The sequence below is a fragment of the Lissotriton helveticus genome, chromosome 9 (assembly GCF_964261635.1).
Source record: "Lissotriton helveticus chromosome 9, aLisHel1.1, whole genome shotgun sequence".
In the NCBI taxonomy this organism is placed as follows: Eukaryota; Metazoa; Chordata; class Amphibia; order Caudata; family Salamandridae; genus Lissotriton; species Lissotriton helveticus.
In genome coordinates, this window is record NC_136070.1 from 52,763,162 (window position 1) to 52,835,250 (window position 72,089).

General features: G+C 47.5%; 1 protein-coding gene across 1 annotated transcript; it reads right to left on the reverse strand.

Moving 5' to 3' along the window:
* Positions 1-37,339: 37,339 nt before the first annotated feature.
* LOC144782587 (uncharacterized) lies at positions 37,340-38,158 on the reverse strand (the record flags this gene model as incomplete). Its single annotated transcript, XM_078661958.1, has 1 exon — positions 37,340-38,158. A coding segment is annotated over one exon (819 nt), but the record flags the coding sequence as incomplete, so codon positions are not given.
* Between the last annotated feature and the right edge of the window lie 33,931 nt (positions 38,159-72,089).

Consider the following 72,089-nt stretch of genomic DNA (forward strand, 5'->3'; position numbering starts at 1 on the left):
AAAACACTGTTAGAAACAAATGGCGTAGCAGATTGTCCATATACATGGTCCAACTGAGGTCTTGATGTCTTCACACTCATTAGTTTGTATAATTGACAACAAAGGAGTTTCAAGACTTCAAGACCACTGTGGGGACATGTATATGGAGATCAAGGCACACCGTTAATCGCTAACACTGGCCTCTTTGAAAAGGTGCCAGCTTCTTTAAAGAAAGTGGAAATGTAGTTTTGTGTGTACTACCTTGTGAGACATCTATCATGCAGGCACATAAGTGTTATTTACACAATTCGTCATATTAACACATTCAAAACATGAACAACTTTTAACAAGTGTTGTGAGTGCCAATGAACAATCATTTATGTGACACAACTTGAAATATGTCAGTCCTCACATGGGCATCCATTCCCTGATGACACAGTTGTTTGCACATAAAACCTACTGGCTGTCATGTGGAGTGGCACACATGTCCCAACTCTGGACAATGCTTAAGCAATTGGGCCAGCAATTGTGATGAACAAAATCATTGCTGCATTGTGGACACACCGTTATCCCCAGGCAAAATGTCAACACAGAAGTGTGCACACTAAGACAAAACAGCGTTGCATCTGAACTACATACATGTGGCAAATATGTATGAGCCTGAATCATGTCTGTAACAAAATGACTTAGGCTGCCAAGCCTCAACTGAAATCACTGGCCACCATCACAGGGGCAGTGCATGGTGAATCATTGTTCAGCCAATTCTCACCCACAGGTAAGACCTTGCAAGGCTAAATCAGGCAGGCCCATGTAGACCTCTCCTGCACAACACCCCCATCCCTCAGTCAATGTGATTGATACAGCTCAAGAAGTGAGACTTCTGAATCGGGGTAACAAAAACTGTGCAGCAACAATTCCAAAAGTAATCCAAGCTCACCCCGTGGGACTGGCAATACATATTTGTGACAAACAACCATCAACAGATTGTTGTGAATAGGCACACAGGCACTGCCCAGTGTGAGTACGCACAAGCCAAAGGTTGTATCCCTGACCAGTGGACATATGTAGCAGACACAGGAAAAATACAAACTATGCCAGGGACCAATGCCACAGAGGCAGACCCATGCTGAACCCACATAGAATGGGCACAGTGTTGGATGACACACGTGATTAGGAGGTCAGGGTGTCTCAGGGGACTGTAGTGGGCACACTAATCCGTGGGTCTGGAATGAGCTGACTGTAACTTGAGTAACCGTCATGGCACTATGCATATCTCCCACTGATGTACATCATGTCTGAGAACAGAACATAGGCCATGCATGCTGCAAGAGTGTGCAGTTGAAGCCTCACACTCCTATGTTGAGACTCAATATCAGTGCAAACAAATATGAAGCAAGGTCCCAACACATGTCACAGACCACCATCCCACATGATGCGGTAATCAATGTGCAGTCTTATTTTCTTGCACCCTAGATCAACATGTGCAAATGTGATTACTCACAGACCAGGGGACACATGTTAAGGATGGGGAGGGATGAAAATGAGCACCAGGTGACTAAGGGGAACCGAAAAGACACTGCACATATAACCTGTCTGACCAGACACCCCAACTGTGGGAGTGTAGCCAGGTTTCAGAGCACTTCAAAAAGCAGGTGACACACAACACAACAAACAGCCATGTACCTACCCCCTCCTTGCTGCTGTCTCTCCAGCAACTGCCCATCGAGGTCTGGGAACACCACCGCCAGGACACTGAGCATGTGGGGGGTCAGGTGACGGCATCCACCATGCCGGCGTGGAGGTGACAGCTGCAGCTGGACCCGGGCGATACGCCGGGTCCCGCACCGGATGTCCTGCCACCTCTTCTGCACGTTGCGCAGCCGCCGGCGAGGGCCCCCCGCAGACCTGACGGCCCTGACGATGTCCCGTCAGATTTCCCCCTTCTCGTAGGCAGTTACCTGTCAGGAAGACACAGTGAAACCACATCACTACACCTGCTCCATGTCCCAGAGATACACACTTGCACACCTTTGATAATGTGAAGAGGGCAAAGGATGCTGACAGGACTTGCATCATTGTCCATGTGAATTTGGCCTGTGTGCAAGCCACAATGCACTACATGGCATTGAAAGCCAACAGATGGCGTAACGGGTGCAACATACTTACTGATCATGGCACTCACTGGGCAACTCATGCAACTGCAGGGTGTGGGACAGCACGTGCCAAGCAGTCACAGGTCCCACTCCACTGAAAAACCCTCAGCAGACCAGACAGACACACCCTGGCACAGATCACTCGCCTGTCACTGACAACAGCGGATACAACCCTCACTTTGCACATGTGCCACTTTCCTGTGGGGTGTCACAAGTATCATGCTAGCTTTGCAAGTCAGGCACACAGCACTGCTTACTTGTCACATCAGATGGGGAGAGCTGCTGGATACGCCATGCAGCAGTGGTGCAACACATCACATACACACTCACCCACATGACAAGGCACATTCACACACATCAATTTCCATGAAGTTGTACCCATCATTTGGACAATCTCACCACAGGTCCCTTCAAGTCATAAACATCTGTGAGTACAGTCACCTGTCACTCCGGGGGGACCACTGTTCCACCTCAGGACATTTGGAAATAAAGCCACCAAGGACTGGCACGGCTGAATGTGTCATTCACTATGCAGTGAATGTCACAGTAAGCACAATGCAAGTGAGGAGTGAACACACATGAACTATATCATGCTCTGCATGAGAGACACTACCATGTACACCCCCCTGGGACTCACTCCAAACCACATTGCATGTCTGTCCCACCAATACACAATGCCTGTAAGGCGGCTGGTCCTGATGGTCTTCCGGGTGACCTGCTCCGTGTTGACCTAGATGATTGGAGTACGCTGATTTCATCTGTATTGAACGCTGCCATGGCGGGTGCCCCTCTGCCTGCTTCTTGGATGGCCGCTGAAGTGGTCCCCCTGTACAAAAAAGGTTCAAGAGAAGACCCAGGGAATCACAGGCCAATTAGCCTGATAGACTGCTCACAAAAAGTAGCTGGCAAGGTCCTTTTAACTAGAATACAGCAATGGGCAGATGAGAACAGGGTACTTTCGGATCTTCAGGCAGGGTTCCGTGCTGGCACAGGAACAATTGAACAATCGTTAAGGCTATTTATGATTCACTGGAAGGTCGTCACGATCGGGAAGGGCTCATTATATCTTGCTTTTATCGACCTCCGAACGGCCTTTGATTTGGTCCCCAGAAATAACTTATGGAAGGTTCTTAATGACCTTGGCCTACCACCCTACCTGCTTCATCTGATCATGAAGTTTCATGAAAACAACTATGCCCAAATCCGCTGGGGTCCCAATGGTCAAAAGACCCGAAGAATAGATGTGAATAGAGGAGTGCGGCAAGGGTGTGTTCTTGCCCCAACACTCTTTTCGCTCTATGTTAATGGGGTGGTGGACTACCTGTTAAGGATACCAGCAGATGCCCCTCGCCTGGCTGGTCGTTCTATTCCCACCCTGCTTTTTGCGGACGATACTTTGCTTTTGTCAAAATCGCCAATGGGCCTGCAACAGCTTCTTTCGGGCTTTGACGATTTTTGTAAACAAAGAGGACTCTGCATAAACACAGACAAAACAAAGTATCTTATTTTGAACCCTCCGCAAAAACTTGGCCCTCCGCCAACATTGGGCTCCGTGGCACTGGACAGGACTAAGACCTTCGATTATCTGGGTGTCAGGCTAATGGATACTATGAAATGGGACCAGCATTTGACTAAAATGCTGTTAAACCTAAAAAGAGTAACCGGGACCCTGCTGAAAGAGCAGAGAGCAGCCTCAACTAAACCTATAGCTGCAGTTTTGGACATCTATTTTGCGAGAGGAGTAAGTGCCGCTTTGTACGGGGCGGAACTATGGGGAATGTCGAACTTGAAAGACCTCACTCGAGCTGAGAACTTCTTCTTGAGAAGCTTGATGTCCCTTGGCCCTTCTGTCCCCATTTTGCCACTGCAATTGGATATGGGCTGTCGGGCGATTGAAGATCTAGCAAAGTTACGCCCTTTGCTTCTGTGGGCCCGCATCTGGAGAGTCCCTGAACTCTCAAGTTATGCGGATGGACTGCGGGAGATATTAAGATCGACAGGTTGGGCGAAAATAAAGTGGCTAACGGACATCAAAGCACTACTCACCAACCTGGGGCTGGAAGAAGCATGGTTCCAACAGACAGCCCCGCCTAAATCAACATTAAAACAACTTTATTGGAACTGGGTGACAAATACAAGGAATTCTTCCACCTTGATTTGCAAGTCGACTAGAAATTTCATGGAGTCCAAAGATACTCCTTTCAAAGAACTGTATTTGGACATAATCTCAGCCCCTTGGGAAAGGTCCCTGTATTTTAAATTTAGAATTGGCCTCCTTCCCGTAATGGAATTTACTAGTCATTGGAAAATCCCATACCAGACTGCACCGTGGTGTCCTTTCTGCCCACAGCGCCAAGAATCCGTTCCTCACCTTTTATTCGAGTGTCCTGCATACAAAATCCCACGGTCAAAATGGCTAAAACCCATGTGTCGCACATTAGGTACTAGGCATTGTAACGTGGCCTTAAGGATTCTTCTTTCAGACACTCGTACCTTTTACGCATGTGCCACCTCGAAGTACCTTGGGTGGGCATGGCGAATTCGGTCAAAAAGACTCAGACAAATTGTTTAATTATGTTTTTTATCAGGGTCTATTTTAATCTGTGGTTTTTATCTCTAAATGCACTGAAGTGAATTTTATTGTATGTACGCTTTTTAAGATATTTTTATATGTCGAAATAAAGCCTTTTTGACTGACTGACTGTTGTGACACTCACTCAACAGGTGCACAGTCAAAGGTAGTGGAGTCAGCACTCACAAGCTCCTCTGGTCTCCCATACAGCTTGCTGTACTGTGGTAGGAGGGCCTGGTTCTCCTCCTCAGTGAAGGCAGGGGCCCTCTCCATAGTACGAGCCATGATATGCCAGAGAATGCAGAGACAGCAGCAGTGTGGTCCACTCCAATGTTGTGCAGGCAAGTGCCCTCTCAGGGGTTAATGCTGCCTTAAATCAGTGCTGCTGAGGGGCTTTCAGTTCGGGAAGTACAGAGTGAAAGGTCAGATTCGTTCGCATTGTATGTTTCCTCTAATCCCTTCAAACATACGGCTCTGACATGCATTCGCATCGTTTAAAATTTGAGCTTCAGCTAAACAATCATTTTGCAACATTGTATTTTTTTGGCCAACTGAGTTTTGCAGGACACCTGTTGGACACATAACTACTCTAAACTCAGTATCCATGACACCCAGGATGCATTCAGGGCCTACTACTCGTTCCCTATGTATCCCCTAAGTAATTTTGAGATCCACACACGTGTACGGTGCGTTTCACGCGCTCGCGTATGGCACCATTACAATAGTGATACGATGCGCACACACGCCCGGAAAGTAGGGGTACGGTGCGTTTCACACGCTGATGCGAATTCAGGAGTAGGGTGCGCTTCACATGGTGCGTTTCAGACGCAGGGGCACGGTGTGTTTCACATGGTTATGCAAATGCATGGGTACGGTGCGTTTCACATGATGATGCGAATGCAGGGGTACGGTGCGTTTCACATGGTGATGCGAATGGAGGGGTATGGTGCGTTTCACATGGTGATGCGAATGCAGGGGTATGGTGCCTTCCACATGGTGGTTTTCACACGCAGGGGTATGGTGCGTTTCACATGGTGCGTTTCAGTCACTGGGGTACAGTGCGTTTCACATGGTGATGCGAATGCAGGGGTACGGTGTGTGTCACATGGTGATGCGAATGCAGGGGTACGGTGCGTTTCACATGGTGATGCGAATGCAGGGGACGGTGCCTTCCACACTGTGCTTTTCACACGCAGGGGTACGGTGTGTTTCACATGGTGCATTTCAGAATTAGGGGTACGGTGCGTTTCACACGCTGATGTGAATGCAGGGGTATGGTGCCTTCCACGCGGTGCTTTTCACATGCAGGGGTACGGTGCATTTCACATGGTGCGTTTCAGACGCAGGGATACGGTACGTTTCACATGGTGATGCGAATGCAGGGGTGCGGTGCATTTCACATGGTGATGCGAATGCAGGGCTACGGTGCGTTTCACATGGTGATGCAAATGCAAGGGTACGGTGCGTTTCACATGGTGCGTTTCAGACGCAGGGGTACGGTGCGTTTCACACGCTGATGTGAATGCAGGGGTATTATGTGGTTCCCACACTCACGTATGGCATAATTACAATAGTGATAGGAGGCGCACACATGCCAGGGATGTAGGGGTACGGTTCGCACAAGGATGTCTATCAAGTACTTGTCATTGCATACTTTCATGTGCAGGCCCTAGGTGTGGCAGCCAGTGTTATATGCACAGGGCATCTTATCTTGTTGCACAATCGATGTGTGATGACCTGTGGACACATGTCATGTGTGATGGGGCACTATGTGGCACACATCACCTTGACACTTGTCCCATGTGTATCATTAAGCAGATTTTGTCATGCACAGCAACACTGGGATGGCACAGTCATCACTACCGGCACCTGTCTCCTGATGCCAGGGACTGGGGCTCTTTGTCTACTGACATGTCACGCTCAGCACAACCCTATGTGACTATGTCAGGTGTGTGTGATGTGTTACTATGAGCTTGCTGTTTGTGTTCTGTAAACTGCATCTGCTGTTGGTGCATCTAACATGGGTCTGTGTGTAGATGGGAATGGTTTCACATCTACGCACACCATGCCACATGTGCATTCCCACAGCTGTTGGGTCTGATGGCATCAGACATCATATTTCCCCAGGCATACTTGTCTGCGTCGTGACAATAGCTGTGTTGTTTTGTTGTCACGTAAACACCTTAATCGCAATGTGTTTGATATGTACATTTGACATTCCATGTGACCTGTGCATGTGCCTTGCAGTCATCTGTCTGGTTGGGATGACAACCTTCCACTACAGGTATGGTGACGTGTGTCACTCCAGTGATATCTCTGGCTGTTCACTCAGACTGGCCCAGCAGCTCATTTCAGGGCATGTCATGTTTATTTGTCAATCAACAGGTGTATCTGGCTTTTCGTAGACGTGCCAGCAAGCTGGCAAATGTGTCCTGGATGTATTGCACACGCCAGACTCCATAGTGACATGATGTCTAGTAGCAGTTTTGCATGTGCTATGTATATTGCCATTGATGTTGGCTGACTGTTAATATCCATTATTCCCAAATATGTCCTGCAGGGCACCGCCTCTACCAAGGCCATGCCCAGACTTGGCTACCATGAGGGAACGTGCCTGCATCCGATGTTGCAGATTCACTCAACAGTTGATTCAGGAGTTGACGAACAAGCTGGCACCACATCTCCAACCGCAACACAGGTATCCTACTGCGCTGACCCCCAAGATAAAGGTGATGGCAGCACTCCATTTTTTTGCTACAGGTACGTTTCAATTAACCATAGCTGATGTTGGTGGAATGTCACAGACAATGTTCAGCCGTGTCCTGCGTGATGTTTTGGCAGCCATGTTGGAGCACATTGATGAATTCATCAAATTTCCTACTCCTGAAGAGTTGAGAGATGTCAAGGGTGATGTATATGCCCTGGGAGGGATGCCACATGTCATTCGGTCCACTGATAGGACACATGTGGCTTTGGTGCCACCACAGGCACAGGAGCAGGCTTACCGCAACCGTAAACATTATCATTCAATAAATGTCCTTGTGGTGTGTCTTGCTAATATGCTGATTTCCCACGTTTGTGCACGTTTTCCAGGGTCGGCACATGAGGCATAACAGGTTGCCACAAATGATGCTGCAGCTGCACTATGAGCGGGCATGTCTTGTTGGTGGGTAAAATCTGTTTGTCCTGTGTCTTTCAGTATCTTTTTCTCTGACGGCATCTCCTGACCCACTTATTTACATGATGTATCTATGTAGGGGACTCGGGATATCCCAACATGTCTTGGCTAATGACACCTCTTCGCAACCCAAGAACAGCTGCAGATCAGCAGTAAAATAATGCACACGGGCAGACCAGGCAAGTGATTGAGAGGACGTTTGGCCTCCTGAAGAGCCGATTCCGGTGCCTCGATAAGACCGGCGGATCCCTCCCATATGCACAGAACAAGGTCTGTAAGATCTTCATTGTGTGCTGCATGCTGCACAACACGGCAGTTGAGAAGGGAGTGCCACTCATCCTGGATCCTGAGGAGCAGGAACATCCACCCGTTAAGGATCAAGGGCTTGGTCACGATGCAAGTGATGAGGAGGAGGAGGATGATATCCGGAGTCAGCTCATACGCAACTTCTTCTCATAATTGTGAGTCACTGGGAATGAGTGAGCAAGCTTGTAGCATTGAGTGGCATGTGTTGCAATGTGTGTGTCCAGCTGTATGCAAAGTGACTTTGATGTGTGTTCTGATGTGTCACGCAAGTGCTGATGTCATCCCACACAGTAATGCGCAATGACTTTCCTTGAAATTTGCACGTGTCCTACATAGTTCCTGTTTTGTAACTACCCATGTCGTTTGCAAAGATGTTTACAGTTGAACTCTTGTGTGTCTGTCATTCCCAGGTTGTTGTGCCTGTTGTCTGTTCATGTCATCTTTGTCCTCCTGCTATTCCTCATGATGATTGCAACGTGGGATGAATCAGCGTTCCATGGACGGACATGTGTAAATGTCAGTTCGGGTAAGAGATCCAAACAGGCTTTTTGTGTTGGTATGGTTTGGGAATGTGTGGGAACTGTTTCTGTGCATGTTGTAGTACCATGCATACATGTCTCATCACCATGGATCAAATTACATGTTGCACCACTCCCATGACATTACAGTCACCCTTCTTGACAGTCATCTGTAGTGGAGTGTGAACTCTGGTGAAGGCATCAATGTGTGTAAACCTTGCCCCTGACACATTGCGGATACCACGTGTTAACATTGTGGGGAACATCACAACAACAGGCCCTATGGGGAATTGCAGCCTCGCAGTGTGCAGTAGGATGTGTTTGGCTCATCCACATAATCTTGTGTGCCAGTCCATTTTAATTTCCAACAAACATGTTGTGAAGGTGTGGGCCAGCGTATGTACCACATTTTCTGTCAACTGTCCTGTGAGTCTGTTCATATGGATGCATTGCCCTTTGTGCCAGTATGTCATCTCACTGTCACGTGGCTTCCTCAGGGCCAGTGGAGAACACTGCTTTGCGAGCCTTCTCGGTAAGTTGATAAGAAATTTCTATTCCCATGAAGCCAAGAACGTTGTACTGATGACAACACAACGTTGCGCTGTAGCAAATGTAAACGCTTCCGTGGCACCAGTCGGGTGCCGTAAATTCCAAGATTCTCTTGTGGTGTGCTGCATATCCTGGTCACGGTAGGGGTGCTTTTGTGCCATCGCACCTCATTACTCTCTGTTGAGTTCCGACCCAGCAGCTTGTTCTGTTTGGCATTTCAAAGCCCCATTGGACGAGCCGATGACTGGCTCTTGCGGGGCTTCCTTGTGTTTATCTATTTTCCTCCCTCATTGGATGAGCTTCTTAAGGGTCTTGTGGGGGGTGTGTAATTTCCATTCTTGACCCTCACTGATTCCCTGGGGTAACTACGGATTGTTGGCTTTGTGTGAGTCGCGCTGCAGCACATTTGAATTTCTGTTTATTGGACCTTATTCATACACTGTGATTTTCAGGATTACCGCATGGCTTAACTTGCCTTGAACCAGCCTGCAGAGCGTTCTACCCCCTTCATATCGCTGCAATACTCTGCTACCTTTTATATGTCATCTGTGATCCCTGTGCTACTTGCAAAACTCCTTGGAACAGGATCATAATATTAGCCATTTCTTTTGCAACTCGTACAACATAATCTTTGGTGTGTTATGGTGTTTCATCACCTTTCCATGTGCTATGAATTCATGTGCATTGTTCATTTCTGTTTTCACAGCAGGGGCTTGTAGAGCTCGTCCAGAAGTAATCTCAAATGTCCCAGTTACGTGGCTGTTCAGACTTTTTTGGGTATGTTGATAACTGCTGGATAAATCCTTTTAAACATATGGAACATCCTTCTTTGTAAGTGGGTAGTAATGTCCTTGTTTGATCCTCAGATCTAGGAGCACTTTCATTACTGTGATCCCAACTAGGATACAGTGGCTGTTGTTTTCCTTTACAGGTGTAACTGTTACAGTATAGGTCCTGAGGTATTCTATGATTCAGTGACAAGAAGTGTTGAATCCTTATGCTTGTTTACCTTTGTTTCAGATCTCCCTCCCTGCTGTTCCCTTCCTTTCCTTCCCTCGCCTGATCACCCTTTTGAGTCTGTCATTTCTACTCAGACCAAGGGGCTATTGGGAGATGGACCACTTTGAGCATCGCACTTTTCTGAGGATTCAAGGCCCTGACAGTCACAGGCCCTGTGCACATTGTTTCACCAGCAGTACAGGTAAACTCACTACATGATTGTTAATTTATTCAGAGCAATGGCACTGGCCATGGATATTGGCTCATGCAGCATGGCCTCAACACATACTTGATCCGTTTGTATAGTAAATGTGTTCACCACAGCACAATGTGCCTCTTCACTGTCACTGCAGATCTCTTGCCACTTTGCATGCGTCATCTATGGAATAATTGACAAAGATTGTGCATATGGGAGTATGTGTATTTTGCCAACATGCATGCAGTTCTTCATGGCTAATGATCACTATTGTGCACAAAGTACTTGGTTGTGTATGTATTTGTGCAGGTTGCTACCCACAACGGGCAGGCAACACCTGCTGACGCTGTGTGCCGTGGGCACAGCTTGGCCTTTTGGTGCCTGATGCAGTGCCCGTCATTTTTGGTGATTTTTCATCTATTTTCTTTGAGTGACCCATGAGTAACCAGACATTCCTTCCTTTCCATACACCTGTTACACTGTGCCTTTCTAACCTCCTTGTCTTTGTGTGCTACTTTTTGCCTGGTGTCTCACCCCTTTTGCCGTCAGGTGTTCACTCATTCCTGCTGCTGCCTCCCCTGTGGCACCGCACCACTGAGTGCCGTGATTCTGCAACCCACACGCCTCCCAGATGCTCCTCCCTCCACCCATTCTTAATGCAGGCAGCAGCTTGTCTGTGCCACTGTTGCGCCACCTCCGTGCCAAAGGCAGGACCGTCAGCGCTCGTCAGCGCCTGCAACGTGCACAGTGCAAGACCCTCTGGTCCTTGCATGACCCACGTAACACAACAGACTCATGCTCCAGCCACCCAAACAATGAACAATAGACAATCAACCACTTGCTATCAGGCAACCCTTAAGCGCACACACAACAGCTTCACATGCTGTGTGTGATACTCCTACTGCCTACACCGCGCTGCCCTGCCTCACAGACCATGTCCGTACAACCAGGTCATGTGCCTCCTACTGCACACCCGCTCCATCCACCAGCACGCCATTGGACTCTGTTACCTCCTCAACACAACAGTCCCACACATCGCCTTCATTACAGTAACCTAGTTGAACGCATCCTCTGCACACAACTTCAACATTGCCATCACAGACTGATACAAGATCACCCGCAGGGGCCACACCAACAATCCAGGAGGATGAATTGCAATTCATTCAGAAGTACACCCTCAGAGTCACATACAACAACAGGGACACACTCAGCATTGTGAAGCACCTGCACTTCAGGTTTCACACCAACCCCTGACCACCCTCAGTCTAACACTCATCTACAGATCTCCAGGCCTACACCCACAATTCCGCTGAGCCATCAACAACAACATCAGCATGCAGACCCTCACCTACACAGACGACATGTGGCAGGGGGATAGCGACCTCTGGCTGGAAGACAACCATACCACCATCCTTCATTGGTACATCAACATTTGCATCCAGTTCTCTAACAAGCAACACACTGCCCCACACTCCGCTACAGATCCCCCAGAGATGCTTCACCACAGATGAGCTGTGTGGTACCCAGGACATTCCAACCAATGCCACCGCCACACCCTGCAACCTCACACACTGGATCAGCGACTGATCCAACACTCTTGCCACATTGGCGGACTTTCCTGTGAAGTACAACAACAGTTAAGTCACCTGGGACAAGGCAGACCTACTGGACTCATACAGTTCTAGCCGGACTCTCGTGCAAACCTTGAAAAACAAACAACCATCAGTTACCTTTCAGTCCTGAAATCCGCCCGACACAGACATCACCATATCAGCATGGACAAGAAGACATCCTTCAGGGCATAGGCACCAACATACACAACATCAAGGAGCTCATCGGCATCGTGTGTGAACTATCTAACCCCAGCTCTCCATCCAAAAGACATCCCACCCTTGCAAGGCCAAGGGGATCCCTCGCAACATTCTACCACTGCAAGCTCATGGACGTACACAACAGCCTCGCCACACAGAGGCAGACAGCGCTATTATCCACAGGACATACTCAGTTCCTGGACCCCCGTCAGCAGCAAAGACACCACCCGGCTCATGTACACAATGCACTCCGGCTCTCCTTCAGGACCCTTCCCACACAACATCTCAATCCCAGCATACACCATCCTTGGAGCCCACCTCCGGCACATCATGAATGTCTCCTTTGAGTATGCCATATTCCATGGGAGCTGGAGGCATGCAGAGACCCAGGCCCTTCTTTAACAATGGACGGCAGTACCGCAGGATCGCCAGGAACATCACCCTGCTTCCCTACCAGGCAAATGTCATCAAGAAGACAGTCAACGAGCAACTGACCATCTCCCTCCAAGAAAACACCTCAAGGCAACCCGCCCCAGTCCATCTTCCACAGTCATCACCCCACTGCAACAGTCCTCATTGCCACCACCAACAACATCTTGGACCCTGCTCAACAATGGTGAGACCACCACCCTCACCCCCTCGACCTCTCAACGGCATTCTACACCATATGCTACCACACTGTCAGATCACACATCTCCAACACTAGGATCCAGAGGAGGGCCCAGGATGAAATCGCCAAGTACCTCACCAGCAAGGCCCAGGGAGTCTGCCTCCCCCCTTCAGCACGTAGTACACTGGGGTCATCGGGCCCATGCCCCAGGGCTCATCTCTCAGTGTCACAATCTTCAATGTCTCCATGACCCCCCTCTCCACCATCACATGCGCACACGACCTCATCCTCATGTCCTATGCCATTGACACCCAGCTGCTCCTCACCCTCACCAGTGACCCAGCCATTCCCAGATCCAACCTTCAAGAGGGCATGAGGTGCATTGACGAATGGATGAACATCAGCCACCTGGGGCTGGACTTGGACAAGACTGAGGTCATCATCTGAGGAGTGTCCCCTTACAGCTGGGACAACTCCTTGTGTCACACCAGCCTGGGCAGTGCAACAGCACACAGTGCCCACGCACACAAGCAGGTGTTCATCGTACACTCCTCGCTCACAATAAACCATGCAACTCAACACAATCTCTACCTCATACTGCAACTCCCTCTGCATGTTTGCAACGATCCTCAGATAGATCCACTCCTAGGCAAGACAGGCAGTTACCCAGGTCCACGACAACGGCAATGCCCTCTAAGCAGGAACAACAGCCAGACTCCAGGAGGACTTGTGCACATCCAGGGTGCATCCGCACACCTCATCCTCAACATCCCCTGCCACAGCCACATGACCGTTCACCTGAGATACCTACAATAAGCTCACTGTCAACTGCAGGATCAGCCTTCAGATTCATCAGCCACACTCAGGAGGTACTCCACAACCCCAGCCCCAAAGACGAACATGGACGTCTCCCATCCAACACTCCATTGCCCCAACTCCGTCCAGCCAACCTTGCCCTGGGCACCATTCATCACATCCACAGTACAACTGCATGCGGGAGATAGTTCTCCCACCTCACCAAACAGACCTGGTACTCCCTCCCTGGGCACCTCCACATGACCCATGACCTCTACGCCTTTATAAAACTCTTCCAAAACTGTCTGTCCGAGCAGTATGGCAAGCCCACCCCCCTCAGCAGCTTGAAACCGGATGTATGGCGTTACAACGCATACTTTTACCACGCATGCCTTTACAACGAGGTATTTACAACGAATACCTTTACAACGCATAGTGCTTTTTGGCGCTGGATAGTGAATAGTTTAATTTACTATTCCAACTCCAGTCCCCGTGGATAGTAGGGAAGGTGTTGGATAGTAAATTAAATCTATTCCCTATCCTAGAGTGCCCCCCAGCGCAATCCGTTGTAATGGTTTGCGTTGTAAAAGTTGCGTCGTAAAGGCACTGCATGGTAAAAGTTGCGTTGTAATGGATGTTTACCCTTGAAACCATCACGGGTGAGTATTGCGCTCCGTGTATGTAATTGGTGATACATTGTGACCAATGTGTGTCCTTAACCAGACTCAGATCTCAGTGTATGGATGGCTTGAGTTTGTTGCACACTCTGGCATACTTTGACATACCCCCACACGTATGTTGTTGACTCGTGCTAAATGACTGCAACACCAATTTTACTTGTGATTGTTTTGTTTATTTATCGGTCTTGTGCGTGAAACGTGAGTAAGTGATAGGTGCTGTAAAAAAATGCCAGGAATCCAAAGTTCACAGAGGGAGATGTGATGTCTTGCAGTTGGAGTCAACAGAGTCCAGACCACAGTGCTTGGCATCATTGTTCAGACTGCAACCAGCAAGTTCATGTGCGAGAGTAGGACAGTGAATGAGGTGATGCTGTTGTACAGAAAGACAAGGTGCCAGACCAGGTGACCTGGGAGATGCACATGGCCCGCTGCCTCTCACTGTCTTTTCCGTTGATGACCCACCTTCCTTGGTGGACCCTCATATGCAGGCCTTGACGATGCATGGGATGCTCCGTCAGACGATTCCTCCACCTCCTCCCTCCCTGTGCCTGGTAGCGGTCTTCGCCTAGATGTTTCTTACCTGGTGACACAGGGAGGGTGCTCCATGTTGTCTGCGATCCGACGGAGTGAATGGCTTATGTCCCTTTGCACCGCCAGGAGCTCAGCCAGTCTTGCCTCCATCCGTCCTTGGTGTTCTTGTTGACTGGCGTGTTGCTCGGCCTGCAGGTTTTTGATCTCTGTGAGGGTCCCCACTACCTGGCTGAACTCCCTGGTGCCCCACCGGTATGCCTCCATGATGTTGCATAGTTGAGACATACCGGGCCCTACAGCAGGCTGGTCAGGTTCTCACCTCCGCCTGCTGCCACTCCCACCACCCCTGCCCACACGAGCCTAGCCTGCCATTGTGGGCACATCGGGTTGACGGGACCCCTGAGTGATGGCAGTGGTGGTGTTGTCTGCCACCTCCTGGGTACCCGGCGAACCTTGTCTCTCATTGTCAGCCTGGCTCAGTTGTTGACTGTATTATCAAAAGACAATGGTCCTCAACCTATGAATTTCAAACCTTAAATATTTTAGTAACTTTTCATTTACTTCCAAGGAGCACCCACAACACAGTATGCTCTGTACCAAAAAATGTTTAGTACCACAAGATTAACATAAAGCCACGGTTAGGAGAAAACATTTTAATTTCGTTCTCCATTTCCTACAACAAACATTTTTATAGAAAATATTTTTATATACATCATCAAAAAATTGAATCAATAAAAACAGAGTGGTTGCCTAAACAAAGAAAAGGAGTGCAAGAAAGGCCGTGCTCAAGAAAGTAAAGTGAGTGATCCGAAAGACGAGATCATAGAGGTGCTCAAAAAGTCATAATATTAAACACAACAATATCCAACATGTATATTGTATTTTGAAACCTGGCCAAATAATACGGTCAAAAAAACATGTTATTGCAACTAGGCATATCAGTCCTAGAGTTATTTAGCACTATATACAATATTGGTTGGTCCAAGGTTTACTACAAATGACGTCGACGTTTCGACTCGTCTTATGCCCATACGGAGATTTGAACCTGGGGAGTGCGAGTCTTCATCAGGACGAAGAAAATACAAAGGCAACCAAGGGATAAGGATAACCCCTACTGGTTGGGAAATACGGATAGGTGATGGTCTCAATTCCAAAACATGGCTAATGCAATCCTTACTGGTGATTGATAGCACAGTATCACATAGATGATACCCTGCTGATTGATTAATGTCGCTAGCCAGGTGACAAATTCCTCACTGTTGAAATATGTCCGGAGTGGTACACATTCGGTACCTGGTCGAGAGAAAAAAGGGAGGGGTGGGGGTTTTTTTCTTTTTCTTTTAGTGAGGAGGCTCACTTCGTTTGCTCCACATTATATGTACAATTTCACTCCCCCGTAGTCTTTGGCAAGCTAGTGGATAATACCACACAATTACGATCCTCCAAAACGGGGTCGGTGAAGCTCCTCAATATTACACCGGTAGCCCCAGCCGACTCGAGTACTTCCAGCTGAAAAACGATCCCGACGGCAAAACCTGAGGGAATAGCGATGCCAGTTGTTGACTGTAGGCAGGGCTCCGAGATGTCTGCTGGGATATGGCAGGAATGGTGGTGGTGGTTGGCGCAGATGTTCCTGATCCAGGTGCTGCACGGGTTTGGGCACCAGAGGTGCCAGGTTGGTCGGGGTCATCCGTGGAGTGGTGAGAGGCGTCGCTATCGGTGGGCTCAGGGTCCTGCGGAGCCTGGGACTGTGATTCACCCCCCCCCTTTGTTGGGGGTAGATTCCGCACGTTGCCCTGTGGGTGTGAGAGACAGACAATGTTAATGTCATTTAATGCAACATCCATTTTTCATACACATTGTAGTTGGCACTGTTCCACCTGGTAGTTGTCTATGCTTTGGATTATCCTCAATGTTCACTTGTGGATGGGTATGTTGTGGCGTCAGATTGATCTGTGCTCAGGAGTCATTGACATGTGGGGGCATATTTACAATAACTGGCATAGCCCTGCATATCAGCAGGGATTGGACAGTCATTGTGCACCACAGCTATGCCAGCATGGATGCGACACATTTACAATGCAGAGCACCATGGGTGAAAAACTGCACAGCTGCGTCACGCATCTGTGCCATAGAAGTGGCGCATTGCTGGAGTTGCGTCACCAGCCCAACGCAGCTCCAACAATGCTATGTGGGGCCCTATATGCACAATGCTGTATCAATCCTTACGCCTGCTTCAAGCATGCACTGGGCTTTGATGCAGCATGTGCTTAAAAGTGACTGAGTGAAATCATGTAGATTTCACTCAGCCACTTTGGGAGGCGTTGCTGTGCCGGAACGCCCACCCACCCCCCACCCCCCGTGCCAGAACACATACTTCTGGCGCAGGCCTTTAGAACGTGACACATCTCCCAGATGCGTCACCTTGAAAATACACAGCACCATGGCGCCACTTTTGTGCTGCCGCTACGTCACAAAGGTGACGCAAGGGCGGCGTGAGAGAAGCGCAAGGGGCTTGTGAATCTGCAGCTTGCATTTTTTGCTTGGATGCTTCAGCAGATCTGTATTGGTTTTGTTGTGTTACATAACCATTGTGACAGTGGGGCACTCCATTGCCTATCCCAGGAGGGTATGTTTGTGTAAGGGGGGTGTAACAGGCCATGCTGGTAGGTGCAGTCTTATTTGGAACTGGGCCTCCCTCGTGGTGTGGCTGTCCCCCCATGGAGCATGCTGCCATGACAGTGGTTGTGAGTTCCTGTCAAAGATATCTGACCTTGTTGTCCTGGTGTTTGCGTTTGCACTGGTCCCAGGGGGCCTTGTGCTGCCTACACCAGGGCCCAGTGTCAGCTATCTTGTCAGTACTTTCCCACTCCCTGTGCATTGAGCATGGTGCATGGGTGTGTACCTGGGACACATGGGATGAGGGCAATTGAGCATGGGCGTCCACAGAAATGTTTCTAGTGGTAGGCAATTTTTTTACTTGATCACCATCTGCCTTGCACCCTTCTCACCACTGCTTTGCACCCTTCTCCGCTCTGCCTTGCACCCTTCTCGCCCTCCCCCTTGCACCCTTCTCGCCCTCCCCCTTGCACCCTTCTTGCCCTCCCCCTTGCACACTTCTCTCCCTCCCCCTTGTACCCTGCTCCACCTCCGCCTTGCACCCTTTTCTACCATGCACACTTCTCACCTCCCCCTTGCACCCTTCTCGCCTTCTGCCTTTCACCCTTCTCAGACACCCCCTTGCACCCTTCTCCACTCTGCCTTGCACCCTTCTCGCCCTCCCCCTTGCACCCTTCTCGCCCTCCCCTTTGCACCCTTCTCGCCCTCCCCCTTGCACCCTTCTCCCCTCCCCCTTGTACCCTGCTCCAACTCCGCCTTGCACCCTTTTCTCCCATGCACACTTCTCACCTCCCCCTTGCACCCTTCTCGCCTTCTGCCTTTCACCCTTCTCAGACACCCCCTTGTACCCGTCACACCCAATGGAGAGGGCTGCCACCTGGAACAATGTCACCATTTCAAAAACATGATGGACTAGGTCTGGCCCTGACTGGGCCCACACCAGACACACTGGCGATCCAGGGGGGGCAAGAGTCCCCCTTGCCCCCCCTGCAGACGCCCATGCAATTGGGTCTGATTTGAAGTCCCACAATGCATTTTATGACACCCACCCTCCCAGCATACCGGACGTCCATTTTTGGGTCTGTGCTTCCTGTAGCATGGGACATAGCATGGCCTTGCTTTCTCAATGGGGCATGCACATGTTAGGGCATTAGCGTTGTTTTTGGATGTAGTTGTGGGTGGTGGGCGCCTGGGGGTTGGTGCGGGCATTTTTTGTACTTGGGGTGTGGATGCCATTACCCCCATGTTACATGAGTTGTTTGTGTACTCACCAGGCTCTACAACTCCTTCAATTCCATGTACTCCCACCGGCTGTAGCAGGGCCATCACCTTCTCCTCCCAGGGCTGGTACTGTACTGGTCTGCGGGCACCACTGCCTCCAGTGTGCTGGCTCTGTTGGTACTCCTCATCCATCTTCCACTTGATCATCCTCTGCAGATTGTACCACCTGGCCTGGCACTCCTTCATTGTGCGTCTGATAGGTGCAACAGCATTCACCCCATTGACTATCTTCTCCCTCAGCTGTGTTTTCTCAGCTATGCTGGTCCGTCTGACCAATTTGCCAAACAGCTGTGGCTCGACTCTGATGACTTCATCTACAAGGATCTCCAACTCCTCCTTTGTCAACTTTGGATTCTTCTGTGTGGACATGGTGTGGGGTGAGGGTGTTTATGGATGTGGGTGTGTGGGTCTGAATGTGGAGGGGGGTGTGGGTCAGAATGTGATTGGGGGTATGTGTGAAGGTGGATGTGTACAGTTGGTGGTGTGTTGGCAGTGTGTCTTGCTAATTGTGTCTGTTGCAAACGATCATGGTTTGTGTGTGTGGGCTCTTTTTATTGGTCCATTTGTGGGTGGGGCTTAGTTTGAATTTTTGATGGGTGTGTTATAAAGGGTGTTTCTGAGTTAGCCCCTCTGTTTGCCTGTTTGGCTCTGGCCAGGACATTCATTTCCATGGTTTGTACACTTGAGACGTGTTTTGTGGTTTTGTGTGAGTCGTTTTCACCCTCCTTGTGCTGTTTTACAGTGTTCGCGTGGTTCAGTACGGCTGGTTTACTTGTATTTGCTTCTGTTTATTTGTGTGTGCTACGCGATGTTGTCGGGATACGAGTCGTTTTCTACATCCTTGTGCTGTTTTTAGGGGTTTGGGTGCGCTTTGTTCAGGGGAGGTTCGTCTCGTATTTGATTTTGTGGCTGGCTCATACGCGGCGTTTTTACGGGGTTTGCGTGCGCTTCGTTCAGGGGGTTCGTCTCGTATTTGATTTTGTGGCTCGCTCATACGCAATGTTTTTACGGGGTTTGCGTGCGCTTCGTTCAGGCGGGGTCATCTCGTATTTGATTTTGTGGCTCGCTCATACATGAAGTTTTCCATACGAATCGCAGCTCGTACACGACATTTTCCGTACCAATCGCGTTCTGATTACCCTGTCTGGATCGTACTTGTCGGGTCGTACAGTATGTTTACGATTCGTACGGTTCACTTTCAGGGTCCATTTTGTATGGATTTTCCCTTGCTTTTCGTACGGTTCGCAAAGAATCAGACGTATTTTTTTCCTACAGATCGTACTACGCGATTCGGACGGATTTGTACGATTCGTACGGAAACGGCTACGAATTCGAATCGTCGTACAGATTCGTTTCCCGAATCAGAATCCACCCCAAAGTGTATTACTTGTGGACGAGGCTGGCTTTGTGGAATTAAGCTAATAATAACAGGGACAGAGGAAATTGCAACAAGCTCTCGGCATTGCGTGGCGGGGAGCGGGGGAGCAGATTCCTTATGTTTAAGAGCTTGCAGGAGGAGCGGCTCCTTTAACAAGCTCTCGGCATTGCGTGGTGGGGGAGCGGATTCCTTTGAAGTCTGATGCCGAGGCTCACAGGCTGCCAAATGGTGTGCGATGTGCACACGCCTGCACACATCCACTGTAGGTAATCCGCCTTTGGGTGCATTTTTGAGAGCCCTTATTTAAGTCTCGCTGAGAACGCATGCTCAGCTCAGCAAGACCTAAACATGACATTGTTTCACTAATAAGCTAAGAAAGTCTGCATTTGCATATCATCTGCATTACAGGTGTGTTTTTTTCAGATGAATAGTGAAAACCTGGATCTTTCTGAATTTTGTTTTCAACATTTCTACTGCATGTTTCCTGAAATCTGTTTATTACACCTTTTTGCTTGCTTGCTAACATCGTGAAATGGCTTATGGGCCTTTTACCTTCTATGGAAACGTTTCTTTGCATACAATGAATCTCCTTTGCTACATTTTATTCAACAGTGTAATGGTGACATTACCAGTACACAGTGTATTTGAGGCACACATAAGAACATGAAAAAGATACAAAATAAATAATAAAATGTCAGCTTATAAATCACTTTTTACTTGTTTGATTTTAATGTCAATTTTATCATGACGATTTTATCAAGAAATATATTTTAAAAGGCCATCATTAAATTAACTGAGTTACTTATATTTTCTTTTAGTAGGAAAAAAGCTGTAAGTATGAAACATGCAAAGGGATCTTTTTATGCAAATGAAAAATCAAAGAAGATAATTTTTGCATTTCTTTTTTCAAAATAAGTAATAGGGAATGAGTCAAACAGATTTTACTCCCTCCACTATTGTATCAATATTTTTGCTCCAAAACAGGAAGCTAATTGTGATTGTAATGCAAAACAAATGGTGAATCCTACTATTTCATATGTATCTTGTTATAATATTAATATGTTTTAAACAAGATAACAGGCCAGTTAATGACCCTAAAAAAGGTGCAAACCGATTTTTAACTATTTTGGTTCAATGGGGTATACAAATTTAGCAAACTGAGATAGTAATAATCTTAGCTGATTTTTTTCACCTTTGAAAAGTGGAGAAAAATGTATTTTATGTATTTGTTATCCAAACACAAGAAACATGTTGTGAAATTAGTCAGCTCCATTTTTCCCCAAATCTTCTTTCTTCTTATGCTTCAGACACAAACAATAAAAAATGCTGCTAAATATAGGTGTATTTTGTATCAATCCATATTTTATGAACTAAAGTTACTAGCTATAAGAACCTGCTTTCATTAAAGAATTACAGATATTTCACGGAGTTCCACAGTATATTTAACAGACTCAAAAAAAGCAAGAGGCAGCAATCGGGGACACTCTGGTCCTGATTCGCAAAGGTAAACTTACATCTTGTGTAACTTTACTATTTTTTTTTGTATTCACGATCTCACTTTAATTTTACTAAAATTCATTTTAGAACTGCGGTGACTCTGTACTTCAAAATACATCTTTTTATGTCTGGTATTATCTGCAATTGTAAAATTTATATTAGTAAAATTAAAATTAAACTGGCAGTTTGCGAATACCAATAAAAATGGTAAATTTACAAAAAGGTGTAAGTTTACTTTTGCGAATCAAGCCCTAACAGTGCAATGGATTTGGTCAAAATGGCTGCCTAGGTGAGAGGTGTGTTGCAACGTGCAAAGTAAGCTCCTAATATAGAGGACGGAAGGATCCCCACTACCAATTAAAAGGGGATTCTCCCCCAGAAAAGAGACACATTTTTAAATTAGTTATGGAACTACTTTCTTCTGAAACTTCAGAAATATTTTCCCAAACATAGCCTTTCTTTTTCAGCTCCCTTATGAAAACTGGAAAAATTGGTGTAGTTTCTGGCACTTTCTGCAGCATGTATGTCTGGACAACCCACTTGTATCTTAGAAGTGCAGATATATGTGTGAAAAAACCCTATCAAATTTTAGTAAATACCCAGAAAGTTAGCCCTAAGGGGGTGTAAATCATATTTGTACAGGATTTCTCTAACCAACACTGGAAATGGTCATGGAATCCAGGCATGTGAAACTCTGGAGATAATTTAAGAGTATTTATTTTAACCAGGCAACAAAAGTTATTCACTCATATTTCACTGACTTAGGCCAGTTTTTTTAATTGGAAAATTTGGAGTAAATTAACAGAAGGGAAAGTTGCTCTCATTGACAGCAAGCGTCAAACTATGGTAGAAAATTGTCTTTGTAAACCAGGCCCATTGATCCCAAGTTCACAGATGCAAGGCCTGATTCACTAAGGAGTTTTACAGATATATGCAAGACTTGCGCCTGGGACAAGGTACAATTTATGCATGTAGATAAGTATAAGTACAGGCATAATCCTGTGAAATATGAAAGGTGCCCATGTGAATGTGTTGCTTGTACATTCATCGTTCTGCCGTAAGTCTCAGAGCTTTTCTATGGACGTTTAGCAAATCTGTGAAGGATTTTTCTTTGCAGTTTCCTTGTACAGAGTGAGATCATGCACAATGTATTTGCACATTTTCCTTTTACAGAGTTTGCTCATGTGCAATGTCTTTGCACATTTTCCTTTCACAGAGTTTGCTCATGTGCAATGTCTTTGCACAGTTTCCTTTTGCAGAGTTTGCTCATGCACAATTCTTTGCAGATTTTCCTTTTACAGAGTTTGCTCATGCACAATGTCTTTGCACATTTTCCTTTTACAGAGTTTGCTCATGCACAATGTCTTTGCATATTTTCCTTTAACAGAGTTTGCTCATGTGCAATGTCTTTGCACAGTTTCCTTTTGCAGAGTTTGCTCATGCACAATTCTTTGCAGATTTTCCTTTTACAGAGTTTGCTCATGCACAATGTCTTTGCACATTTTCCTTTTACAGAGTTTGCTCATGCACAATGTCTTTGCACATTTTCCTTTTACAGAGTTTGCTCATGTGCACTGTCTTTGCACAGTTTCCTTTTGCAGAGTTTGCTCATGCACAATTCTTTGCAGATTTTCCTTTTACAGAGTTTGCTCATGCACAATGTCTGCACATTTTCCTTTTACAGAGTTTGCTCATGCTCAATGTCTCTGCAGAGGGGGACCCCCGTAGGGGCTAGGGAGCCGTCGCCATAACCATGCGGCGAGCCCCCGAAGGGGCAACAAAGGGGGGAAGACGGCCCGGGAACGAAAAGAAAAATGCGGGAAAACGGGGTCTCCCGAGCAAGCAGGGGGACCCCGGAAGGTGCCGGGCTGCCCCCCCCCCCCCCCCCCCTTGCGCCTTGCTTCCGCCGCCGCGCGCCAACCAATGGGGGGGGCAGGCGATATTCAAACCCCCCAATGGGGGGGTTTCCCCAGGTGGAGACATACCTGATGGGGGGCATATAAGCGCGCTCCCCCCAGTGATACTCCTATGCACAGGAGCGGGGGGAGCAGCACGGCGCGAAGGAACTTTTGTGGGCACGGCAGACGACGACGGACGACGGGAGACCGTGCTGCCCCCGGAGAAGAGACACCGGCACTGGGAGCGAAGACGACCGCGACCGGAGCCCACCCGACGCGGCCGGCACCTAGCTGGGGCCATCGCTGTGAGGGGCGGACAGAAGCACGACCGGTGCCCGCCAGGCGCTTTACATCAGAAGACCGCGACCGGAGCCCACCCGACGCGGCCTGCACCGAGCCTGGGCCATCGGTGTGAGGGGCGGATAGGAGCACGACCGGTGCCCGCCAGGCGCTTTACATCAGAAGACCGCGACCGGAGCCCACCCGACGCGGCCTGCACCGAGCCTGGGCCATCGGTGTGAGGGGCGGACAGGAGCACGACCGGTGCCCGCCAGGCGCTTTACATCAGAAGACCGCGACCGGAGCCCACCCGACGCGGCCTGCACCGAGCCTGGGCCATCAGTGTGAGGGGGCGGACAGGAGCACGACGGTGCGCGCCGGAGCCCACCCGACGGCACCGGCAAGCACAGCCAACTAGGAGGTGAGGCCGCCCCCCCCTACGTCCCCGGACTGACCAGTACTCCCGGAGCCCGCCCGGACTTACCAGACTCCCGGAGCCCCGCCCGGCTCATCCGAGAGCCGATAGAGAGTGTCCGCTCAGGCAGCCGGGGAGCAGGCAGGGAAACCGGTGGGCGCCCTCTGGTGGCGGAAAAGAGGCAACAAAAAGGCCCTACGAGCAGAGCCCAAGCAACGGAGGCAGGGCAGCACCTGCAGGGCCAGTGATATTGGTGCATAACTTTCGGCGGCTGCACCCCGCCACGGAGAGCAACAAGAGGCGGGCTTTTGGTGCACAACTTGCTAGCGGCAGCACCCCGCTTTACACACAATAGACAACAGGAACAAGGGCAGCCCAAGCGCTAAGGCATGGCCAAGAAAGGGGGCCCAAAGAAGGGCCACGACGACCTGAACGACCTGCTGCGGAAGATCCGCGCAGCATCAGAGGCGCACGGGGACGGATGGCTGCAGGAGCATCTCAACCGCGACCCGGACGAAGGAACAAGCAGGGGACGGGGCAACGCGACCACGCCCCCCGCGGCTAAGAGAAGCAGGAAGGCGCCAGCGAAGCTGGCGGATGCAGCACCGGCCAAGAAAGCGCCAAAAAGAACCCAGCCAATTGCAGCCAGCACGGCGGTGGCGGGGGCGGACAAGGGGACCAGCGACACGCCAACCAATGGTGAGCATATTAGCGCGATCATACAAGAATGTTGCAAAGCAATGGCGCCAATGTTATTGCAAGGGCTGGGGGTCCAGAACACGGGGGGTGCGAGGGCTCAGCCGAGTGAGGGGCAAGGGACAGGGCGACCGGAGGGAACCGCGCCCCCACAGGGGGAAGGGGCCACAGGGGCTCCCTGGTACCTACTCAACCCGGGCGCGGCACGACAGCAGCAGATAATAGGGCAGACATATGCCGCGGCAGGGGGCGAGGGGGGGTTGCCCACAGCAGCGTGGGGGGAGGCCCAACGGGTGAGCGGGACCCCAATGACCACAGCAATAACGGGGGCGTACGCCAGACCCTCCCCAGGCCCCGCACCCCTGACCACCAGAGCCACAGGGTTAGCCAGCATGATCCCCATAGCAGTAAAGGAGAGAATATGGCGGAAAGAGTTCATAGACATCTTCTCCTTATTGGAAATACAACTAGAAGGGCTAGACCTGACCACATGTGACAAGAAGGAGGAAGACAGGAGGGAGAGGAGACGGGAGAGGAAAGAGCGCTCATTTGATAATTGGTTGGACGCATTCAGGATTATGGCGTGCATAATAGTTGAAAAGTTCCCACAATGCGCAGCGGATTTATGGTTATACGAGGCGAACATACACAATGCGCAAAGGCAGTTCCCGGGGGAGGCGTGGCTTGAATACGATAAGGGTTTCAGGCTTAAAATGCAGACGCACCCCGAGATGGAGTGGAATGAGGAGGATGTGTCAGGTTTCATCCATAAGATGATGGTAGCAAAGGAGGCCAGGTCCTGGGGGGGCAGGGCCGAGCACTCTTACCGGAGCTCCTTTCAAAGAGGGAAAGGAAGGCCATTTCAGAAACATAAACACTTCAACACAGGAAAAGTATCGCACACAAGCGGACCGCCAGCAATATGCTGGAAATTCGAGTCCAATGAATGCACATTTGGGGCGTCATGTAAATTCTCACACACATGTTCAGCATGCGGGGGAGGGCACCCGGCGGCAAACTGCAAGCGCAGAGAGAGCCATAAGCACGACAAGAAAGAGGGGAAGAAGCACTGAGGCGCGCAGGGCGGGCCACGAGGGTGAAGCGCGACAGGGTACCCCCTCCCTAGCATGGTCCCCCATCAACACTCAACGGCTGCGCGCGCTAGCAAACAGATACCACAATAAGTCAGACGCAAAAATATTAGTCCAGGGATTTGAGGAGGGTTTTACCATACCTTTCAAGGGCCCCCTCCCCCCCAGCTGCGGGCGGAACTTGGCCTCGGCAATGCAGCACCCAGGGGTGGTGGCGAAAAAGATAGAGAAGGAGAAGCTATTGGGCAGGATTGAGGGCCCCCTCCCGGCATCGGCGAGGGAAGGACTGGTCACCTCCCCACTGGGGGTGGTCCCCAAGAAGGAAGCAGGGCAGTTTAGATTGATCCACCACCTGTCATTCCCAGACGGACTGTCTGTCAATGACGGGATCGAGTCAGAGGTGTGCTCGGTGAGCTACTCCACGATAGACGACGCAATAGACCTGATAAGGGCCTCAGGGAGCGGCACACTCATGGCAAAGGCAGACATCGAATCGGCGTTTCGCCTCCTCCCAGTCCACCCCAACAGCTTTCACCTTTTAGGCTTCCAGTGGGAGGGACAGTACTACCACGACAAGGCAATGCCAATGGGCTGCTCAGTGTCATGTGCCTACTTCGAGCTGTTCAGCACATTCGTCGAATGGGCATTACACGACCACCACCCAGCGGGCGGTAAGCTGCACTACTTAGGCGATTTCCTATTTACCGGCCCCGCCGACTCCCCGGTGTGCAGGAACACGTTGGGGGCATTCATCAAACTTGCTGGTGAGTTAGGGATCCCTTTGTCCAAAGAGAAAACTGAAGGGCCCACGACAAGGATCACGTTCTTAGGGATAGAACTAGACTCGGTAGCAGGCACGTCAAGGCTCCCCCTAGAGAAGGTAGAGGACATCCGGGGAGAGATAAAAAGCATGCGCGGGCGGGACAAAGCCACACTGAGGGAGTTGCAGCAACTGATTGGGAAACTGAATTTCGCCACCAGGGTCATCCCAGCAGGCAAGGTGTTCGCAAGGAGACTGACAAAACTCACGCGCGGCATTACACACAAGCACTACCATGTGCGACTAGGGTCTGAGGTGAAAAGGGACCTGGAAGTGTGGGATGCCTTCCTAGCAGACTTCAACGGGGTGCTGATCTGGAGGGAAGGTTGGCTGACTTGCAAACAGATCGAGCTGTACACGGATGCGTCAGGAAGCACAGGGTTTGGCGCGCTCTTGAGGGACAAGTGGTGCGCGGGCCAGTGGCCGGACAGCTGGCGCAGACAGGGTGTCACAACAAACATAACATTTTTAGAGCTGTTTCCCATTGTGGTAGCACTGGTGATTTGGAGAGAAGAACTCAAAAACATGAAACTGACCCTATGGTCGGACAACAAAGGCGTAGTGCAGGCTATAAACAGGGGGTCGGCCAGGTGCCCAGACACACTGAGACTAATGCGCCGTCTGGTTACATTACAGTTGGAGGGCAACATAGACCTACGAGCAAGACACGTGCCAGGGGTGGAGAACGAGATAGCGGACGCCCTGTCCAGAGGCATGATGAGCAAATTCAGGGAGCTCGCCCCCAGGGCAGACTCGGAAATGACCCCTTTCCCGCCCCAGCTGTGGAAGCTGGCGGGGCAGACCTCTCAGAACTGATCACCCAAGCCCTGGCCCCTGGGGCGGCGAGGAGATACACAAAATACTTAGCCACAGTACTCAAAGTAGGGGGCATACACTCACTAGCCATACCGAGCGCCACGCACAGGGCGGCAGAACTATTCATCAGCTGGGCATACAAGAACGGCAAATCCAGGTCATGGACACAAGCCCACCTTTCAGCCGTGTCACACCATGCAAAGCTGGAAACTGGACACAACCCACTGGCATCACACTACATAAAGATTGCAATGAAGGGGTGGAAGAGGAAGGAAGGAAAGAAAGAGGACACAAGGCGCCCAATAGACTTCACCAGATTAGGGGCACTGCTGCAGGCACTAGACAGAGTGACAGCGGGGGAGTACGAGCGAGTGCTATTCAGGGCAGCATTCACCATGGCCTTCTTTGGGGCATTCCGCATCAGCGAACTGGTGGCCCCCGCCAGGGAGGGCCAAGCGGAGCGCTGCCTATGGGCTAGCGATGTGACACCAGGTGCCGGGCGAATAGATCTGGCGCTGCGGCGGTCGAAGACGGACCAGGAGGGACGGGGGGCCACGGTGACCCTACACTGCATACAGAACAAAGAACACTGCGCAGTCTGCTGCCTCTTAACCTTTATGGCAATACGCCCGGCGGGACACGGCCCCCTGCTTATCCACAGGGATGGGTCACACTTGAGCAAATTCCAGTTTATAGCAGTGATGCGCCAGGCCCTCAGCAGCGCGGGCCTGCCGCCAGGGTCCTTTGGATCACACTCATTCCGAATAGGGGCGGCCACGACCGCTGCACAACACGGGATGCCCGAGGCAAGAATTCAGGCAGTGGGGAGGTGGCGCTTGCGAGCGTACAAATCTTACGTGAGGCCCCAGCTACTGTGACTAAAAGACACACAGGGTGGGCGTGAGAGTGACCGGTCGCTTTTCATTTGCATCAACAGGGAGCAGACCCCGCCTTGTGTGGGTGGTGGGCCACTCTTTTATCAAGCGGATGGGCGCGTGGTGGGAGCACAAGGGGCGACGGCTCAAGAACAGGCCACAACACACGTGCATCCGCTGGTTTGGCCAGTCAGGCATGCACTGGTTTCAACTCACAACGGCCCTCAAGAAAATAAGGGAGGGGGCAGGGCGCCACCCAGACGTCCTGATCATCCACCTCGGGGGGAACGACCTGGCCACAATGGGTCGGAGGGCCCTCCTCTTTGGAATACAGAACGACCTGGGGGAAACAGCCAGGAGGTGCGGAAAAACGGCGATCATTTGGTCTGAAGTGATCAGCAGGCAGGAGTGGCGTGGCGCCGAGTCGTATAAAGGCGTGGAAAACTCGAGGAAAAAGCTCAACCTCACAGTAAGCAAATTTTGCAGAGCAAACGGCCTGGGCTTCATCAGACATGGGTTGATTCACACCGGGCGCCCGGAATACTACGCAACCGACGGGGTGCACCTGTCTGAGCAGGGGATGGAGATCTTCTGGAGCAATCTGTGGGGCGCCATGGGGTTAGCAGGTTGCCAATGAATAACAGGAGGTGAGGGGGGAGCCGCAGGAAGACGGGAGCCTCCCTGACGGCGTGGCGAAGGGCTACGCGGAGAACGGTTGGTACGGAGGCACACCGGAGAGCGGTGCGCCAGAATAGGTCCACTCACCTTCAGATGCCGCACGGCTGGGTGAGATGGCCTAAGGACAGCGGCTCTGGGATGCCTCACGGCTGGGTGACATGCGACGAAGGGAAGGGGGAATATGCAGAGACGGCGCTCGCAGCCCAGCCCCCGCCGGATGGCAGGGCACAACAAGGTCCGAAAGGTAGCGAGGCAGCCTAACTCTGGGACAACGAATATCCCCTTCCCGCGCTGAGGAAGCGCAAGGAAATCCAACCTACAGAAAAACCGCCCCAAAAGGGGTAAGAGACATTGGCAAGGAAATGTATATGACATAACATGCAAATGCAAGTAATACCTGTTTCCTTGTAACCCTTAATAAACTGCGGCCAACAAATGACCACCACGAAGAAGGGTGTAGTGGCTTTCTTGGCGGGAAGGGAAGTAAGAAATGTTATGTGTATTTCACTGCGGGAGTGGGGCAGAGTGCGCAGGTTACTGCAGAGGCGGACCCCCGTAGGGGCTAGGGAGCCGTCGCCATAACCATGCGGCGAGCCCCCGAAGGGGCAACAAAGGGGGGAAGACGGCCCGGGAACGAAAAGAAAAATGCGGGAAAACGGGGTCTCCCGAGCAAGCAGGGGGACCCCGGAAGGTGCCGGGCTGCCCCCCCCCCTTGCGCCTTGCTTCCGCCGCCGCGCGCCAACCAATGGGGGGGGCAGGCGATATTCAAACCCCCCAATGGGGGGGTTTCCCCAGGTGGAGACATACCTGATGGGGGGCATATAAGCGCGCTCCCCCCAGTGATACTCCTATGCACAGGAGCGGGGGGAGCAGCACGGCGCGAAGGAACTTTTGTCCCACCCACCCACACCAAGGGATCAGCATTGTCGCAGGGCTGAAAGAGGGAAAAGAGCTTCGCGAAGGGCTATGCGGAGAACGGTTGGTACGGAGGCACACCGGAGAGCGGTGCGCCAGAATAGGTCCACTCACCTTCAGATGCCGCACGGCTGGGTGAGATGGCCTAAGGACAGCGGCTCTGGGATGCCTCACGGCTGGGTGACATGCGACGAAGGGAAGGGGGAATATGCAGAGACGGCGCTCGCAGCCCAGCCCCCGCCGGATGGCAGGGCACAACAAGGTCCGAAAGGTAGCGAGGCAGCCTAACTCTGGGACAACGAATATCCCCTTCCCGCGCTGAGGAAGCGCAAGGAAATCCAACCTACAGAAAAACCGCCCCAAAAGGGGTAAGAGACATTGGCAAGGAAATGTATATGACATAACATGCAAATGCAAGTAATACCTGTTTCCTTGTAACCCTTAATAAACTGCGGCCAACAAATGACCACCACGAAGAAGGGTGTAGTGGCTTTCTTGGCGGGAAGGGAAGTAAGAAATGTTATGTGTATTTCACTGCGGGAGTGGGGCAGAGTGCGCAGGTTATTGCACAGTTTCCTTTTACAGAGTTTGCTCATGTGCAATGTCTTTGCACAGTTTCCTTTTACAGAGTTTGCTCATGCACAATGTCTTTGCACAGTTTCCTTTTACAAATTTTGCTCATGCACAATGTCTTTGCACAGGTGAACAACACTAAACACATCCTTCTCAGAGGTGTGCAAGGGGAGCGGTCAGGTCAGATCTTGACTTTCATCTTAGGCGAAGTTTGCAAATTTTCCCTTGTCATCTTTGTCTGAGTACATTTCTCTGTTCTTTGCACAATAAAGTGAGATCATTTTCATCGTGATCAAACTCAACGAAGGTCAATATACACATTTATTTTTCCTATGAATGGTCACTTTTTTCTGAGCTTTTCTGTGAACCATTGGCAAATCTGTAAAAGATTTTTCTTTGCACCATTACCTTTTACAGAGGTTTCCCACACACAATTTCTTTGCACTGGTGAACAACACCAAATCCATCATTCTGAGTTTGGCAGTGAATCTAAAATCAGGTACAAACGCGACTTTAACCTGAATTTGTGCTCGTAGTTGGGTGCAAATTGTGCATTGACTCAGAGTTTTCCCCATACAAATCCCTTACTGCATGGGGATAACATTTGGGAATGATGGAAAATGTGCTTATAAGACCTTCCCGCACCTTAGTCGTGTTCTTCGGTCTGCCGGACTTCAAAATGGAGGTGAGTCTGTGGGCGCAGTGTTGAGCATCGTTGAAAACATGGAACGGTGGGAATTTGGGTTGGCTGGGGCTGATCCTGGCACTTACAGTACAACATGTAGGACAACATGAAAGTGCTCTGAAGTCAAAAGTTGGCAGCATTTGGGGAATCTGAAGGCGATCATAAATACACGCTAAAACCACACGTGTCACCTTCTTGAAGCGGCAACTAGGCACAATGGGCAGGACTGACCTAAAAACGTCCTCAGCAAAACCAAAGAGGATGATGGACGGAGTGTTGACCATTGCAAGCACTCATCCGAGTCAACTGATTTGGGTTTAATCCATCATCATTCCTTAGCTCACTCCGCCATCCCAGTTCAGACATAGCCATATGGAAATCAGTCTGACCCTGTGCCTCATGGGAACAGTCCAGCCCGAACTGCCAAGCCATGTCTTCCTTGGACCGGAAACAAGCATCCTGGGACCGGTCCCTTTGGTTTTGCTTTGTTCGCTCTAAGTTGGAAGGGTATGCCCAGACGTGGGTCCCGTGCTCACTTTGCCACTGGATTCAAGCTAGCCTGGTTGATGACGGCTGATTAGCCAGAATGCTTGTTTCCGTTCCAGGGAAGACATGGCTTGGCAGTCGGGCTAGACTGTTCCCATGAGGCACAGGGTCAGACTGATTTACATATGGCCATGTCTGAACTGGGCTGGCACGGTGAGCTAAAGAATGATGATGGATTAAAACCAGGGACATCCAATGGGATCCCTCTTAGCTCTTCGAATTAATACCGTCAGACTTGAAGGGTGAACCTAGAAGACATTCTCTCCAGCATTAGCAGAATCTCCTTTCCCGTGTTGGCATTATTTACCCTATATATTCTCTTACAGTGCTATGAGCATGAGGCTGCTACTTCCTTAATGTGCAGCCAGAAGATCTTGATATTTCCCTATATATGTGGCCAGCCAATATTTTCAACACCTGAGCTGTTCAAAATCAGACAACTGCAATGCTCTTGTTATTGGCATCGACAAATCACAGAGGATGAAACTACAATCACTGCAAAACACGGCAGCACGATAGTTACTAAATATTCCCAAAGGCCATTCCACCTCGGGGGGCATAAGATCACTTCATTAGCTCCCGATCCAGCAACAGGTGGAATTTAAGGCCCTCTGTCTGGTGCATAAGGCACTTTATGGAGGTGGTCCGGTGGAAATCCGGAAAGTGTTCTCATGGTACACCCCCACCAGAATTCTTAGATCTACAAACACGGGCCTTTTCCATACTCCTAAATTTCAGAGAGCAAGATGGGGGGGGGTCGGAGTCTATCACACTGTGCAGTCATGTTATGGAACCAATTGCCTTCTACCATGAGACTTCAACCTAACTGGCAGCTTTTAAGGAAAACACTGAAATCTTGGCTGTTCCCCTAAAATTAAATCATCACTTTTACTGCCCAGTCTCCCTCCGTACACTCCTAGCGCCAAGACACCGTGCCATTCGAGCGCTTTAAGAATGACTATCCTATCGTATCCTTCAGCTGTCCTTTTTGAAGCGGAACTAGAGGTAGCCTCGCAGCAGACACAGCCTGTTCGCCTGTTGAAGTGCGTATCAAAGTACGTAGCATAAACCTTTCTCTCTTGCAAATAATGTTTCTTGCTACTGTTTTGCATCCTTCCGTTGCATACTTTCTCAAATAGTCTCATCGGTGTACCCCAAACACAGTCGTGGCCGGTGCAGGTAAGAGAGGTGAGGCAGTGGGATGGGGCAGGCAGGGGGTAGTTGACAGAATAGGGAAAATAAAATAAAAAATAAATAAAACCACTTACCTTGTGCAAGGTAAGTGATTTTATTTTTAATTTTTTCCCCCTATTCCGTCGTCTGTCGACTTTCCCCCTGACCCTCCCCCACCCCGCCTACCAGGCTTACCTGCACCGGCCGCTACTGCCCAAACTCCTGCATGAATACATCCTCACTCCCTTTCTTTCAAATGACCCTCTGATTACTCTCCATCCCCTGCATGCCTCCTCTCTCTGAAAGAAAATTCTTTGGGGCAGATTTACAAGAAACTGACACATCTGTAGCGATGTGTCAGTTTCCCTGCGCGAGCCTGGGATACCCCTGCGCCACCATGGATGCGCCGTATTTACAATATTATTTACAACAAGGGGTGGTGATGGACATCACCACCCCCTTTTCTGAATCGTTTTTGGCCACTATAGGTGTGGCAGGGTATACTCAGACATGAGTCCCTTGCTCACTGCTCCATCAGGATTCAAGCAAGCCGGGCCGACGAGGCTGAAATGCCAGAAACCGGTCCCCGGTAGCTTGTCTCCTTTCTGGTGAAGAATTGGCTTGGTAGTTTGGTCTGCCCTGTTCCCATGATGCACTGGGCCAGGGACAGACTAATTTGCATATAGCCAGGTTCTGAGCTGGGATGGGGCAGTGAGCTAAATAACGGTGATGGATCAAGCCCTGATCTTTGGACTGGGTAAGAGTGGTCTGCTTAATTCAGACACTCTGTTCATCACCACCCCCTTTTCTGAATCGTATTTACAATATGGCGCACCATGGCGCAAGGATTGAGACATGCGTCAGAAATTCTGACACATCTGTTGCCCCAAAAGTCACACATTTCTGGAGTCAAGTCGCAAGCACAACGCAACTTCAGCAATACATGTTATGTCCTGTCCTCATTGTACTGCATCACTCCTTACGCCTGCTTCAAGCCTGCGTAAGGTTATGACGCAGTGGCGTCCTAGAAGTAGCGCAGTGAAATCTAGTAGATTTCACTGCATCACTTTTACAAGGCTTTCCTGCGGTGGAACGCCCACCCTGCATACATCATACCTGACACAGATATAATGTGACGCCAGGCTTTACAACGTGACGCATATCCTTAGATGCGTCATGCTGTAAATGGGCCGCAATGTGGCGCATTGTTTACGCCGATGCTGCATCACAAAAAGTGACACAACAGTGGCGCAAGGGGCTTGTAAATCTGCTCCTTTAAGTACATGCATGTTTGCCGTAATCTTTATTCCTTTTCTGCAAATTGTCCTCATTTCAATGAGGAATTTCAAAAAATTCACCTTTTCTTCCTTGAAAGTCATACTGGCAACCTAACCATATCCAACAATCTCCTCTGTCTCATCTGTTAACCCCACTAACAACTTACATAAACCCGCAGCCCATCACCTCCCCCCCAACTAATAGTGACACCGCGCTCCTAATAATTTACCTAAGGAGAAAAACGCCATTAATGATTGTTTGTGCCTATACAAAAAAGCATTTTTAACACCGGCGCAGGGGAGAGCACAGGGGTGCGCCCTAATCTTGTTAATACGACGCATCCCTGCATTTTTTAAATGAAGCAGCTCGGCCCAGCTAAAATGTTGCGGCACTACACTGCGCCATTTTATTGTCAACATTCCCCCTAGTGTTACAAGCCTCGTAAGGGGTGTACTCCATGGCGGTCCAGTCCCATAGGGAAACCCCTATTGGAAATGGGGAGAGGAGTTGGCTTAACGGCTAGGGCGGTCAACCTCGAATCTAGGGAACTGGGTTTGAGTCTCAGCAACGACGCTGAACACCCTGTGATTCTGGGCAAATCACTTAATCTCTCCGTGCCTAACAAAACAACAAAAAAAAAAGAATGTGTCCTCATGCAATGCAACTGGTGATATGTAAAGCGCTCTGATACACAATACGGGTCTAGTTCGCGCTATATAAAACTCTGTAAAATAAAAAAAATAAAAAATAAAAGTAAGATGTCAATACAAGGAATGCTGCATTACTCATTAATTCGGGCATTCCATGCACATAGTAGTCGGTCCGTCGCTGGTCTCAGGGTGTCCTCACCTGCGGGTCGAGACGAAGACCTGAGAGGCGCCATGAACCGCCCACAAATGAGGTGGGGTTCTTTCTGCCTAACCCTCGCCAGCCCCGCCCTGTCAAGCACCTGGCGCCCGCCCGCCGGGACATCAGATTTGCTACCCAAAGCACTGTGTTTAAACTTAATGCCATTTCCATATTGGCTTTTGGAGACATTGCTGTCAGTCAGGCGGACAATCCTTTCAGACCCCGCTGCGCCGCTACTGACGGTGTCAACGCGTCTTTAACCTTTTCATTTCCTCGCGCCCGTCGTGCTATTTAGGGGGGAAAAAAGGACCTCGGATTTACAGAGCATTTTCCACAAGCCTAGATAATCCCCCTCAAGTAGTACCCAGGGCGCCGAAGGGGCAGTTGTGGGGGAATAACATCAGGTTAAGTGTTTTATGCAGAATCGGCACTTTGGGCAATGCTAAGAGTGAGAACTGAGAATAGGCCCCACCTCCAAAAGAAAAGAAAAGAAAAGAAACAAGAGACACACCTTCTTGTGGCCTTTGATTTTTGTCAGCTCGCGCTCACGTGCACGTTTTCGCTTTTCCATTTACTGTATAGCTCACTGAAGTAAACCGGTGTTATAACAGTCATTACAAACGCAGTTTAACACGTTATTTTCATTTTTTTAAACTATCAATAAAGATACATTTATGCACGTGGAAACATGCAGTAATTCAACCAGCGGGTGCCCTGTGCTGAGGTGTTTATCTGAAAACACGGGCCTATGGGCGCAGCAATGCACGGCAGAAAAATCGAGATTTTTTTGGGTTGGATGAGCGCGTACATTCTTCAATGTCTGCGTGGTGTGCGCTAAAAGCAGCGTCTGTCACTGTCTTGGCTTCTTGGCGCTCAGGACTGTGTGGGTTTCGGACGTGTTTTAGGTGGGCTCCCCGTGGCTGTTTCATCCCCTCTCAATGCCCACGTGCACGCCCCCTCTGGTCCTAGCCTTAAGGGCTTTATATCTAAGTGTCTGTGTCTGTCTGTCCCAGTGCCCATGCTGACCCTTCCCAGTGACTGTTTTTCTGTGTCTTTTTCAGCCTGTGCCTATGTCTCCTGCCCCATTAGCTGAGTCTTCCTTCCCCAGGGCACATGCTTTGTGGCCCAGTATCTTTGTCTTCCTGTGTCTTCTCCTCCCTGTCCCAGTGTGTGGTTCACACTGTCCCATGAGCTGAGGCATACTGTCCCAATGCCCATACTTTCCTGGTCCACTATCTCTGTCTTCCTGTGTCTTTTCCTCCCTGTGCCAGAGTCTGGTTCTCCTGTCCCATTAGCCGAGCCTTCCTGTCCCAATGCTCATGCTTTCCTGCTCCAGTATCTCTCTCTGGGACCTTTTCTCCCTGTCCCAATGCCTGGTTCTCTTTCTGCCATTTGCTGATCTTCCCGCCCCAGTGCCCATGTTTTCTGGGACTGGTATCTTTGTCTTCCTGTGTCTTTTCCTCCCTGTCCCAGTGTGTGGTTCTCCCTGTCCTATTAGTCAAGCCTTTCTGTCCCAATGCCATGCTTTCCTGGTCCAGAATCTATCTTCCTCTGTGTTTTTCTCCCTGTTTCATGTGCCTGGTTCTCCCTGTCACATTAGCCACGTCTTCCTGTCCCACTGCCCATGCTTTCCTGGTCCAGCTTCTGCCTTCCTGTTTCTTTTTTCTTCCTGTCCCATTTGAAGAGTATTTCTGTCCCAGTGCCCATGCTTTCCTGATCTAAAATCTATATCTTCCTGTGTGTTTTTCTCCCTGTTTCATGTGCCTAGTTCTCCCTGTTACATTAGCCACGTCTTCCTGTCCCACTGCCCATGCTTTTCTGGTCCAGTATTTCTGTCTTCCTGTGTCATTTTTTCTCCCGGTCTCATCTGTTGAGTCTTGCTGTCCCTGTGCCAATGCTATTCTGGCTCAGTTTTCTTTCTTTCTGTGTCTTTTTCTTCCAGTTGCAGTGTCTTCCCTGTCCAGTTAGCAGAGACTTCCTGTACCAGTGCCCATGCTTCTGGCTCCAATATCTCTGTGTCTTTTTCTCCCTGTCCCATTGGCCCCTTCTCAGCATCGCTGTGTTCATGTCTCCCTGTCCCTTGGTCTGTGTGTCCTAATCTCAGTCTTTCCATTGTTCTAGCCTGCTGGTCAGGTCACCCTTGTGGTGAGGTGTAATGTGATATGTAGAGTGTGGTGAGGTGTAGTGTGATATGTAGAGTGTGGTGAGGTGTAGTGTGATATGTGGAGTGTGGTGAGGTGTAATGTGATATGTGGAGTGTGTTGAGGTGTAATGGGATATGTGGAGTGTGGTGAGGTGTAATGTGATATGTAGAGTGTGGTGAGGTGTAATGTGATATGCAGAGTGTGGTGAGGTGTAGTGTGATATGTAGAGTGTGGTGAGGTGTAGTGTGATATGTGGAGTGTGGTGAGGTGTAATGTGATATGTGGAGTGTGTTGAGGTGTAATGGGATATGTGGAGTGTGGTGAGGTGTAATGTGATATGTAGAGTGTGGTGAGGTGTAGTGTGATATGTAGAGTGTGGTGAGGTGTAGTGTGATATGTAGAGTGTGGTGAGGTGTAATGTGATATGTGGAGTGTGTTGAGGTGTAATGGGATATGTGGAGTGTGGTGAGGTGTAATGTGATATGTAGAGTGTGGTGAGGTGTAATGTGATATGCAGAGTGTGGTGAGGTGTAATGTGATATGCAGAGTGTGGTGAGGTGTAGTGTGATATGTAGAGTGTGGTGAGGTGTAATGTGATATGCAGAGTGTGGTGAGGTGTAATGTGATATGCAGAGTGTGGTGAGGTGTAGTGTGATATGCAGAGTGTGGTGAGGTGTAGTGTGATATGCAGAGTGTGGTGAGGTGTAATGTGATATGTAGAGTGTGGTGAGGTGTAATGTGATATGTAGAGTGTGGTGAAGTGTAATGTGATATGCAGAGTGTGGTGAGGTGTAATGTGATATGCAGAGTGTGGTGAGGTGTAGTGTGATATGTAGAGTGTGGTGAGGTGTAGTGTGATATGTGGAGTGTGGTGAGGTGTAATGTGATATGTGGAGTGTGTTGAGGTGTAATGGGATATGTGGAGTGTGGTGAGGTGTAATGTGATATGTAGAGTGTGGTGAGGTGTAATGTGATATGCAGAGTGTGGTGAGGTGTAATGTGATATGCAGAGTGTGGTGAGGTGTAGTGTGATATGTAGAGTGTGGTGAGGTGTAATGTGATATGCAGAGTGTGGTGAGGTGTAATGTGATATGCAGAGTGTGGTGAGGTGTAGTGTGATATGTAGAGTGTGGTGAGGTGTAATGTGATATGCAGAGTGTGGTGAGGTGTAATGTGATATGCAGAGTGTGGTGAGGTGTAGTGTGATATGCAGAGTGTGGTGAGGTGTAGTGTGATATGCAGAGTGTGGTGAGGTGTAGTGTGATATGTAGAGTGTGGTGAGGTGTAGTGTGATATGTAGAGTGTGGTGAGGTGTAATGTGATATGTAGAGTGTGGTGAGGTGTAGTGTGATATGTAGAGTGTGGTGAGGTGTAGTGTGATATGCAGAGTGTGGTGAGGTGTAGTGTGATATGTAGTGATGAAGTTGGTTTGGTAGTGTAATGCAAGCACCCCAACACTGTACATCCCCTTAGCCTCCATACTGCACAATGCACACGCTCATGTTAAGTCACAGTGGAGAATGTTTGTGTTGCATTTGTGCAGCATTTCAGCCCCTTGTGCTGACACCGTGTTGGACATACTGGGCCACAGGTATCAATATTGGGAATAGCAATTACCTAATTGCGATTTTCTGCGAATCGCAATGAGCTACTCGTTAGTCCTTATGTATCCCGATTTAGCGAATTATAGTGGTTCGCAAATCGACCTAACTAATGAATATTAATTAAGTAGGTCGCAATATGCGACCCATTGGGAATCGCTAAAATCACAGGGATGGTGGCCTGCTGGGGTCAGCAGACCACCATGTCTACTTTTAAATAAAGCAATCATTTAAAACATTTTTTTTTTAAGTTTTCTGTTCATTTTGTCAGAGGAGGCAGTGGTCCGTGGGCAGCTCTGATTTTTTTTTGTGTTACCATTTACAAACGGTTACCACCAGCTTGAAGTTGGTGGTAAAATGTGAATGTTTTGCAACCACATTTGGGTCGCAAAACATTCTTACATACCACTGTGATTCAGTATTAGGAAGGGACGTCCTAAACATGCCCCTTCCTAACAATGAATTGCAAATTGGAAACCCTATTTGTGATTTGGTAATAGTTTACCGAATCGCGATCCGATAATAGTTTACCGAATCGCAAAAAGCGGTTTGTAAATCAGCAAATGCTTTTTTCTGGTTGCAAACGGCCCGATTGAAAATCGAGCAGAAAAAAGCTTCTTACCTCTGTCCCACTGACACTAAATCAGCGAAAAAGATGCCATGCTTGTTAAAATGTCCTTTTGATACACGTGTTTAGGATACATTTTTTTGCAGATTTATACAGCTCAAACTCAGCCTTTGGGTATTGTAGCGCTTTACATGACCACTACTTAGGCAAGGGCACATTTATTTTTGGGAGGCTGGGGGATAATGAGTGATTACACCCACGGCACCTATACGGCAAGGAACAAAAGATCTCTGCTAAAGAGCCCCTTTATGGGTGCCGATTGGGTATTGCAGCGCCGACCTGACGAGGAGCAGGCCCATATGATAAAGATGACACCTAGCTTGCAGGGTGTATGAGGGCCCTAGTTCCGAAAGGAGGAATTCCCCTCCATAGAGGACTTCCGACCAACCTTTCATCACAGATCCCCTTTCATTGTCTTCCATGACCCACTGAGGAACTCGATACTCTATTTTTTCACAGTATAATGAGTGATTTGCTCAGAATCACAGTTTGTTGAGCTGACACCGAGACTCGAACCTGGCTTCCAAGTTCCAAAGGCGGCAGCTCTGGCCAGCCGCTGTCCATGCAGGTAACATCGGTGGGGCAGTATGGCTGGGTAAGGGGGGATTTCGAGGGACAATGCTGAGGGGAAATTAAATAAATAATGAATTTTCCCTCTGCATTGTCCCAATCCCCGATTACCCGGCCCAACGGCTGATACCTGCATGGACTGCGGCTGGCTCTGGCCCATAACCACATCCTCTGCCCAGGGCTTGCGTGCCTTACAATTGCTAGGCGAAAAAAATAGGTAAATTCTCTGGGGAACAAGAGTAGACTGCAGGGACATGCACGAAGACAAAGGTTAAGAGGTTAAGCTTATGTGGGCAAATAACATTGGAACCTGAGGAAAGAAATTCGCCCCTTGTGCAGAAGATATTTAAGGCATCTTTAAAATATTCTTCTGGAAACTAAATACTGAAATCTGACTTGTTCCAAAGAGCCAATCAATGAGTGAGATGTGAAAGCTTCATTTGAATAATGCATGCTTGTCAAAGAGCTGGGAAAACAGATTAAAATTACACTAACAGCCAGAAGAAGGGAAATGGCTGCTTTTTAAGTGTTCATTTGCATATATCTGCATGGATACATGGGATGAGTTGTAAGACTGAATGGAAAGCACTGGGGGAAGGGGGGTGGGAGGAGGAACCTTCTCAGCAGGCCTTCTTGGAGGAATGGCTGGAGGGAGGGTCTGGGGGAGGGGGTCAACATAGCTGGTTCCTGTGGTCTGCAGGAATATTAATGGACTGATGGGAGTTCATACACTCAGAATTCATATGTTATCAGTTTCGACAACACACCCTACAGTCGAGCAAATCTCCTGACACTGTAAGGAGTGAACCGACAATCATGTAAGCAAGCACTGGAATATTAGACAGGGGAGTTGTTGGAGGAGGAAGGGACGCCCTTTCTACTTCTAATGACATTTTAATTGGTGGCTGTCACACACGATTTTTGTGGTTTTATGTAGAGCAAATATTGGCCAGTGGCTTTAGAGCTTTTTGCTAATAAAATATAATAACAAACATGCAGTAACATAAAAAAACCACAAAACCACAATAACAGCACACAAGAAAAACATAACAATATAAAAGTAAGAAGACAGATACAAGACAAAGTACTGTAATAGATGGATCTACAAAAACAGCAAATATAGATATTTTATGGCTGAGTTAGATTTTGGTGGATGAGTACTCCGTCACAAATGTGATGGATGTCTCGTCCGCCTTATTACCTGTGCATTTTATCCTATTGCACTTGTAATAAAGCGGGGGGATATCCATCAGGTGGGCAGGATATCCTGCACGTTTGTGATGGAGTACTTGTCTGGATAACTCCAAACCAGGCCCTCTAAGGTTTTAAAGAATGATGTGAAGGCATGGCTTTAAGTGGGATGAAAATACTGGGGGAGGGGGGGTCTCTCAAACAGGCGTGGCAAATGTATTTAAAGGCGTGGTTTAAAAACATGTGAGCTAAAAATCTGTGCTTGGCAAAGTGTGCCGCCCGACTTGTATTTTGCTGTTTCTGTGATTGCATCCAGATAGAATACAACAAGTAACATCATACCTACAACAAGTGAGGACTATTGGCTTTGTCAGTGGTTGTTAGTTGCATAAGAGCATAAGATAAATAAGCTGCAACTATGCTTGTATATAATATTGAAAAAGCTTCCACTTAAAGCCCTGGTGACACCAGGACAATGTTGCTGCTCCTGAGTCACAAAGAGAGAAGGGAAATCCAAGAGAGAAAATGACTCTCTTTAAAGGATTTTGACATGACGTCATGCCGTCACATCTCCACTTGTGAGAAGTGAGCAGTGTGAGCAGCGCACATTGATGTGCCTGCTGTCACTGCAGTTCAGTAAAAACGTACAGCCGGTGCCATGGCACAAAACAGAGCCCGATAGAGACCCATTTCGAGGCCCCTTTAAAAAACTGCAAGTGCTCAGCACCGGTGAGACCTGGCCCACTTAAAGCCCTGTGTAAAGGCATTTACAGAAGTGTCAGAAAATAAAACTGATGCGGCATGAAATAGAAGAACCAGTTCCAGGGAAAGAAGTAAGAGGAAATATCTGAGGGGGTGTGCTTGATGACCATAATGGTCTCAGTAAGAAGGGGAGAAGGAAGGGGAGGATGATAGAGAACCAATCGCAGGATGATATATAGAAGAGAAGCAGAAGACGCTGGGTAGGTCATGCGGCGTAAGAACGAGCGAAAGAATCGTAAGAAGAGCAGGATTCAATGATCAGTTAGATGATCCAGTTTGGAAGTGCCTTATGAGTAGAAGCAGTTTAAGTGCCTTCAGCCGCGACCCGTGGAGGGAGTTGCGATGGGGCAGAGAGGCGGGGCAGGTTGGGGGGTGCTAAAAACCGGCATATGGATAATTGGAGGTAAGTAAACAATGTAACAAATTTTTGCGATGCAGGGCATGCTACGAAATTCGTTTTATTAATTAAATTGTTTACTTACCTCCAATTATCCATACGCCGGGTTTTAGCACCCCCCTCCTTGCCCCTCCCCGCCCCGCCTCTCTGCCCCACCGCAACTCCCTCCACGGGCCGTGGCTGGCAATTTCCAAATTGTAGCCACACAAGCAGAGTATGATTGAGTCATATCGTACACTTTTTCGAATGCTGTGATACCAGTAGGAGAGATTCATTGATGCGAAGAGATCGCTGCCACCAGAGAATTTAAACTTTTTAATAACACTCGAGAACAGAATTACAAAGCTTCTGAACAGGCAGAATTAGACTACAGGGCCTTAAGGCTGTAAGGTAAATTGAACATTGTTTTGATTAACTTTCACTAAATCCCATTAAACGTTTGTGAAATTATGTAAAGTTATGGTTTAAAACTGAAGTATGGTTTCCCATTATCCCAAATAATTATATTTTATGTGAACATAGACATCACATAAAAGTCTACTGTGACACCAACAAGGTGTCGCACAATATCTTTCTTTGTGAACCGTTTTAGAAAATTGCCAGCACTATTTTTTTTAATAGTTTAGAGAATCTGTACCATGCCCAGAAGAACTTATTGTATTGTTCTTGCAAAATCTTGTTACTTTGTAAAAGTAAATTACATAAAACGGTGTATTTTTAAAGATAGTGTGTCTCCTTACATAACAGCTGAGTGCATTTAATAGCCCCCTTGCTAATAATCCAACAAGTGTATGTACATCAGTGACCACGGAAACAAGGTAAATTTAATCAACTTTATAAAGAAGAAAATTGGTCTAAGGATGATTTTTCAAAGATAAGACCCATTGTGCATCTTTTTAGGAACATTAGGTGTACTTTGGTGACTGGATTTAAATCAGTAATTGGACTGGTTCTGGTGTTAACCTGGGCTGCTATGGGAATTCACAAGGACATATTATCAAGCCCATTATCGCCGCTTTAGCGGCAGTTTCCTGCCGATAAAGCGGGGATAATTTTATCGCCTGTGCTTGATAATATGCCCCTTTGTCTCCATCCTTTTTTAGAGGATTTCCAACCATTATACTGCAAATCAACTGTGATATCATCATCTTTCTCCTGTTTTGACAAGGAAATCAAAAACATGGAGTACACATATCCTGCTGAACAAAGATGCAGAGAGACTCTAGCATGCCACCTGGGACATGGTTGGCTACTTGAATTCGGTGAGCACTAGATGTTCACATTTTGTAAAATGGTTGCTACACAAGTAAACCTCAAGGTCTGGTGCATGAACTGTCCGACTGAAATCATCTTGGATTTACAGCTGGAATAGCCCCCAGTGGCTTATATTGCTATGCACGACAAAAGAAGGGCCCCTTGAAAAAGAAAACGTACGTAATAATAATATATCAATGCAAACGCGCTTCATTCACTCCAGTGTAAGAAATCTGAATGCTCCTAAACCAAACATAGCATAAATTGTATAGATATAACAAAAATTTAACTGATGTTGAGTTTGTTTGTGAATTTATTGTAGTTATAACATCATACATTTAAAAAAAGGGAGACATAAAATCACAAATTCATAATGTTAAAAACAGAGTATCCTCAAAGATATACATAATATAATAAAAACATTTTATACATAAGAGACAAAAACAAAGTGAATCAATTGAAAACCATCAGAGTATTAATCCTATTAGAATAAAATTTTGGTGAAACTTATATCAACTGATTACACCCTCAGTAGTTCCTCGGATTTAATGGTGGAATATGTGCGTCGCCCTTCCTTTGTTGACTATAATTAGTACCCAGCCCCTTGGTCGGTGGGTTACTCCCTTTTTCTTTTTTGGTTTATCTTGCTATGCAAACAATCATTCTACCTCTACATGATCACCTGAAACAATGCAGAGCAATGCATCTGTCCCTTCTACAAGATGCTACCTATGAGAGAATAATATCACCTGTTGCTAAATCTACCAGCAAACTGTACTGTTGCGTGTCCCTGGTATGGCTGTGATTAGAGGTGTATCACCTATATTAGTGACCCTGCCACTAGCAGCAGGATTTTTATTCAGCTCTGCCGTTGATTGCTGATGAGTGACCAGAGCTGCGGAAGGCGGCACCTCAGGCTAGGTTAAGGTGTGAGGTTGTTGGCAATGGGTAAGTAGTTTCACAAGTTCAGTTTCTAATGTACCTATTTTCTAAATCAGTGGTGCAATACACCGTTTAAATTCAGCCGTAAATTTCTCAGTTAAAGGGTCCCAGTTTATATCATTACAGGGCCCCAGGGTTTCCAAACCCAGGTATCCAGAAAGGATGGGTGAAAAGTCAAAAGGATATTTGGAGTGCATTCCTGATGGAGTGTAGAACATTTCGCCTTTCTCTGCTGTTTGGCTAACAGGCCGCAGTTATGTGAGTGATCTGGGGATGTTGTTTCCAGCTCAGATATCAAGCTGGTGGTAGAATCACCACTATCTTCTGTATTTCCCAGTGGTACGGTTGGACATATGTCTGCACCTGAAGATGTTGATGGCAGATCACAGATGTCTAGGAATAAACACCTTTCGGCCAGGTCAATTTCTTTGCTAATCACTCCATAAGTCCTTTCTAAAAAATACATGCCTACCATGAGCTTTTAGGTTCAATGGTGGCCTATACACTTGGCATTTTACATTTTCTCATTTTTGTCTAAATACATGGAAGATGTCTAAGGGAGGTAAATGAAAGCGCAGATATGTGCCACTTAAGGGAACATTTAGGGTAAATAGGGCAGGCTCCCGGTGGGCGTGGCGAGCAGCTTATAGCAACCAAGGGTGGGCAAAATCTGAACATTTAAAAAGCAGAAGAAATACTGGATGAAAATACCTTTAATTGTTCTCAAGAATGTTCGGGTGCTCTTGTTTGTCCTAGAGCTAAGAGGGGATCCCCATACTCGCTTCTTCGGGGTGATGACGGGTGAAGATGGGCCCATCTTGGCCTGCTCTTTACCCAGGCATGTCCCACGTGTGTCCCGTGCTGCAGGAAGGATCGGTCTGCTCCATACCGCTATAGCCTCCTCCTACCTGTGCCCTGTGGGCACTGCAGGCCTTATAGTCCTCTAAGGCCCCTGCATACGCACGTCATGTGCTCCGGAAAGGATCGACTTGCTATACAGCGCTATAGAAAACAATAGTAATTCAATCAATCAATCAGGGGCTCAAGGCACTGGGGGGGTGGGGGCGGCTCCTTAGGGTGCTGGGGTCATCTGAAGAGCCAGGTCTTGAGGTCCCTCCTGATTTGGAGCAGTGTAGTAATTAATTTGCTTAATTACAGCATGACACTTAACCTTTTTTTAGATGCGTCGGGCGGCCCCCGGCCATCTGACGTCACGGTGGGTGTGTGCTTCGGACGGCCAGGGTCCGTCTGATCTGTGCACGCGTCAGATTTGGCCACACCCTGGTGGAATGTCCGCCGCGGCGAAAAGCTTAAAAGTCTGATACAGGCCCTAAATGTTGGGCTAAGATGAGGATTGGTCCACAAATATGAAATCAGCACCTTCTGAGTTGTTCCCGATCTATAGGCGGTGAGCTGCTCCTTTATAGAGCACAACTAGAGTACGATAAATACTCCAAATCTGCCCACCTCAAATGTCTGTTTTACTAGCATAATTCTTAGGCACAGGATTAGACCACTCCCATCCATGGTGAGCAAGAAACGTGAAAAAGCAATTTGACCTCTTTCAGCCAGATTTTTGTGCATAGGAAGTGCTATCAAAAATGCGCTGAAAAATGACAAAGGCATTTAAGAATTTCAGGCACTGTAATGTTGCCTTGGATTGGTAACAATATTTAAGCAAACCATTAATATATAAATAAGCAGCTCCTGTTACATTTTTTATTCTTAATTGCTGTGAAGTTGATCTGAGAAGTATAGCTTTGTTCACACACAAGAAAGCACACAGTATAAGTCTCTATCTATCTATCTATCTATCTATCTATCTATCTATCTATCTATCTATCTATCTATCTATCTATCTATCTATCTAGCTACCTATACATATATTACTCATTGCCTCTCTCTGCTTTGTAGTTATAGTTAAGTCAGAGGTTTCATAGGAAGACATTTTTTTAAATTTCACTTATAACTTTGGCATTGTTTGACAAGTCTTCATCAAACGTTCCACAAACAAAGTTCATCCACCTCAGCTCAGTTCTGCAAAGTGTGGGGCTGATCTGTCAAGCTGAGGCTGAGAGGGTGAGGCCCCAAACCTAATTTTGCCATGTTAATTCCCATAGGAAAAATGTGGGGTTGGGGTTGACGAGGTGTTGGCAGTCCGCAGGAGGGTTGACTGTCCATAGGAAGTTAGGCTCTGTGGCCAACACCACACCACACACAGCCGAAGTCTGTGCATGGCAGGGGTTGTCCACCTGTGGCAAGGGAAGCCAATACTAACTCTGGGCGGAGCAGGTGTAGTGCCTCTACTGGAAGTTCCACGGAGTTGGAAAGCAACTCGATAGAGCTTCGTACTGCGCCCTCCCAAAGTAATTAAAAAGGTTGCCTCCGCCTTGCCATGGCCGCTCTCCACTTCCTCCTCGCCATCCTTCTTCATTAATAATCCCTATGTTGCTCGTCTTTAATGTGCACATGCGCACTCGCAAGACGTGCAATGTAGGGGTTATCAGTGAAGAAGGACGGTGAGGAGGAGGCAGGCGAGCAGCCATGTTGAGAGGGAGGCAGCCATGGGGCAGGTAAGTGCCTTTTTAATTACTTTGGGAGGGTGGAGGGGAGGCTAACTACGCTCCGCCACAGAGTCTTAGTTTTGCCTGAATGCCGTGTTCGCAACGTAATGCGGAGTAGGCAAAACTACGTAAACTCTGCTGTCGGAGCACAGTTACCCACCCGGGCTTAGCCAATACTGGGGGATTGAGCACAAGGTTTAGCTAGAGGGCAAACCCACGACCATGCACGGCTAAAAGATGTGCTTAACTGGGGGAGTTTGTTGAGAAAGATCAAAAAACCTTAGAAATTCATCTAAGTAATAAATTATAAAGTGACTTTATAGTTAAGTAAGGTAATATGATCTTACTTTACATTAAATAAAACCATAGAAATTCATGAAAAAACACCAAAGGTTAAAGTGACACTATAATTAGGTATAGTAACATGATGTTGGCTTCCATTAAAAAAACTTCTGGAAATTCACTGAAGAAAACAAAGGTGTTATACTATGGTGCTGAAATAATGCAAAAACTGAAGTTTAAAAGCCAAAAAACCACTGAAATTCACTAGTTATAGTTTACTGAGCTAACTACAACTTTTGCTCCGCCATTAACTGATTAGGTCCTCACATATTACATCACTCATGACATGTTAAATGACATCCCTTCCTGCAACTCAGTGAGTGTCATCAGAGTCTCAATTTTTCCTATGCCTAAATCGCTTGACAAGTCATAATTTTAGGACATCAGAGACAGATCAATATTTAGAAAATTCCTCTCATGGGGTTGCTTTCTTTTTCTGTTGCATAGACATTTTAAGCAACTTAAGTTTCCTAACAAAAAGAAACAAGTCTACACGTGTCATGTTGTATTCGAAATGTGCAATTAGTAAAAAAACAGACCTAGTTCTAAACGAGATCTTCTGCGTCAGTAAGCATATGGGATGACAAATTCGTGACAGTTATATTTTTCTCACCCATAGTCAGTTCTACTTTGCATGCTGTCTCCTGTTCCCATGTGGCATTGTTTCTTCCTTTTTCTCTCTTTTTCTCTCTTTTGCGTTGCCATCTCCTTTTCCTCTTGAATGCTCTCATCCTCGTTTCCATGGTTTTGTCCTGCCAGAGCATCTTAAACTTGTGTAAAATAATAGCAGCTTGTGAGGTGGATGATGTCCAAAGTGCCTGGTTGTTCCTCAAAGTTGGAGCATGTATCTGTGCTTTATTCCATTGTTGATAGTTCCTGCTGTCTCTGGACTGTAGCTTACTTGCATTCTCCTCTTATGTTGTCATACTTTCTACTAAAAGTTAAGGTGCGACCAGAAGCATAATACTGTTTATCACAGAGAAATATACACGTTTATTCTGTTTAATATCTTCTTATTTATCTATCCTTTCCTCCATTGCTAATAGCAAGCTCTTGACTGCCTCTTTGTCTGGATGTTGATCCAGTCCCTCCTATAATAGGCTTATGCCCAACCCCCGCCACCCACTGGTGAAAGCCGTGCATGGCTGGGGTTGAGCCCCCACGGGGTTTGGGTGCAGGCCCTCCTGCCAACCACACAAAGCAGAATGATATTAATATTTATATGTTTTAAAATTTATTTGAATTTGCATTTCTTATTGGTGGTGATGAATTGTGCTTTTATGGATACTTTTATCCGAATAAAGATCATTTGACATTTGAGAAGCCCGTAGATGGTGGTGGGTGGCCTGTCCACAGGGGAATGTCAGCAGGACCTGACCACAGTCCAGCCAACCCCTCCACCATATACTGCTTAACTGCAATGTAATCACTCTTTCTATATAGTTGTATTCCTGTTGCAGCGACTCCAGATGTAGTGACTCCTACTTTGCCATAACATTTAGAAAAGTGTTCTTATTGGTTGCGCCTTCTCAAATGGATCCACTTGCTTCCTCTGTCTTACTATGCGTTGTCCTGGTCTCCAAAGATCTCAGCCAAACCCAAGAATAGCTGATAATAATGGCCCAAACTTTCTGTACACTCCTCAAACCTGCGGAAGGTGGTAGAACGGAGTGTGACACCTACTATTGTGAGTCAGGCATTTCTGTACTCTTCACAAACCCAAGGATTGGGTTTGGTTGGTTTCTGGGTGTTAAATACCAGTATTGTTGCCTACATAGTCTTCCTTTATTTAGTTTCATATGATTTAATCAGTAGCATCCAATTTAAACCAAGGAAGGTACACTTACCAAAGATAGAATCAAACCTGGCCCAAAACAAAGAACAAAGAAGCTTCATCATCAACTGTCTTGCTCTCTCTACAACTTACTCTCTCTATGTGGGCTCCCTTGCCAAGCCACCCCCAAATGTTGGCCTCCACCCTCCATGCAATCTGTGTCAGAAATCCTACCAAGCTGTTGCCTCCATGTTTGTGACTTGTCACTTGAGCTCCTTTCATCAGTATTAGCCTTTTACTGACTGAAGGCGCAAGTAGTAGTACCCACTGAACAGATGCAAAGCTAAGCAACCATCCCCCAAACTCAAACCATTCACTTCTCACCAGAGCAGGGATGGTGGTGAACTCCACCAATACCTTTGAGCAGCCGTGTTGCAGGGGTTTGGCACAAGGGACTAACTGGCCAACCTAACAGGCCCAAATAGGGAAGATTCCACAGGAAATGAGGTTTCTTATTTTGAGTAGAATAGGTGAGCTGGCAAATAGGGTATAATATGAAAAATCTAAGTCAGTAGCAAATCCAAAACAGAAGCCAGCATCAATCATTATTATTATTATTATTAATAAATTTTATAAAGCGCGTAGTCACCCATAAGTATCCCAGCGCTAAGATCCAAACAACTGAGGGTCAACCAGGGCAGGGGGAAAGACAGATCAGGGGAAAAGGTGCGTTTTCAGCCGCTTCCTGAATCGGAGGTAGTCTGGTTCCGTACTAAGGTCACGGGGAAGGGAGTTCCAAAGGCGGGCAGTATTAACAGAAAAGCGCCGTCCACCCGTGCGCACCTTCTTGAATCTGGGGATGGTAATGAGGTATTCCTGATCAGAACGGAGGGATCTTGGGGCTTTGTAGGGTGTGGTAAATAAATAAATAATACCCTATTTTTGAATGTATAAATGAATAACAGATAGCTCAATAAATAAGAGTCAAGATTCGAGGTAGTAGGAGGTTGCAGGTTTATTACAGCATAAAGGACAGGAACAGGACAACCTGCATGGGAATAGGATGGCAGGGCCCAGCAGCGCTGCTGGTGTCAGGATCGGGACAAGGGGAACGGATGACTTTTTTAATAACAGTGCATGAGCATATATACATAGCGCAAACACATAGCATTACATTGCAATAGGCGTAGCAGTGGGTGGAGCAATAGGCGTGACGCGTAGCAGTCGCGAAAGATAAGGGTGAAAAAGAGGTGTAACGGGGCGTATACATAGACATGTGATGCAAACGTAACAGAATATGTCATGAATGGGGCGGAAACCATGGAGGGGGCTACCTGAGGAGCCGGGACCTCTAACCTGATGGTACGCGCAAACTAGCAATGACGTATCACTAGGAGAAGCTGGGGGCTATGAACTCTGTGCTAGGAGCAGAGACTGAAGTCTGGAGAGTCAGGGCGACATGTACCTAAGCAGTATCTAGTATCTGATGTTTAGAGAACATGTTGATATAAACTAGAAGTTAGGAGGGGAAAGGCTAACAGACACTAAGACTGGACCATGCATTATTCTACATGTAGTACGTGATGAAGAATATTAAATGACCATTAATACAGTATTTCTCTAACGTGGAGACGTGAAGGCTAGATAATGACGGAAACTATTGATGCGATTCAGTAGCTTAGGAATGCAGAGAAGGAGGACTGAACTGATAACTGGAACTATAACATACTTTTGGCAGACTCAGAGGCAGAGCCAGGCTGAACCGGGCACTGTGAGGCAGGAAGTAAGTGAAGGGTCGAGGATACAGGTGGGGGCTGTATCGCTCCTCAGCGAGGGCTCCAGGAGACAGGAGCTGAATCTGGTGTCCAGGCCCTTTTGAGGCCTAGAAACGGGGACTTTATAATGAAATAACGTGCACACTGAGAAACGTGGCAACGTAACTTTACATAGGCCTGATATTCGTAGTATTCACGAGGACTGGAAACTGGCATATTAGAGGTGGACACAACTATAATTGTGTCTTGAATCGAACATGGGGAATACATATGCATATCTAATCATGCACACATAACATATGATGGATGACACGTAGGGACACAGAACATGGCAAAATTTACTTTTCCACATTCCCTCCTTGTCACTACGTTTCCATCAGGAAACATCAATTTTCATGATACCGTCTATCATTTCATACAGTATCATTTGCTCGTCTCGAATTTTCTTGGAACGGGATTTAGAACGGGGCTTGGGACTAGGAATACAAGAGGTAGCACAAATGCCGCAAATCGCAGGGCCACATTGTATACAGAGGCAGCAGCTGAATATGATCGCTACTGCAATACCTAGGAAGGACAATATTTTCCATCCCCATGCGGAAATTATATTCCAGAACCAACCGGACCATGTCCAGGTGCCTGGATCTTGGTGTATCAGATGGGCAATTTTATGGAGTCTGGTTATAGCTGAATAAACAGACGGCGCGTTATTTGGAATGAAAATGCAGCAACTGGATCCGATGACTCTACAGGCCCCGCCCCTATCGGCCAGTATGACGTCAAGGACGAGACGATTCTGTAAAACGACAAATCTCATAGCAGATTGCTCTTCGGTTAAGTTACCTAGAGCAGAGGCAGTCTCATTTACTACAGCTTCAAGGGTTCTGGTTAACCTACGGATTAGCTTACTATTCTGGATAGGTCCTATAAAGAAAAAGAAACCTCTGTTGAAATCTGTATACTGTTCTAGAGCAGTTTCAGTATAATCGACAATTGGGGACTCCCTTCTATGTCTAGTGTGTACTAGACGTGTGTTTCTATGATAATCAGGTGGGGCTAGAAAAACAGGTGGCAGTAGGAAGGCAATGTAACAGGTTCCCTCCCAATCGAGGGGCAGACGAACATATGCAGTTTGACCACAAATAAAATAAGAATGACGTGAAGCTTTGAAAATAGATTTCCCACTGTCACTATACTTGACAATAGTAGTACAATCACTATGTCCTACATGTACGGAACCATAATTTCGGACACATAATTCACCTCTGACTGGCAGTACTGAAATAGCAGGTAAGTCTGGAGTAGTATCAGACTGAACATTCAAGACCATGAAATTCGAAGAATAGTTACCTAGATTATACACTTCATTTTCTAGATCTAACCCTGTTCTGTGGGGAAGACCTTGCTTGTCTGGGAAACATGTACTGTTAAGGAAAGACATATCTGTTGAGGATGACGTTAACGTGGACCATGCTCCACACGAACCATTATGTGAAAATGGATAAGGAAAAAGTGGCAGAACTCCCTTCGGTGTCTGGAAAGGGGGGAGTCGACCACACACCCAACAATTAGTGGCATTGCTGGTCTGGTGTGAGTAATGTAACATGCGGACAAAGGAATTATTTCGCATAGCGAGGCGGTAAGAGAGTTCATGAGGAGGCAGATCACTAAACGTGTGCTCTACTGTAGTATTAGCAGACTTATTTACATGAAGAACTGGGAAATACAAGAAAAATGCATAACTGGTGCAGGAAATCATAATGCTGAGAAACAATATGAAACATAGAAAAACGATACATCGAATTGAGTTTTGACTAACTCTCTCACTATGGGGGTCTATTTTATACATGTCAGAAGCAGTCTAACCGTTTCACCTAGGGGAGGACTTAGACAATCAAACTGACTGACTTATTTTACTAGACCGGAGTTTTAACTTATACTCCTGTTGCGGAGTTTTCTCTAACAGGGGAGGGGTTGTAGCAATGTCTTTTGCGGGACAGTCCTTGAGAACAATATTTTGGCAATCCTTCAAATCCTGGGAAATGTTCTTTAAGACGGGTTTCAGTCCATTAAATTGTTTTACATGAGAAAGGTGCACCCAGCCTTTGCGACCTTCCAACTTCACGGCTGTACGGGTGGTGAGGAGGACCTGTCGGGGCTCTTTCCAGCGAGGCTCCAGCGGACTTGATCTGTCGAAATTCCTCACCAATACCATGGATCCTGGAACGATTTCATGCGGTGCCACCTCGGTATTGTCTGGAAATGCGGCGGCAACCTGTGAACGACATGAGTTGAGGGCAGACATCAAGGAAGCTAGGTAATCTGTCAGCATATTACTTGAAACATCGGTAATACTTCGGGGTCTAGGAGTACCCCACATGTTAGGGGGGCGGCCGAAAACGACCTCATACGGGGACAGACCTGATCTGGAATGTGCGACCATGCGCATATAAAATAAAGCGACTGGCAGAGCTACTAGCCAGTCCACACCTTTTTCTTTACACACTTTGGCAATTCGGATTTTCAGGGTCTGGTTATGTCTCTCTACGAGACCGGCTGCTTCAGGATGGCGTACACAATGAAACTTCCACTGGTACCCTAACAACAGGGAAACATGCTTCATGAGTTCAGATGAGAATGGCTGGCCGTTGTCAGAATATACGACTCTAGGGAGTCCATAACGGGGGAAGAACTCACGAACCAACTGCTTGGCAGTGGTCGCGGCTGTGTAATCTGGGACTGGATATGCTTCTGTCCACCTGGACAAAGCGCATACAACTACAAGGACATACTTGAAACCTCGACATCGCTCCATCTGAATATAATCCATCTGGAGGACTTCAAAAGGGTGGTCAGGGGGCTGGAATCCACCTTGTTCCACCGGGACACTTTTACCTGGATTAAACTGACAACATATCATACAGGTACGGACTTTCTGCTTGGCTGCAGCTCGTAAATGCTTGTTGAACCAAATGTTCTGGATACTGTCTAACATAGCTTTTTCTCCTAAATGTGCTGGACTATGTGTGGTATTAATAATGACTTGAACCATAGAGTCGGGGAGAAACCATGTGGCTCTACCCTTTGTTAACCATCCTTGATCTGTCTGAACCCCTCCTTGTTCGGACCATTTCTTGATTTCATCGGGAGTAGCATGTAACTGGATATCTATGACATCTTGTGTAGGGTCCTTAACTGTCATGCATGTAATCGGATCTGGAGTGTGTGTCATGTTAACTGGAATGTCTAGAGTCTGTGCTGTGAGCTTGGCTGTGCGATCTGCTAGATCGTTACCTTGAGAAATGGTGTCAGTAACTTTCGTATGTGCTTTGCACTTCATGATAGCGATAGATGTCGGTAAATGTATGGCATCTAACAGAGCTTGAATAAGGAGACCATGCTGAATCTTGGTTCCATGAGAAGTCATGAAACCTCTCTCCTGCCAGAGCACTCCGAAGTCGTGTACAACTCCAAATGCGTAACGTGAATCTGTGTAAACATTAACTTTCAAGTTCTTGGCGTGTATGCAGGCTTGTGTCAGAGCAACTAGCTCTGCTGCTTGAGCGGACAGGGTATCAATACGGTGTGTTTCAATAACTTCAGTGTCAGTAGTCACTGCATACGCGGCGACTAGTTCTCCTGTACTTGTTCTCATACATGAACCATCCACATAAAGTGTCAGGTCGGGGTCTGGTAACGGAATATCTGTCAGATCTTGTCTTGGCTTTGTCGTAATGTTAACTACTTCCACACAGTCATGTGTGGCAGAATTCGAAGTAACTGATGGTAACAGTGTAGCAGGGTTCAGGATGTTGCAGCGTCTGATTACTATGTGTGGCTGGAACAATGTCAATTCATAACCTGTTAAACGTGCAATCGTCAAGTGCTGAGTTTGTGTTCGGTTTAAAAGAACTTCCACGGAATGTGGAACTTGTACTGTCAAGGAGTGTCCTAAGACTTTGGAATCACTTTGTCTGATAGCTAGGGCTGTGGCTGCAACTGACTTGAGGCACGCAGGCAGAGCCTGGGCTACAGGATCTAATGTGCTCGAAAAATAAGCACAGGGCTTGTATTGTCCTGCTTGATCTTGTGTGAGAACAGATAATGCTGTACCTTCACGTTCAGTAACGAAAAGTGTAAAAGGCTTACTGTAGTTCGGTGTCGCTAGAACTGGAGCTTGGCATAGGGCTTTCTTTAACTCATTGAAACTAAGTGTATGTTCAGATGTCCAAGGGAGGACAGTCGATACGGCTGCCTCCTGTGTCGTTAACTGTATCAGTGGCTTGGCTAGAAATGCATACTGAGGAATCCATTGTCTGCAGTAAGAAGTAAGGCCGATAAAAGCACGTACCTCCTTCTGGGTCTTGGGCTGAGGAAGACTCGCTATTAACTGGATACGGTCTGGTGTCAACTGCCTACCCCTCTTGGACAGTAAGTGTCCTAAGTATACCACTTGCTGGACACAGAATTGAAGCTTAGAAGGGGACACCTTGTGCCCCATCTCGGCTAAGAAATACAGAACTGTCAGTGATGCTCGCTCGCAAGCACGTTCGGAACGGGCTGTGATCAGTAGATCATCGACATACTGGAGCAGGGCAGTGTCAGTTGGCATGTGAATGTTGTCTAGTTGTCTCTTAAGTGCTTGACTGTAAATACTAGGACTTTCTGTGAAACCTTGAGGAGCTCGTGTGAACATATAGCTCCTTCCATTTAAACAAAATCCGAAAAGGAACTGGCTGTCTGGGTGAATAGGGACACTGAAAAATGCGTTCTTGAGGTCGATTACAGTAAAGAACGTGGCTTCGGAATCAATGGCTGTCAATAGGGAAGAGATGTCTGGGACAACTGGGTACTGAGGAATAATACACTTATTAAGCTCTCGTAGGTCAATCACTAATCGATATACTGGGGGTGCATTTGGATCAGTACGTTTCATGACTGGAATGATCGGAGAATTACATACATTGGAGTCAGTTTCTACAACCACTCCTTGAGCAATAAGCTCGTCAATAATTTTGGATAAGGCTGCTACAGCCTCAGGTGGCAATCTGTACTGTCTGATTCGTGGTAACACTACACCTGGCTTGAGAGTCACACGATAGGGTGTGATTTGCATGTAACCTACATCAGTTGGACCTTGCGCCCATAAGTGCTGCGGAACATTAGACAGTCTTGAATCAAAATCTCGTAATACATAGTGACCCTTAAAGTCACGTAGGAACAATCGTATTCCCTCTGGGGAACAGCATATAACTGCACCTAACTCTTTCAGTGTTTTAATGCCTAATAGATTTTCTGGACATGACTTAGTAAGTAACAGATCAGTAGTGCGGGACAATGGACCTACTTCTAGAGAAACTGGTTTTGAAATCTCATTTACGATAGGTTTTCCTGAGAATCCAAGGGAAACATTTCTTGAGCCTGAGAGCGGAGCCCCTGGAACTTCGGCGTGACTAATTGTGGTCCTACTTGCCCCTGTATCAATCAAAAACTTTCTGTCTTTCCCTAATACTTGACTGTGAACATAGGGACCTTCTTGATCTACAGGTATCTCGATGAGAGGCAAGCCTACTTCCCTCTCTAGGCTGTTTCATGAATACTGCTGGTACTCTGGATACTCAGACTGTGCATACTGGTACATCTGCTGTGTGACATGCTGTGTTGCAGCGATAGGCTGCGGAGCTGTAACTGTCTGTTGTGCATTCTGTGGCTGAGGAATCTGTGAAACTTGTTCTTGTCTAGGCGGACGTGGTCTTTCTTTAGTCTTACCAGTAGCTATGTTGTGTTTCAGAACTGCACACTCATTTATAAAATGACCTGGCTGTTTACAATAATTGCAGTTCCCTTTAACGGGAGCTGCAGGATGACTGGCTTGATTCGGACCCCTCTTCTGACTGTCTTGAGGAACAGATTGTGCAACTAGTACTTTCATTTTCGTGTCTTTCATACGTTTTCTTTCGTGTTCTTGTTCTTCTCTGATTCTATTCTGGTGGTATTGAAGCATCTGCAACATCTGGGACGGGGTATTAGCTTGCCAGGTACTTTCGACTTTTAAAACTCGATTTTTAATTTGTGGGCTTGAATTCTCGACTAATTTAGTAACAAAAAGGTGAGGGTATGACTCACTACTTGTCTTGAGGCCACTGTTGATGCTAAAACATTTTTCAAATCTAGAATAAAAATCACTAATATCTTCGTCTTGTTTCTGTTTACAGGCTGAGATTGCATCCCAGTCTTCTTTTCTAGTTGTCAATAATCTGGGTAAAACTTGTATTAATAATTCCGGTAATTCTTTACATTTATCTCCAAGACCGGTACCTGGTACTCGTGCCTTATCTTCAGCTTCTAGAACTGCCCAATCGATCTTTTTCTCTCCCACCTCCCATTCTTTTTCCTTGAGCTTTTCATACACCCCTGCGGGCAGCAGAACCTTTAACATTTTAATTATATCTGGATACGTGTATTCTCCCATACGGAGCATGTCTTTTAATTCTCTATGGAACCCTGCTGGATCTTTGTCATGACAGGGAATTAATTTCTTCATCTCGAGGAGTTCCATCTTTGTAATCGGAGTGTAAACAAACACTCGTTCTAGTTCGCCACCCGTTCCTCTGACTGGGTGGACTTCTCGTAACGGATTCTGTCTCTCCATGTAAAATGGTTTACCTTCTGGGGGTGAGACATGAACAAAATGCGGGTTCAAAAACGTTCTATATTTGTGGCGCTGTTCTAGAATGACACTAATTAAATCGGTACCTAAACCTTTCCATCTATACTGGAGTAACTCGTTCAGGACATCATGTAACGGGCCTGGATCAGAGTGCTGACCCTCATACAATGTAATGAGGTGCTGAATCATATACATACCCACCAGTCGTTGCTCGGTTGGGGGCATTTTCAGAAACATCTGTGCCACTATTTCGTCTGGAAAAGTGGTAGAATCAGTAATCCATCGGACTGCTGATCGGGCTAGTTCTTGTTCATGCATGGTACTTAACTCACTGTAACCGATTCGTGATTTCAGAATGTGATCGGTAGCTTGAAACACTTGTTCTAGTGAACCTTGTTCTGGTGCTGGAGAATGAAAAATAGACTTGTGTTCTAGGCGTAAATGGCGATCTGGAAATCTAGATTTTCCTACATACGCTATTCTGGCGGGATTCTCGTCCTCTACCTCTTCAGTATCAGAGTTACTTTCTTTCTCGCTTACTTGTGCTGCTTTACGTTGTTCGTGTATCTTTATTATTTCTCTACGGATTTTCTTGTACATACTCTCCATAGCACCGACGGTCTTGTGCTTACCCTCGGCTATATTATCACTCCACCTTGTCAGGGTTTTCATTTCAGCCGGATCTTTAGACGGGTAATCTTGTTCTCTTATTAGACAATTGATCAGGAACTTTAATATCATGAGCTGGATCTCGGCTTTCCTTTGAGACATGGCCTCGCTAATGCTTTCTGGATCATCCCCTGTACGGATGAAACGATATATTCTGTCTAGATCTTCTTTCATATTCGGTAAGGTGACTAGATACTCGGCCACCTTTCTTACGCGGAATGAATATAAAACCATATTATCCTCGCCTGGGACTGGATCATAGCCGCATTCGGCAAGGGATTTTCTTATTTCTGCTACAGTCTGATGTCTGGGCGTACGCTGTGACGCTTGTGCATGTAATTCGGCTGTCGTTAAACGCTTGTGTGGCGGCGGGGTTTGAGGAGTACCTCCCCCTGCAGCCCCTAAACTAGAGTCGTCTACTGAGGCTCTTCGTCCTGGCAGAGTGGGAAATGGAAATGCAGGCTGGACTTGTATGGCGGGCTGGACCGGGGGTACCGTAACAGGTACTCCGGTGTCTGGAGGAGCGGGAAGTGCCTGATTTACAGGGACCGGCGGAGCGCGAACAGGATTTGCATATTCTGGGACTGTGTCGTCCAAATAGGATGAAATAAAAATATCAGCTGCGGTCTGTTTGTGACGTAGCTTGGTCGGAACTAACGGTGGCGGGAAATTACTGGATGCCTCTGGGGTCGCTTTTGGCAAGCCCTCGGCAAGGAGAGGATACATACCCCTAATAAGGGCATGCCTCTGTCTGTCTGACTGTTCGGCTTTGACTTGTTCACCTATCTCGATTAGTTCTTTTTCTTGTGCTCGTTCTAAGGATTCTTTACTTAATTCTGACTTTCTGATTTCCTTTTCAGTTCTTTTATGAGCTTCTTTGCGCCATAACTCGATGGCATCTTTCTGTGACTGTCTGGCTTTCTTTTTCCATAATGCTTCTTCTACTCGCATGATGCATTCGGCATCCCATGTACCCGATACGGGCCATCTATACTTTTCTTCTAACTGTTTGGTATACTCTACCCATAAATCTAGATACAATATGGCGCTTATGCCATGCTTCTGATACATAAAATGACCTGGACTGTCCCTAGGCGGAACTGGAACTGCTGCTTCCAGCAGACCCTTTCTGGTTTTTAACTGACGTAATTTCGAAAAGAGCGGCATGACTGAACTATAATCTAGACACAGTACAATACACAATAAACACGATACTTATTCCCCATTCATACCACGACATTAAAAATACATGAAGAACATTTAAAAATAACAGTTCGAACAGAATACTACCTGGAATACGGAACACAGAATACATGAATTTTTCGAGAAACAGAACTGACTAGAACAGGAACTAGATGCACTGCTGAAACAGTACGAAACTTACCGGTCTCATAAAGAGACACGTCAGGACCCGCATCCACCGAAGTGGACACTTCGTTTGTGGGTCTGTGTACCACCAACCCACGGACCAGAGTCAATTAAATTGACCCTGTCTAGATACCACCCCAGTAACGGTACTCACCGGGCAGCAAGAACGGAAAGCCTCGGACTGGACTGGACTGCTACGACGAAGGACGACGAACTTCGGACTTCAGTTACGGGTGGGCCTCCGGATACCTCGGACCTTGGACTCTTGGCTTGGGCTCTGGTCGGGACTCGCCGCGTTCCTCCACCGTCTCGTTTGGATGCTGGACCGCCTCCTCCGTCTCCTCCGTGGGCCTGAGGGATACTTGAAGCAGAAATATCTGCCGGTGCGCAGAAGAGTTCCGTCACGACTGCAGAGGGTCAGGGGGTCGGCGTGGCTTCACCGACGAGTGGGGAAAGGGCAGGTCCCTATTCGGGCGCCATTATGTGGTAAATAAATAAATAATACCCTATTTTTGAATGTATAAATGAATAACAGATAGCTCAATAAATAAGAGTCAAGATTCGAGGTAGTAGGAGGTTGCAGGTTTATTACAGCATAAAGGACAGGAACAGGACAACCTGCATGGGAATAGGATGGCAGGGCCCAGCAGCGCTGCTGGTGTCAGGATCGGGACAAGGGGAACGGATGACTTTTTTAATAACAGTGCATGAGCATATATACATAGCGCAAACACATAGCATTACATTGCAATAGGCGTAGCAGTGGGTGGAGCAATAGGCGTGACGCGTAGCAGTCGCGAAAGATAAGGGTGAAAAAGAGGTGTAACGGGGCGTATACATAGACATGTGATGCAAACGTAACAGAATATGTCATGAATGGGGCGGAAACCATGGAGGGGGCTACCTGAGGAGCCGGGACCTCTAACCTGATGGTACGCGCAAACTAGCAATGACGTATCACTAGGAGAAGCTGGGGGCTATGAACTCTGTGCTAGGAGCAGAGACTGAAGTCTGGAGAGTCAGGGCGACATGTACCTAAGCAGTATCTAGTATCTGATGTTTAGAGAACATGTTGATATAAACTAGAAGTTAGGAGGGGAAAGGCTAACAGACACTAAGACTGGACCATGCATTATTCTACATGTAGTACGTGATGAAGAATATTAAATGACCATTAATACAGTATTTCTCTAACGTGGAGACGTGAAGGCTAGATAATGACGGAAACTATTGATGCGATTCAGTAGCTTAGGAATGCAGAGAAGGAGGACTGAACTGATAACTGGAACTATAACATACTTTTGGCAGACTCAGAGGCAGAGCCAGGCTGAACCGGGCACTGTGAGGCAGGAAGTAAGTGAAGGGTCGAGGATACAGGTGGGGGCTGTATCGCTCCTCAGCGAGGGCTCCAGGAGACAGGAGCTGAATCTGGTGTCCAGGCCCTTTTGAGGCCTAGAAACGGGGACTTTATAATGAAATAACATGCACACTGAGAAACGTGGCAACGTAACTTTACATAGGCCTGATATTCGTAGTATTCACGAGGACTGGAAACTGGCATATTAGAGGTGGACACAACTATAATTGTGTCTTGAATCGAACATGGGGAATACATATGCATATCTAATCATGCACACATAACATATGATGGATGACACGTAGGGACACAGAACATGGCAAAATTTACTTTTCCACAAGGGCCTAATGAATTTTCTTAAGATAGGGGGGCCTTTATCTTGTAAAAGTCTGTGAGACAGACAGAGAGCCTTGAACTTCACTCGCTCTCTCACTGGGAGCCAGTGAAGGAGTTTCAGGGATGGCTTGGCCGAGGATCTGGCCGGGGTGTTAGTAAGGATCCGGGCCGCGGCGTTCTGGATCCTTTGTAATTTGTTACGGGTTGCCTCAGGAGCGCCTAAGTAGATGGTGTTGCTGTAATCCAGCCTTGATAAAATAAGGCCTTGGATTAACAGTTTCTGGGAGGCTGGAGGAAGTAGGGGCGGAATCTTCCTAATCGATTCGAGGAGCCCAAAACAAGTACCCGCGATTTTTTTGGCTTGCGTCTTAAAAGACAGATCTTTTTCAAGCCTAATTCCTAAGCTCTTGATCTCAGATTTAGGAGCTGGGGGTTCACCCAAGCAAGGGGGCCAGATGTTCTGAGAGAGGGAAAGCCCTTTCTGGCCAAGGAGGAGAATATCTGTCTTTGAGCCATTAAGTTTTAAAGACGAGCTGTTCATCCATCCTTGTATTTCTGCCAGACAGTTGTATAAATCAGATGGTTTTTGATTCGGGTGGGATAGAGGGATGTATGACGTTATAACGCATACTTTTACTCCGCAGACCATTACAACGCGACTTTTACTCCGCATACCGTTACAACGCATAGCGCCTTGGGGCGCTGGATAGTGGTAAGTATAATTTACTATTCTAACTCCAGTCCCCGTGGACCCTAGGGAAGGTGTTGGATAGTAAATTATACTTATCCCCTATCCTAGAGCGCCCCCCAGCGCAATGCGTTGTAATGGTATGCGGAGTAATGGTCGCGTTGTAATGGGTCTGCGGAGTAAAAGATCCGTTGTAACGGGTGTATACCGGGATAGAGACACCACTAATTGCGTGTCATCAGCGTAGCTGATGATATTCACTCCAAACGGGTTGACAACCTCCTCCAATGGGGACATGTAGACATTGAATAATGTCGGGCTTAGGGATGAGCCCTGGGGCACGCCGCATTGGAGGGGGGTTTTGGGGGAACGGGTGTCATCAATCAATACAGTACTCCTAAAGCAAAGGCTTTTAATAAATTAGGCATCCTATAGTTTTTTTTTAAGTTGTCCACCTAGTTAAAGTTAAATTAGTATGAATTACACACCTGTGTACCAGTCAGAAGGTTAGCTCCGCAATTAGATTCTCTGTAGGCATTGGTTTTAAACAAAAAGTGCACTGAGGCTGTCCAGAAGACAGAAAGTGCCTGAATATGGAAATAGACTGTACATACTGAGCTAAAAATGGACAGTGCACCGTCTGTTGTAAAACGACTTCAACTGAGCAGTACCCGTTTACATTAAATTTGGTGTGCTAAGAGAAGAAAACAAGAAAGATGGAGTAGTGTAGTGTGTGCAAGACAAAACAACAACACCGCCATTTATGTCTGGTGAAAAACAAAGACCACCACTTCAACCATCAATCAATCAATCAATCATGCCATTTGTATAGCGCACTACTCACCCGGGAGGGTCTCAAGGCGCTTGGGGGGAGGGGTACGCTACTGCTCGAACAGCCAGGTCTTGAGTTGTTTTCTGAAGGCGAGATGGTCCTGGGTCAGCCGAAGGTGGATGGGGAGGGAGTTCCAAGTCTTGCCAGCCAGGTAAGAGAAGGATCTTCCTCCGGCGGTGGCTCTTCGGATGCGTGGTACGGCTGTGAGGGCAAGGCTGGTGGACCGTAGCTGGCGGGTGGGCGTGTAGAAGGTCAGGCGGTCGTTGAGGTACTTGGGGCCCGAGTCGTGGAGAGACTTGTGTGCGTGGGTGAGGAGCCGGAACGTGATCCTCTTGTCGACGGAGAGCCAGTGCAGGTTCCTCAGGTGGCTGGAGATGTGGCTGCGTCGGGGGACATCCAGGATGAGTCGGTGGAGGCGTTCTGGATGCGCTGGAGTCTTTTCTGTAGCTTGGCTGTGGTTCCGGCGTAGAGGGCGTTTCCGTAGTCCAGTCGGCTGGTGACGAGTGCCTGGGTGACAGTCTTCCTGGTCTCGGTCGGGATCCAGCGGAAGATCTTGCGAAGCATACGCAGGGTGTTGAAGCACGATGAGGAGACGGCGTTGACTTGTCTGGTCATCGAGAGGGAGGGGTCCAGGATGAAGCCCAGGTTGCGTGCGTGGTCGGTTGGCTTGGGTGCGGTGCCCAGGGCTGGGGGCCACCAGGAGTCGTCCCAGGCGGAGGGCGAAGATCCCAGGATGAGGACTTCCGTCTTGTCCGAGTTCAGTTTCAGGCGGCTGTCCTTCATCCACTCGGCGACGTCTTTCATCCCTTCGTGTAGGCAGGTTCTGGCGGTGTCGGGGTCTCTGGTGAGGGAGAGGATCAGCTGGGTGTCGTCGGCGTAAGAGATGATGTTGAGGTTGTGCTGGCGTGCGATGGCTGCGAGAGGTTTCATGTAGATGTTGAAGAGGGTGGGGCTGAGTGAAGATCCTTGCGGGACGCCGCAGATGACTTCGGTGGCCTCGGAGCGAAACGGGGGAGGCGGACTCTTTGTGTTCTTCCGGCGAGGAACGAGATGATCCACTCCATAACAAGAAGTAGGACCCATCTCTGGCTACTTACTTCGATGGGAAAAGAGATAGGCAGAGACCTATGGGCTGGAAACAAGTGATCTATTTTTTGTAATTGTGCCAACCAGTGACACAATTAGCAAATGCAATGTGATCATTGTGGCACATGTGATGGGCTTAGCAAAACCTTAAATATTTGGTTGATAAGTCAAGTCAAGTCAAAGGTTCTTACATAGCGTCTTATCACCGCGAGGTCTCAAGGCGCTTTGCTTTGGGAACCCGTCCTGGCTGTTTTCCCTGTGAGATAGCCCATACTGGGCATCCCCAAGTTGAAAGCCAGGCATCCCGCCGCGGGGGCCATAGTGGAGATTAAGCAAGCTATTGCCCAGAGTTGCAGAGTGTGAACCCGTGATTCGAGTAGGCACCGAAGCAAGAATTATCGAGTTCAAGGACATCTGGGTTCAAGACCCTGCCGCGTTTGGAATTGAACCCTGGTCCTGGGTCTGACCTCTGCTTCAGGGTCTGCCTCCTCTAACCAGTGAGCCACACTTCTCCACAAAGGAGAAGTGTGGCTCACTGGTTAGGAAACATACAGGCCGGACTAGTATCAGAAGTGACATTTAGTCAATGGTACTTATGCCAAAGTATCTGAGACCTCCTACACCCAGTTCACAGCGACTTGCAAATATTGCTCTTTCCCTTTCTCTGGGGGTTATTAGGATGGAAGGCGGATCGCCACAGTCGGCGGCCATCCACCCACCATCCCAACTATCAGGATGTAATGGTCCTATGACCCTAGAATAGGCACCAACATGTTTCAGCCCACCTTAATGGCCTAAATAAGTCCTGGGCTTTTGTCAAGGTGGGATGTAAAGAGGTTACTTCCCCCAGAGACGTGAGTACATTTACACAATTTGCATAGGGCACATCTTGGTCAAAAAGTAGGAACAAGCCTAATACTTGTTACCTGTTTCAGATTAGGAATTACCTATATAGAAAACAGGGACAAGGAAACATGATTTAAAATTGTTGTTATGTACACTTAGAAAGATGCTACTGATGCTGAAATAACATCTTCAAGTAGTCCCCTTCTGTAGCCATTGCTTTGACGGTGTGGGGGTTGTATTTTGTTACCCCACAAAACTTCAAAGCATACTTCTGTGGTAAGGTCACACGTAGGTCATGCTTTCCACATTATACACAGTTCTGTGTGGTGAACAACACTTACAACGCAACTTTTACATCGCAGAGCCTTTACAACGCAACCATTACAACGCAAACTATTACAACGCATTGCTCTAGGGGGCGCTCTAGGATAAGGGAATAGGTTAATTTACTATCCAATAACCTTCCCTAGTGTCCACGGGGACTGGAGTTGGAATAGTAAATTAAACTATTCACTATCCAGCGCCCCAAAGCACTATGCGTTGTAATGGACTGCGTTGTAATAATTGCGTTGTAAAGGCATGCGATGTAAATGCATGCGTTGTAACGTCATACATCCTTCTGTGTCTTTCACAAGTGCTATGGGTTGTGCCTACGTGCATTATTTCTTTCGCAATAAACATACATACTGTGTATCATTTCACCACATCATAATACTCATTTTCAAAACTTAGTTTTTAAAAATCAATGACACTCCCCCCATGTGATCAAGGCTTCGATTCTCAAGGAAGCACAGGAGGGAGGCCTTGTAGTCACACACTACAGATAAGAGAATAGTGGCCATATCGCTATTAGGATTGCTTAATAGTGCGGGGAAATGCAGTGAAACAAGAACCATGGCCTACCGCAAGCCAATCAGGTGGCACCTCATTTAAGCGGAACAGAGAACACTTACTTCATCAAAGGTCCAACCCTGCCGTAACCTACTAGCTGCTCTGCTCCCCTGCTCGTCCAAAGGCTGTATAGAATTAACTACGAGTAATTTAATTATATGATAATAAAAGGTAATCTTACATTCATTTGTAAATTCAAGAAAGGTTTTTTAAATATTTTATAAATAAATAAGTGTTTATTTTTTTAATCGTTTTTAACATCAAATTATCTTTATTGATTTGATTAACTATATTAAAGAATTTAATTTAATTTAACATTATTTCTTATGGGGTTTATTTTAAGTCCCTACCAGACGGACTGGACGCATAGGGGAACCCTTGTTTTGATTGATATGTGGTGCTGGACTTTTGCCAAGTTATTAACTACGATTTTGGGTCCCATTTGGCTGTTGTAACTTCAGAGGTGCAGTTTGTGAGTGGCAATGGGCTCACTTTTTTGTTGGTGGGTGCAAGTCCCTAAATAAACCCTACTTTACTCCTGTCTAAGTCCCTCCCTTTTAGTACTAAGTATCCCTCTTTTTCCAGCCACTTCCCCTGGTCCCTACAACATTTATTAATATGTAGTAAACTTGCATAAATGAGAATCTCCCAATAGAAAAGAAAGCAACAGTGGAGATTTCCATTTTTAAGTCTGTGAATAGTATTTTGCAGTATTTTTTGTAGTGCTGTTATAGTACTACTAAATGTAGAACAAAAAGCAGTTAGTGAATATGCGCCTAAGTATTTAAAAACATTGGTATCCATAAGTCGGTTCATGGCTGCTGCTAGGCCTGATCTAAAAAGATTGGAAATTACCTGATTCCAGCAAATACATTAGAAGGGGATGTGGAGATTTGGCATGTCCACAGGGACAAAGGCCACATAAAGTGAGGTAAATTACCAAATAAGAAACGGGCCTTCAAAGCGGCTTTCTATTTATCAGACGGGGAGCGTTTTGGTGGCAAAATACTATTTTTCCTAGGGCACTAAACATCCTTAAAAAGTTTCTTTGTGCTCAGGGAAAGATCTAGTTTCCTACTGAAAAAGTGTATGTTTGCTTTAAAGCATATCCCACCAATTGAAATAGATGTACTTACTTCTTGAACACTGTAATGTTTGATATGTAGCTGGAGGCATTAGGACCTCCTCGGCTGAGGAGGTAGGAGGAAGGAGGAGATACAGGAAGAGGAGGGGCGTGAAGGGGACAGGGCAGTAAGAGCTAAGTAGTTAATGAGAGAGGACGTAAAGAATAAAGCCAGCTTGTAAAACCTCATCACGAGTCCGTGTCTTTGTAGACAAGACACTACATCTGGCGACGAGGAGGTCACGGCCCATGTGGAGTGGGTTTTTATGTCCTGCAGCGTGGTGAAGGCGCTGCGCTACTGCGGGCGAAGTCTGGCGAGGTTCGGCGTGGGAGCTCGCCCCGACTGAATTGACTGTGGCAAATCGCGATCTGGGTGCTCACCCCAGTCGCGTCTAACTCACCGAGGAATCCGGGGTTGTGAGAGCCCCCCCGGTGTTGTGGTGGCGCAGAAAACTCGCGGGGCACCTGTGACTCCCCCCCGCGACGTCGAAGCATCGCGGAGGTCCCGTGGGGCTGTGTTTGTGGAAGCGATCTGAGAGCCTACCTCAGTCGCGTGCTGCCGAGCCCCCCTTACCTGGGTGAGTGTTTTCCTCTTCCTTGACGATCCACCGGGAGTGTCCGGTGGCTGGAGGAGTAGCTACTGAAGCCGATTGAGCCAAATGTCGCGGAGCACGAGAGTTCGTGGCGGCCATCTTTGGGTCAGGCGCCTGCACCAATCCCCTGCGAGGAAGTCCCGGCGGCCATTTTAAAGTCAGGCGGAGCAGCTAAAAAAGCATCAAGCACTGATAAATGCATCAGAAAAGTTAAGGAGTTCAACAAGCACTGGCAAATTCAACTGAAAATTTCAAAACAAAAAATCATCAAGCATTGTCAAGTTTCATGCATTGGTACATGCATCAGTAAAGTCAAGGAGGTCAACAAGCACTGGCAAATTCAACTGAGTGATAAAAAAATCATCAAGCATTGTTCAAAGAAAAATAATTCAACCAAAAGCTGGCAATTTTGGGCGAACGTCAGTAGGTCACGTTCCAGCGCGTCCAGCGGGGATTTGGTGTGTGGTGTGATTGAAGCACTAGAGGGAGCTGTCGTCTCCGTCAGTGGTCAAACTTGAGAGAAGACCACCCTATCACCATGTCTAACTCGCCTCATCGTCAAGCGGGTCCAGTGCAAGCCAATGCTGGACAGATGGGGGTGTTTGGAGTGTCGTTTCTGCGTCCACCTGAACCACTGGTGCTTGAAACAGGAGTAGGTATGGGTCTTCGCTGGACGGAGTGGCTAGAAGATTTTGAAGACTTTATGAAAGGTTCGCATGTGACGGACGCTGGTCAACAGTTGATTGCGCTAAGGAATCTAATAGGAAAGGACGTCAGCCAAATTATAAAGGAACTACCCGCAGCTGACGTAACATCTGATGCCAACGTGTGTGCAGCGCTGAACCAGAAATTCGTGCACAAACGAAATATTGACTATGAGAGATACACTTTTAACCTCGCTACTCAAGAAAAAGAGGAGCCCATGTGCGTTTTCATCACACGTCTCAGACGACTGGCACGGTACTGCGAGTTTGACTCGTTCTCGACAGAAGATGCCGTTCGTCTGAGGGTCATCGACGGCTGTCAGTCCGAATCACTGAGGCGGAAGCTGTTAAAGAAAAGTTACTCACTGGATGAAATTGAGGAGATGACACGAGTGCATGATCAGGCTGACGAACATGCCAAAAAGATGGAAGCCGGGAGAAGTGAAAAGCGGGACCTAGCTTTCAGGATTTAATCTCGCAACACACGCAGACATTCTCCAACGAAATCGAGGTAATCTCGGTTCACACAACAGCAACCTGTAACACGACGACGTTGCAGCTCCAGTCGAAACCACAGACGACGGGAGTGACAGCTCAAATGCTACCGCCGCGGCTATGACTTTCCTCACACAGATGGATGTCCCGCCATGGGTCAAAAATGCAGGAAGTGTGGTGGGGAGAACCATTTTGAGAACATGTGTGGTACCTACAGGAAGGACAAACCAAGGGATCATGAAAGGTCCTCTTGACCGTCGAGCACGCGTCATCATGCTAAAGAAGTACGTGATCACAGAGACTCATCGACGGGATCATCCTGCTCTAGCTGCCATTCTCGTCGGAGCTACCGATCCCGTCGCACATCTTCCCCAGAATCAAGGTCACTGTCGCCCATCTCGCAAGACAGTGATGAATATATATGTATGGTTGCTGATCCTGACCGACTAAAAAAATATCCTAGACTCAGCATTCAAATTGGCACGCACTGGACGAAATTTGTGATGGACAGTGGTGCGTCTCTCAATTACATCCCAGTAGCGGAATATCAGAGGATGAAGTCACCACCGAAACTAAGCCCGGCTCATGTGAGAGTTTACACGTGGATGTCAAAAAAATCATTTTCCTTGTTTGGGAAAGTTTTCAACGCACCTCACATATCAGGGTCGCACCATTCCTGCATACATTCATGTCAATAAAGGGCCTGAAGCTGACTGTCATCTGAGTCTCCCCACTGCTGAACGGCTGAGATTAGTGGACATTCTGTACAAGGTGGATGACGAACTAGATGTGGTTAAAAAATTTCCAAAGTTATTTGCCGGCCTGGGAAAGATTGGGCACGTTGTCAAATTCGGCTACACATCAATGAGAAAATAAACCCAGTGGCCCAACATCACAGGCGGATTCCTTTTCATTTACAACAAGCCATCGAACAGGAGATACAAGATCTGCTCCATGCTTACATCATTGAACGGACAGATGCACCTACACCCTGGGTCTCTCCGGTGGTAGTTGTGCCGAAGAAGGGTGAGCCTGACAAAGTACGCTTATGTGTTGACATGAGGGCACCCAACACTGCCATTGAGAGGGAAAGACACCCCGGACCACATATCAGTGATATCATTGCGTCTCTCAATGGAGCGAAAATATTTTCTAAACTGGATCTCAACAAGGGCTACCACCAACTAGAACTACACGAGCAGTCCCGTTATATCACAACCTTTTCGACACATATTGGTCTCTTCAGATACAAGCGACTGAGTTTTGGTGTGTCCTCCGCTGCAGAAATTTTTCAAGAAGCCATTTGAAAAACGATCCACCACATTCCAAATGCCCTTAATTACAGCAATGATATTCTGGTGTATGGGTCCACAACACAAGAACATGACACAGCTCTTGAACGGGTCTGTCATGTGCTAATGGACGCCAATCTCACATTGAATAAAGCAAAGTGTGAATTCCATAAGTCCACGCTAAAGTTTTTTGACCACATTTTCTCCCAGGCGGGGATGAGACCGGATCCAGACAAAGTGGCTGGCGTGAACGATACTCCCAGCCCCCGTGATGCCGGAGATATTTGCTCTTTTCTAGGGATGGCCAGTTATTGTGCCCGGTATATCCAGGATTATGCAACCATCAGTCATCCCCTGAGACAACTAATAAAGCAAGGTCACCCGTTTCAATGGTCGGAGGGCTGTGAACATGCATTTAACGACATAAACGCAGCAGTAGAATCAGTGAACAACATGGCATATTTTGATCCTAAGAAGAAAACAGAGATCACCATTGACGCCAGTGCCGTAGGGCTAGGAGCCATTCTAGCTCAATATGACTCTGAAAGCGACCAGCGATATATAATTGCCTATGCCAGCAGAAGCCTGACTGAGACGGAGAAGGCATACTCGCAGCCCGAGAAGGAAAGCTTGGCTGTTGTGTGGGCCTGTGAGCATTTTCATATTTTCATATATGGAAAACATTTTACACTGATCACTGATCATCAGGCCCTTCTCACTATTTTCGGCAACCCTAGAGCTAAAATGTCACCTAGAATAGAACGCTGGGGTCTTCGTCTCCAAGAGTACACATATACGATTGTGCATAAGCCCGGGAAAGCAGAAAATCCTGCTGACTACATGTCAAGACGCCCTAAAGAGACAACCAAGTGTAGACCGTCTGTGGCAGAGGAATACATATGTTTTGTGGTAGATCAAGCCTGGCCACCGGCTGTCCCGCTAGAAGCCATCCTGGATGCCACTCCTAAAGATGCCACTCTGCAAGATGTGAAACGCTGTGTATGCCAAAATTACTGGAGGCATTTGGATGTTAACTCTCACGACAGTTCCATTGACAAATACGAACTTGCTGCTTTCAAGCATGTTAAGGAGGAACTGTCGGTTGCTACCAACGGTTTGCTCTTACGAGACAATCAAATAGCCATTCCGAAACTCTTGAGGCAAGGCATCATCAATTTGGCACATGAAGGTCACCGAGGCATCGTGGCGACCAAAGGAGCACTGAGGGAGAGGGTCTGGTTCCCAGTATTAGACCAAATGGTGGAGAACACACTAAAAGACTGTCCCCAATGTCAACTGGTCCGTGGATCTGATCCTCCTGCACCACTACAAATGTCCCCGCTGCCGGAGGGTGTGTGGCAGCAAGTTGCGGTAGACTTCTTTGGTCCTTTCAAATCTGGACAAGATATCCTGGTCATCATGGATGAGTATTCTCGTTTTCCCATTGCCCAACTCATCACATCTACAAAAGCATCCAGCACGATACCGGTTTTGGACGAAGTGTTCGCTGCTTGGGGCATTCCTAAAATAGTGAAGACAGACAATGGGCCTCCATTCAACAGTCAAGATTTCACTGACTTTGCAAAGCATCTTAATTTCAAGCATCACAAAATTACACCGCTGTGGCCTAAAGCAAATGGAATATTGGAAAGATTTATGTCAAGCCTAAAAAAAGCCATTCAACAGGCCGAGCTGTCGCGGAAAGACATTCAAATGGCTTTAAATGAAGTTCTGCGAGCGTACAGTAACACGCCCCATTCCTCTACAGGTAAGTGCCCTGCGACCCTAATGTTAGGCCGGCCGATGCGCACCAGAATACCAATGATTGACTGGCAAGAAAGTGCAGTGTCTCAAGACTCAGATCTAGAGGATATAGCTGTTACTGACCAACTCAAAAAGGAAAAGATGAAGTCCTATGCGACCGCTGAGCCTGTAACCAGGCGAGGTCGCCCCCAC